General features: G+C 50.2%; 1 protein-coding gene across 1 annotated transcript; it reads right to left on the bottom strand.

The window, feature by feature from the left end:
• Nucleotides 1–17905: 17905 nt before the first annotated feature.
• On the bottom strand, nt 17906–70927 carry TMEM132E (transmembrane protein 132E; the record flags this gene model as incomplete). Its single annotated transcript, XM_080924125.1, has 9 exons — nt 17906–18958; nt 19654–19845; nt 20490–20778; nt 22579–22784; nt 24863–25006; nt 25676–25868; nt 26097–26243; nt 27895–28825; nt 70861–70927. 9 exons carry the CDS (start codon nt 70925–70927, stop codon nt 17906–17908), a joined length of 3222 nt encoding a protein of 1073 aa, XP_080780251.1.
• Nucleotides 70928–71619: the final 692 nt, after the last annotated feature.

Here is a 71619-nt window from a genome sequence, read left to right as displayed (position 1 = left end):
AAAACTTAAAAAAAATCACATATGATTTCAAAATAGAATTCCAAATGAATTATTAAAATTAAAAGTTATAATTTATATTACAAGGAATTAATATCAACCAACTAAGTAAAAGTCATTTATATTTAGCTGGCATTATATTTTAAAAATTTAAAACTTAAATATTATTAAATATTTTAGTAAGATAAAAATGTTCACAAGTCTTGCATTGAATGTGAGATTTTTGGTTACTGTAGCAAATCCTGTTTCCTACATCTAGACCTATAGACCTATGCCCATCCCATATGATATATGAATTGCTAATGCTGCAAAATGTTTCTTGGCTGCGATGTGAAGGGGAGAAGTGCTACAGATAATAATTTGATAACCCGTAGATACTTCCAGAACCACTCATTAGAGCAGGAAGGCTGCCAGAAGATGGATACTTGGCATTTCTTGAAAATGATGCTCTGTTTTTCAAGACTGGATTTCATTCCTGCTATTAGCAAGCAAGGGTTTGGAAAACTAATTCATTATATACTTTCTTACCTCTGGGCTTCTTTGGCTCAGGCCCTCTCCATATGCTGAGCAGAGCTGATGTCAACAGCAGCAGGTCCTGGGAGCCTTTTTCTGCATTTGAACTCAGTCGTCTTGACTTTAAGAACTGAGACCCAAAGATGGAGAGAAGTCATTCCCTGGAATGTGAGCAGTGTGAATTCTGAGAGCAAGATGCTTAGGCTACTGGATTATACCATGGCATAGCTGGGCATAGGACCCTGCATCTGTGTGTGTGTGTGTGTGTGTGTGTGTGTGTGTGTGTGTGTGTGTGTGTGTAGATGTATGTGTGTTTGTGCAAGTATGTGTATATATGTGTCTGTGTGTATGTATGTATGTGTTTATACATGTGTGTGTCTCTGTGTGTATGTGAATGTATACACATGTGTCTCTATATCTGTGTGTATGTATGTGTGTGTACAGGTATGTTTGACTGTATAGTGTGTTTATGTGTGTATGTGTATCTGTGTGTATGTATGTATGTATGTATGTATGTATGTATGTGTTTATACATGTGTATGTCTCTATGTCTGTGTGTGCATGTGTCTATATTGTGTGTGGATATATGGGTGTGTGCAGGTATGTGTGACTGTGTGTGTAGTGTGTTTATGTATGTGTGTATCTGTGTATATGTGTGTGCTTCACGTACATATGTGTATGCATGTATGGATTCCAGCAGATAGCTGCCTCTTTCCAAGTAAATTCCTAATGGAGTATACGCCAGCCTATTTGTTCAGCTGCTGATTAAGGCTGCTTTTGCCCTGAAAGGATGGATTGATTTCAATAGAGACCATGTTACATATTAGCTGGTCCTTTAAGAATCTGCTGACCCTGCTGGTGGGGGGGCCTCTTGCTTCCTTGCTCTCAGTGAATCCCCTTTACAGAAGGTTCTTTGAGTTGAGGCCTCCTTCATGGCTTTTGATGAGCTACTTCTGCTGCAGTTGCTGGCAAGGCCTGAGAAGGAGTTCACAAGGTTCTCATCACAGAGCTGTGAGTTTTGTTTTACGTCTAAGAGGCCAAGATCCTGAGAGTAGATGTTCAGTCCTCGAAACTGGCCATCTTAACAGTCTCAACTCAGTATCACGGGCCTAGTGTGTTCCTGGAGTTATTCTTGGAACAGTGAAGAAGTTGGTTCTGTTACCAGCAAAGGAATGTTGCCGAGTCAGAGTACGCATGCTTGAGGGTGAGAATGAAGGCAAACAGGCAAAAAGCAAAACTTCCTTCTTCTGTATCCTTTTATCTGCCAGTGTAAGGTGCCACCCTTGTTTAGGGTGAGTCTTCTTGCTTTAAATAATCAGATCAAAAAATACCTCATAGGGGTGCCCGGCCGCTTGTGTTTTAGTTGTTGCAGATGCAGTCAGGTTGACAAGCAAAGCCAACTGTCACAGTCTGCAGCAACTGGGACAACGGTTTTTCACTAATGAGCACAAAAGCAGCAATGGGGTGTGAGAAGGGTTCACTTTCACTTTCTGCTTGTTGTTACACCTCCCTTAATCATCTATAGAAAAGACCAGAGAGAATTCCCACAATCCCACACTCAACCCTTAAAGGGCACAGCTGGTACTGAATCTGGGTCTTAGTATCCTGGACAGTGATCTGAATGGGCAGGAGGCCTAGGGGAGTGAGGCCCCTTGTGTGTCCAGGATCCCAGTGCATCTGTGGTCAGTGTGGACGTAAGAAGCACTGTGCTATGGGGATATGTTTACCCCTGGAGCCATGGTTGCGGGGGCTTTTTTGTTTGTTTCTGTATCTTCCTTAGCTTCTTGTATTTGGCACATGATGGTACCTGAGATTGTAGTCACAGTTCTTTTTTTTTTTTTTTTTTTTTTTTTTTGGCTCACTCTGTGTGCCATGCCAGGGATGGGAAAGACACTAATTTAGAGGACCTGGGGCAGGTGGGCATGACAGAGAGACCAGCAGACTTTCTCCATGAGGACAACAGCCTCAGGGACATGTTCAATCTGAGGCTTCCAAACAAGGCTCCAATACTCAGCCAGGAACAATATAGAGGTCTCAGCACAGAAGAGACAAATGGAGCCTCTGGTTGAATGAAAATGCGAACAGATGTGCCTCATGCTCAAGCTGAGAACCTTAGAAATGGAGGACAGGATTGTCTGAGTTTTCAGCGGAATCCCTGTAAAATGTGCCCCAGAGAAAGCAGGACAGGGGAAGTTAGTGGGGAAGTCAAGTGTGGAGGGTGGTTGAGAGCTGGAGGACCCACTGAGGCCAGGAACAAATGACTTCCACCTCACCCTGCCACTCCTGCAGAGAAAGTCTGAGCCATAGCCTAAGGAGGCTGCTGATCCTGGAGCAGGAGCTAGCAAGATGAGCTGTCACTGCTTGAGGACAAATCTCTTTTAATTTTGTTCTCTTGAGGCGAGAATGGGGGTGGGTCAGCATCAGAGCAAGAGATTGGCTCAATAAGTAATGGTCCTGCTGGTTCCACTAACACCCCAGCTGAGGGATGAGAGGAAAGCCTCTCCACAGCTTACTAATGCCGGGCCTTGCTGCCAGGGCGTAGGGAAGGACCAATTGCTTTTCCCACTTGCCCTCTCATGGAACATGCGATGTGGAAAGCTTCTTAAGAACCATCCCATAGGGAATGTGAGTGTGGCCTCTGTGGAGCTTTAAGGACAGCCCATCTGGCATTACTCAATGCAGCCTGGGCAAGGACTAACGAAAGCTGCTCCCTGGAGTTCTCTGTCCCACGTCTGGGCAGCATGACGGACTCCATAGTAGAGCATCATCTGCCCTAAGCAAATGTTCCCAGCTTCTGTATCTTCGAAGAGAACCACTCTGTGCGTGGAGAGAAACTGTAGGGGAAAGCCAAAAGCCGGAGCAGCTGGCAAATGCAATTTGTAGGAGGCCATTGATTTTTACCAAGGTCCAGTACCGGCACTGTAGACCAAACCAATATGGAGTTACTCGGCTTAAACCAAGCTAATGAACTTTGGAATGCAGTCATGTAACAAAGAGCCAGGTCTCAGTCAACTGTAGCAGTTGAGTGGCAGTCACTGCTGGAAGGCCACCCATTTCAAGTCATACCAATAAAACTGTATCTTATTTCTACAATCACCTCCACTGTTTCTCCTGAAATTCCTCCTGACCACCGGTTCCTTAAACCTTAAACCTGCTCTGGTTCTGAGGGCTACTCTATTCTAGAATCATAATTAGGAGACAGGAGAGACCATCATGATAAACTTGTAGTAATGCTGACCTTGGATGAGTCACACCTCACTTGGTCTCTAGATGGTCCACTACTTCTGGTGGTTTGACATTCAATGTCTTGACTTCTTAATGATGTAGATGAGGTATAAAACCTCTGGAAGGCAAATTTTCTTTCTCTCCCAATTCTCTCTCTGTTTCTCTCTCTCCCCCTCTTCCCCTCCCCCTCTTTCCCTCTCTCCTTCCCCCCCCCCCCCCCATGTGTGTGTCTTTGTGTGTCTTTGTCTTTCACTCATCTTGAAATAATCTCATGTATCCCAGGCTAACCTTGAACTTTCTCCATAGCTGAGACTGGCCTTGGACTGATCCTCCTGCCTCACCTTGCAAGTACTAAGACTATAGTCATGTGTAACACACCTGACTTCTGGAGTCTATTGAACAAATGCAGACATTTGGCAAGTGCTCTATTAACTGAGTCCCAACCTCAACCTGAAACTGTACTTGGAATATTGATGTTTGCCCAGGCCAGGGACATAAACTGGGATACACTGTCAAGATACTGAACAGAAGCCACTGCTCCCAGTTAATCATGAGATCATCAGGGGATACACAACACTCTCCTCTGCATGGTGTGCCGAGACATGCAGCATTTGGTGAATTAAATACATTTTCAGTTTGTGATGTTTTCAACTTCTGATCGGTTTAACAGGACATAACCCCACTATAGAAGCAGGAATGCCTGTGACTTAGTCACTTTCCTGGAAACACAATGCATTTGACATGTGTATTTGACAGCATCTGTAGGCTTTGATGTGGTAGGAAGCAGGGAGTTTTGGGTTTAGATGTGTTCCAACCCACTCCTGCTTGCACTGGAATATGGTTGCTTCCATATTGATGATACTGATAGGGAGGGGGTACAGTGTGGCTACAGACTGATGGGAATATCAGTGGTTAAGGGTACTTACTGCTCTTTCAAAGGATCTGAGTTTCGTCCCCAGCACCCATGTCCGGCAGCGGACAACTACCCATGACTCCAGAGAACCTGATGCCCTTTTTCTAGCTTCCAAGGCTACCTCTATACATATATGATGCACAGACACACAAGCACTCATGTAATTAAAAATAAATCTAAAAAAAGCGTAAAAGGTAATAGTGGAATAGACCGTTCCACATCCTGGAGCAGAATTCAGTGGCGAAGTAGACACTGAGCATGCTGACAGGGATGACTGGCAGGGTCTAGAAGACTCATGGATGAGGTGCTTATATAACTGTCTCTGTCAGGATTCCAGAAGTGCTAAAAAAAAAGGGAGAAGGCTGGGGTCTTTTCCATGGAAGAAAACGAGAGGCCAGGCTTTTGGAATACTGGGGAAATAAGCAATCCCCCCCCGCCCCAGGATCTTCTCAGAGAAAGGTTGTAGCATGATCCATGGACTGTTAGTTTCTAGCATCTAGTTCTTGAAAGTACAGGTAGTTTCACTGAAGGTCCTACATGGTGTTCACCTTTAGGAGTCCTGTCCGTCCTGGGCAGCCAGGGAAATGAGTCCTGTGCTGTCTCCCACCTCCTGGCCCTGTTCACAGACTGCTGAGCTGGACTGGCTGGGCTGTTCTCTGTAAGGCTTTCCTGCTTGCCACTTTGCTGCTGAGCAGATGGATGGCTCGCAGGCTCCATTTTTCTTCCATAGCAGCGGGGAAAATGAATCTCACCAAGTGTTGCCGACACCATCCTACCAGGTTGTACATCCATCGCAGACTGGGGCCACTGACAGAGCACAGGCCCATCCTTCAGCCCTGCACTGAGGCCCAGGGGACAGACTGATGAACATTTAGCATCTCTTCCTGCTGCTGTGGTCCTCCCCCATCCCTGCTGACTACCTCCACAGGCTAAGCTGGCCATGATAGGTTTGCAAAGAGCTCTTACAACACAGGATAGATAAAGCTGAGTGTGGCAGAGTTGGAAGGATGACAGTGGTCCATCCCTGCTCATCTCCGTAGACAGCACAGTGAAGGGTATCCACTGACATCTCAAAAGCCAATTCTGCAGAGGACAGTGGTCAGCGGTCCTGACCTTGAGTCCCTGTTCCTACAAATGCTGGTACTATGAACCAGTCACTCCAGGCTCAGAGTCTTGGTTTCTTCCAGTACCAGAATGGATTTTTTCCATTGCTTATTCCAGACTAATGGTATGTGGGACATTTAAAGGCACTAATAGTCCCATTTAGAAAGCACTTTATTGTGTCTAAGCTTGTATGAAAATGGCCACTGGCCAACATAACCTGGGGGGGGGAATCATGTTTTATAGATTGGGTAACTGTAATAGAGATTCAAAACAATGTACAACCAATGGTAGACCCAAGACTCAAAGTCCCTTCTTCTTGCTTGGTTATATGCCCATATCCCTTAGGGAACCTTCCAAAGAGTACAACATTAGAACAGGAAGCTGGGGAATCTGAAGAGAAGCTCTTGGCCCCCTCTTCCCTGACTCAGTTAATACTAACTAATGTGACCTTGTTCCCAATACACCCAACCCTTAATCTTCCTTCACATCTTGGCCAACTTCTTGAAACCCAATGGGATACTCTCCTCCGGCCACCCTGTGTTTACCAGTCTCTGCTGGCATACACTAGGCTGGGATAAAATCTAAAGCCTTAGTCTTTGCTGGGCTGGCCTGTATCCTGCTGTGGTGGCTCTGGCTTGCTCACTAAGTTTAGTAGTAAAAGAATCCTTGTCTGCTTCTACAACTCCCCAGGCTCTTCTGCCTCTGCTTACTTTCCCCTGCAGGGTGTGAGTCTTCCCTCCTCTGCCTGAATGTTATCCACATCTGAATCTTTCTAATGGCTTTCCTAGACACCTATCAGATTTATTTCTTCCTCACCCACACTCTTGGGATGGGCTGCAGGAGAAAAGGTTTCACTATAGGCCAGGTGTGGTGGCTCATTCCTGTAATCTCAGCACTCTGGAAATGAGGTAAAAGAATAGAAAGTTTGAAATAACCTGGAGAGACAGTGAGTTCAAGGTCAGCCCCAGATACATAGAAAGACATTGACTCAACAAAACAAAGCCGGTTAAGTTAATTTTTACAGGAGACAGACAGGTTTGAATAGGTTTGTCCCCCCCCCCCCCCATAGTTTTATGTGTTTCAAAGTTTGGTCATAGGGAATGGTGGCATTTTTAGGAGGTGTGGCCTTGTTGGAGGAAGTGTGTCACTCTGAGGGGTGGGCTTTGAAGTCTCACATATAAACTCAAGCTACATGCAGTGTGGAAGATAGTCTCCTCCTGGCTGCCTGCAGAAGGGAGTTTCCTCCTAGTGGCCTTTGGATCAAGATGTAAAACTCTCAACTCCTTCTGCACTAAGTCTGCCTGGATGCTGCCATGCTTTCTACCATGATGATAATGGACTGAATGTCTGAAACTGTAAGCCAACCCCAATTGTTCGCCTTCATAAGAGTTGCCTTGGTCACGGCAATAAAACCCAAACTAAGACACAGATGTATAGGTTGTGATTAACTCTGAGAAAGTCTCTCATTTGCTTGGAACTCACCAAGTAGGCTAGTCTGGCTGGCCAGCGAGCCCCAAGGACCCATCTCTCCTTCATTCTACCAGGCCTAGCCTTACTTTTGTTTTTCCCCCGAATGGGAATTAAACTTGGGTTTTCATGGCTGCTAGCATTTTACCAACCATCTCTAAGTCTAGGATTCTTTAACCCTACCACCACAATGACTGCCTAGTGACTGGGTTGTAGAGGGCCAGGACATCAAGTCCTCATATGCCAGAGAGGTGATTTCAGGAGGCCTTCCAGCCTACCTATGTCCCCAGAAGAGGGGAACTAAGGGTGGGTGCCCTCTATCAGATGGGTGGCAGAAGTATAGAGTCCCTCAGTCTCAGCAGTGCGCCCACACCTCATTTTGTCTGGAATACATTGTGGTATAGTAAGGACTAGAGGTCTGATTTTGTTTTGACTGTAACTTCTACTTCCAGCTGAGAGAGTAGGCTTATTTACTCTTAAAAGGAGTCCCCTCCTGCTGTGCCTTGGGAGGGATCCCTGCTCTGTTTTGGAACTGGAAGAAAGGGACAAAATGGCCTGTGATAAGAATTAAATGCTGTCACTTGACCACCACCTGGAAGTTGGTCTTTGTGTAGTTTGGGCCTCCCTGAGAAAGGGATGAAGTCGATATACAAACACCTTTCTCCCTCGACAAACCATTGTGGGAAGCTGTGGACCTCTCAAAGCTTATCCCTTGGACCTTCCTCCCTTTCAGATGCTCTGACAATGTGGGAGCCCCTGCACATGACCCCTGACTCCTGTATCCCCTTCTCCTGCTTCCCCCACTGCTGACCATCATTGGGATTCTGAACTCATATTGGCAGTCCAGATTGGTGGCAAGCTGTCCTTGGTCTCAGCACGTCTCCAAGCCACTTCACAGACCCAGAGCCACTGGGAAGATGGTGGACTGCTGGGTGGAGGAGTGTGGACCCCAAGACTTGCTTTGTTATACTCCCATTCAACACAGAGAGGGGGAGTGCTTCCGAAGGTACACTCTGGCTGGAGTTAGAGCTGATCACATGGTCCTCTACCTAGGAGTGCATGCTAAAAGCAGGGCCTCCATCCCAGATCCCCAACCCCAGCCTACACAGTGTAGCCTTGTCCAAAGCACACACAATAATGGGCCTCCTGAGTCCCAGGCTCCAAGGCTGATGGAGGATCCGGCACTGAGTAAAGAAAGACAGTGACCACAGAGAGTTTCTCTCCAGTGTGGGGGCGTGTGTCCGTTTCTGTCCACCTGTGCAGCTCTTGTCTGCTGGATCTTGTTACCTGGGACCCGAGGACCTGAAAGAAGAGGGTGGATCACAGTCTAAGGCTGTGCACACTTGTATTTCAGTTCAGTGTGCTTTTATACACAACAGTAACAAAGAGAGTAATGACCCAAGGAAGGTTGTTTGAGTTCAGGAAAAACGTGATCAGAAAAAAAAAAAAAAAAAAAAAAAACATGTAAATAAACGCCAGTAAGCACTTACTAAATATTACCAGAGCAGCTCTTTCCCAGAACTCTCTCAGGACCAACCAATAAACACAATTGCTTGGCACGTACTGTAGATCATATCTGGGAGAACATGAAAGCAAGGCAGACGGCCGTATCCAGACTCAGGGTACACTGACCAGACTGGGTTCTATAGCTATGTTCGGACATCCAACAAGAATAAATATGTCTTATAAACTGAATGTAAATGTTTAACAGAGGAGGCATGAAATCGAGTCCAAGAACAATGCAGGGAACAAAACGCACCTGAGGTAAAAGGCCCTCTGCATTTTCTCCTGAGAGCCTCTCTCACAGGCCCCCAAGGCATTGTTCACCATGCACAGTTCTGACCACATCCCAGCAGTAGGGGCAGTGGAGCATTAGTTAAATAGAGCCCCCCCCTGGGGGTGGGGATAAGTGTGGTAAAGTCCTGTGGAGGGTGAGTTGTGTGGAGGTCTTGGTGAAGTAGAAAAGGCCCCTGAGGTGCAACCGTGGGACAGAGATGAAGTAGCCACTTTTTCTAGCAGTCCCCAAGGCCCTGGCACAGTTCAGAAGAAACTGGGTTCAATGGCCTAGTGTGGATCTGGAGGGGACAGCTTCCTGAACTGCCTCAGAGACATTGGAGCCTGGTATGCAGCCTGTGCACATCCGTGGCTAGGAGTCACATCCCACCCGGCTCATCCCCAGGAGAAAGGGTTTGTGGGTAAAACAGATACTCTCCGGTCATGCCATTTTAGGGGGAAAAAAGACCCATCCCACCCCGATCCAGAGCTTTCAGCTCCCTATATAACTCATCTCTTTTACCACAGCTGCCATGGCTGCAGAAATCCCCCACCCCCGCCCCCGGAAGGGCCCCTTCAGGAGGACTAAGATGCAGTTTTGGGGAAGGAGAACAGAAGGATGGAGTTAGAAGAGCTGGCGGCCAGCCGACAGACTGTGTCCTCACCAGTCTGTGAGCACAGCCCAGAGAGAAACCGAAAGGGAGGAACTGCCCGGCTCAGGCCTGGCCTTATCTGCTCCTCACCCCGAAGATAGGCATCAGTGCCCTTAGAGCCCATACCAGGCTGGGAAGGGAAAGGGAGCTGAGTGTGGCCCTGCATGGCAAACAGCAGCTGGCCCATTGTATCAGAGGGCCCAGCTCTAAGTATCCCAGGCCTGTCCTTTCTAAGCACTGTTCCCAGTGACAGAATCTGGGCTAGGAAGACTGACAGACTGTCCCTGATCTGAATTTGGCTCCTCATTTTAGAGGAATCCCAGGGACTGAGGAGCTCAGGGCAGGTTATATCTTGAGGAATGCTTAAAGTAGAAAATGTTACACCAGCTCCCAGCTGCCCTCTATTGAGTTGCCTAAGCTATCACATACACACACGTGCACACACTCACATGCACACGTGGGTGTGCATTCACACACACACACACACACACACACACACACACACACTCAAGTGTCATACCCCAACTTCTCCGTAGTCAAATAAAGTATCAGTTTCTCTCTTTTAGAGACTTCCAGCGTCTTCTGGGAACTGCCCAAGTTCAAGAAGAGATGACTCAGGTCAAGAAAAATACAAATCAGCAGCTTTAGGTAGATGCTGAGACCAGACCTTTGTGTCTCCTCACTTTCGGGATGCATCCTTTTTTGAAAGACCGTGGAATGATTGTTGGTACTAACTGAGGTGATCTGGAGGCTTGGCTAATCTCTGTTATCTGGGTACAATGTGTGACTCATTTAATTCTCTTGAGAACTCTCCAGGATGGGCATTTTATTCATGGCTGGGAAAACAAAGCTCTGAGAAGAATCGGCCCTGCTCCTCCCCTGGCCCAGTGAATTAAGACATACCGCCTGGCAGCCTTTGCTTCTGCCAGCCTCAGCCAGCCTCACTGGGGTTCCCCCACCCCCAATCCTGTCTGACTCGTGCAAAGGACCAGGCACCCTGAAGGAAGGCTTCTGTCCCCAGGTTCCACCTCACCAGGCACCAGCCCTAGTGAATGTTTCATTAGAGTTAATAACACAGCCCCTTTAACTACAATGTTTCCAAATACAGGGCCCTCCAGCCACTTTAATGAACAGATAAGAATCTTTGTAATTAACTCAGTGATGGCTTGCATGAGAATGCCAGTCTTCTGAATTCTGGGAGAGCTTTTATTTACTGCTGTAAGTATGGGCTGTTTGCTTGGCCCAACCCCCTGCCTTCCACAAGCTCAGCACACATTGGGACCCCTGAAGGTTATTTGTGCAAATGGGTTGCTCTTGTCTGCAGGAATGGACTAGAGCTTCAAGGACTGCTCGATTTGACTCTGCCTCCTCCATTAAACCCAAGGCTGTACTTCTTGCCTGTGACCTGGGTCTTCTCAAACTCAGCCCCACTGGAGATAAAATGAGGGAGCGGCCACTGCTTCTTAGTACTGCATGGGTGCTGTGAGGAGGCTCCAGATGCCAATATGCACACGTGCAATTAGGACGTGTGTGTATGGGTGGTCGTGAGGAATGTACTGGAGTATGTGAGTTGTATGCTTGAGTGAAGACTGCATAGGAGGTTTGCATGCACATGTGTTAAAGGTGTGTGCATGCTTCATATAGTCATTTCTGAGAGGAGGAGAGGATCTGGGGCAGCTTAGAAGGTTCTGGAAACACAGGGAGTTGCTAAACCCTCAAGGCTCCTCCCCAGGGTGATGGAAGCAGTCACTAAGGTAAGAGAGAGGGGACTCTTTTTGCTGCTGAGCTGCACTGGGAGATCTGAGGATGGAGATCAGTAACACAGCTGCCTCTGAATGCCCCATCTGAGCGCCCGAGGCTCCTAAGCTCAATAAACTCACAGGCCCACCAAGCAGGCTTGGGGTGGACCGGATTCCCATGTCTGACACTGGCTCCCTGTTTAGGGTGGTCAGACTCCTCTATTCATATCCCTCCCAGGAAGAGTCACAACGCATACATGGGAGTGTTTGCACATGTGCATGCACAGTATCTGTGTGCTTGTGAGGGGTGTGTGCACTTGTGGATGCACAAGGAACAGGCACCTGTTTGTGTATCTGCAACATTAGCAGGTGCTCTGCTGATCTGCCCCTCATGTCTGGGGCTTCCATCACAGGCTACCATTTAATCACCCGACTGGACCAGCAGCTTCAGTGGAATTTTCTGAGCTGAGAACCAGTCACTGCTGAAGATTTCCTAAAAGAGCTCCATCTCTGGATTGTTCTCTCTTCAGCCCCTGGGAGACACAGTCCCTGCACAGTGGACTAGCTGAGTTTCATCCTCACCCGCCCCACAGCCAGCTTCCCACAGGGTGGGGGAAACCTGGATCAGAACCTGAAGGGGTTGGAGAAGAGACAGTGTCACAGTGTACAGGTGTCTGTGCAGGCAGAGGGAGGGGAATGACATTCCAGGTTGCTGTCAGTCAGTTCTGAGCAATAGCATCTCCTCTCCACCTCTGCTTCCTGGAGAGGGAAGTCTGCGCCCAGGAGGGGGGAGGGGCTGGCAAATGTGGAGAGGAGCCAGAAACAAAGAGTAAAGAGGAAGCCTTAGCCACCCCCATCTTTTACTTTCTGGGTTACCTCTGATGGGTGGGATCTGTCTGTCAGGGTAGGCAATGAGTTGTCTGGCTCCTCTCACTGAGAAGTGGAACATTCCCAGGACTGGTTCGCTCTCCTTTCCCTGTCCTGGCCAACCCCTCCAGCTGGCAGGCCCTTCGTTATGGAAGTCACCCCAGAGCCCCTGCCCCAGCCAACTCAGAGGAAGCCCACTGAGATCTCTCTATCTCTCTCTCTCTCTCTCTCTCTCTCTCTCTCTCTCTCTCTCTCTCTCTCTCTCTCTCTCTCTCTCTCTCTCTCTCTCTGGACAGACATCCTGTCTCTCAGAGGTGGACCAAACACTGGGATGCCCCGATAATTAGTCACCTGCCTGACCCACTTCAAGTCTTTTCCTAGTGGGTCCTTTACCCTGAGCCTTCTTTTATTGGTTCCTCCTTCAGGCTGTGAATCAAGGGATGAGGCTACAACCTCCTGGTCTCTAGAGTGACCTTTTAGCCATCTGCAGACCCTCAGTGCTGTGTCCCGCTCAGCTTCACGCTGCCCTTCTGGATAACTGCCTGCTGTCTGCCTTTGCCCTAGGCATGGGGTATACACAGCCATCTCTATGCACCTCTTTAGATTCTCTGAGAGCAGGAGGTCCTTTCCTTGGGATGATGAAAAGGATGCGAGGCTGGGTGAGACTTGGGCTTCAAAACCTTGGGGCCTGAGGCCCACCAAAGGCTGAAGGGACATCCAGGCCCGGGATTTTAGAGGAGGCTCTTGTCTCTTTGCACATGTGAGTAGCAAGAGGCTCATAACCACACAAACATCAATGAAGTAAGGATTCCTATCACACCCACGAACTTCTGTCTGGTACTCCGGCCACTGCCAGAGTGACTGAGCTCACAGTCTCTACCCAGGAGGCCAGCGATGTATGTTCTCTGGGCCTCAGTTTGGTCATCTCTAAGATGCGTGTAACTGGACCTAGCTGACTCGACAGCTGAGAAGTTGATGAAATGACAGGTCTAATGCACTGAGTATATAGTAAAGCCCCAGCAAGTGTTAGTAACAGTTTCTTAACCTCATTTCTTCTGTGCTTGCACTGTATGGGATATGAGACAGGACAGCGAGCACTCTCTGCACCAGTGTGGCCGGGATGAGTCCTCAGGGATGCCCCCAACTTCAACCTCCCAGGTTCTGCCTTGTCCCAGTGCCCCAGGGAAAGAGCAAGTGTAGGTTCATTTTCAGTTGCTTGCACTGGCATCTGTCCTGTGCCCATCAGCTCCTCAAAGGGGGTGCCTGCTGAGGAAAACCCCTGGGGTACTCTGCTCGGATGGGTAAGACAGCCAGCTGAGAAGAGTCCCAGGGGACAGGGATATGTGTCCCTCAGATGATGCTTCCAAATACTTACCTTCTACCTATGCTTCAAGCGAGGTCCTGCAGCCTTACTCATCTTTCCCTCACACCTCCCCCAACTCCCCATCACAATCCTCTCCAGCTTTATCTACAGTAGCTGCCAATGATGTCAGTTGCCTTGGGGGAGGAGGGAGTTTCAAAGCACTCAGTAGATCACATCTAAGCTGGAGACCTTGAGCAAATGCCTTGCCCTTCCCGAGTCTGTGTCCTGGGACGTAGTAGGGACCTCTAAGTCTCCAATATTCTAGGTAGAGATATGACTATTGGACCGCTGGGGCCACTTAAGAAAGGCCAATAGATTTTGCCTAGTGGATATCTATTCTTTCACAGATTGAAAAACAATGGATCAGAGGTGGCAATACATTAGCTGAAGTTCACAGTGCAAGCAAAGCCGGGCTATAGGAACCCCTGATATACAAACTGCTTTGGGAAGTTTGTTCCCATTAAGATTTTCTACGCCTTCATTTATTGTGTCTCTACATTTGGCTTGTAGACTTTGCCTAAAAGACCATTGTCTAAGGGGAGCACATGCTTGATGCTTAGTTAATACCCAATTGGCAAGAGGCATGCCCCATGGCTTGGTGAGGGCTGGGATAGGGGGACTCTGAAGCCTGTTGTTGGGAAGAGACCAACCGAGTGTGTTCTCTGCCTTGCCTTCCAGTTCTGGCTGCCTGAGAAATCACATTTTTCTAGTGATTCCTGGGCCCAGTTCCTCTACATCCCTTAAGTATCTCTGTCAGTCAGTATTCTGTACAAGGTGTCTCCATTCATTTTAGGGGTTGAAGACAACTTTTTATAAAAAGAGGAGTTCTGCGCCTGGGTTGTTTCAGAGTAGCTGTTAACTTAAGGTCCTCACCTCACTCCTGTCAAATCTGCTCCCCCCCACCCCCGAGTCCCTCCAGGGTCATGCAAAGTAGTTTCTAGTGTTTGCTTCTGAGCTCCGGAACGTGGACAGCGTGAGGGATGAGGAGAAAGGGTCACAAACTGCAGGACAGGGTGGCAGGCACAGCTCGGATCCAAAGCCTGGTGTGTTGTTTTGGCCCTCTTTGCCTTCACTATGGGCCCTAGGGTCTTGGCTGGCAATAATGTGAACAGAAACCATTCTAACAGTGTCTGGCTTGCTCCTGCAGCAGCCTCAGCCCTGAGAAATTGGGGGAATGAGGGCCCTACAATGAAGAGGCTGCTCATTTTTTCCCCCCAGTTTCTTTACTGGGAGGAAGCAGGTGGTAAGTCCTAATTCTGCACACTGCTCTACGTACCAACTCTGTTCTTGCTCAACCCTGGGCTATATTCTCTCTGCTACAGCTTCTGCCTCATAGTCTGGTCACCCTGTCATCCTTCCTTTACCCTGGCAGAGCTCATTGCCTATGACTTAGGGCCAGCAGGAGCAGGGACACGGCAGCAGTAAGCAGCACCCTGGGTCTCCATATCAGTTGGACATGCCTTTGACTATCCTCTGCCTTCGTGACAATTCCAGGTGGCAGTGTGGTGCTAACCTGTGGCACCTTTTAGGATTGGACCACATTGCAGCCCAGACTCCTGGCAGAGTTTAGCACACAGTAGGAATTAGTGACTTTTCACCCCCCCCCCCACTCTGGAATATTCTGAGGATGCTTCTGTGTCCCCCTCACCTCTCTTCCCGAGAGCTCCAAGGGGATGCCTGGGGGCATCTGCGACCTCCTACACCAATAAACATATGGTACAGGACGTCCCAGACTGTTACAGGGATGCTGGCTATTAACACAAGCTACTCAGGAAGCCGAGGTAGGAGGTTTGCAAGTTCAAGGCCTGCTCAGGCCACAGGGTGAGTTTGCGGTCATTCTAGGCCACTTAGTATTTACTGAGAACTCTGCCTCAAGCAAACAAATCAAAAGAAGCATGAGTTAGTGGCTTAACAGCAGAGAGCTTGCCTACTACATGCAAAGTCCTCAGTTCAGTCCTCAGTACTGGAAAAATAAACCAAGCCCAGGATGACGAACTGTCACTGAGTGTGCATTTGAACTCTAGTCAGCAAACATTGGAATTGCTGCTCACCCAATTCCAGGCACTGTATTAGGCACAAAGCGTTAAGAAAAATGCAGATTCCCATAGCTCTCTAAAGCAGTGGTTCTCAATCTATGGGTGGCAAGCCCTCTGGGAGGACCCATATCAGAGATCCTGAATATCAGATATTTATATTATGAATTGCAACAGCAGCAAACTTACAGTTATGAAATAGCAACGAAAATAATTTTATGGTTGGAAGTCACCACAACATGAGAAACCATATTAAAAGAGTTGCAGCATTCGGAAGGCTGAGAACCTCTGCTTTGAAGACCCTGAATGAGCTGGATACAGTACTTATGCTCTGGTTTTTGAAGAGGAAGTCTGACCTGAGCCCAGGTCCCCACCCTGTGCAGCTTTTGGGGTGGCACTCCCCCACCCTGTGCTCAGCTTTTGGGGTGGCACTCTCTAGCCACTGAGCTGTTACCAAACACGTGGTGAGCTACTGGAATGCCAGTTTCCAGTCTCCCCATGCAGATTCACACCTTTCTCAGAAGTTGGACTCTGGTCCCACTCAGTGACACTCTCCGAGCTTGTGATCTCTGCTAGGTGCAGTGACTGACTACCATGTGCACTGGACGGAGCCTTGCCTAGGCCTGCAGTGAACCAAAAAATAAAAAAAATAAATCTTTCAGCTACTCAACCCCAGTCTGCTTCCATAGGGCCTTCTCTTCTCAAGATGGCGACTGTAGCCCTGTGTATGGGCTGGCCAGCTACCCCGGCAGGACCTTCTGAGTTTCAGGGTTACTGTCTGGCTTGTTGCCTATGCTATGTGGTCTCTCAAGGGCCTGGGGAGACCCTGTGCATATTCCCAAACCCAGAGGATCTCTGCACAAAGTCAGATCCTCATCCAACAGGGGTTCCCCATCTGACCTACAGATAAGAAAAGGTATGCTCCTGCCATACTGGATGTAGGGAAAGATACAGGCAAAGGAAACTAAGATGCTCCGATGGGTCAAAGTCAATTTACCTCTCTTTCCTGTCTCCTTCCCCCGTAAAACCTCTTTCCTGAGCCAGTCTCAAGGCCAGCTCCCTATTCCTGTGTTGATCACTGAAGACTCCCAAAGAAAGCCCGTATTTGAAGGCCAGCTTTACAGAGAAGTAGATCTGCTCGGTACTCACATGTCTTCAGAGACACGCCATGCTGGAGAGAAGACACCAGCCCTAGGTAGCACAGTGGTGTTCTGTGGTGAGCATACAAGGAGACAGAGCCAGCCTGTTCGTACTGTCTGTTTGCAGGGAGCTGCTGTCCCCAACCCAGGCAGACGCCTTCCATTTATTTATGAAAAACTGACACAGTGGTGGGTAGAACCCAAGAGGTGTGGCTGGGGAAATGGGCAAGGCGCTTGAGCAATAGCTTCCTTCTGCCTTCACCCACCCCATGGGCCCTTGCAATACTCCCAGTCGTTCCCCTTCATCTCAGGGATGCTGGCCGCAGTCGCCTGCCCTTTGGTGTGGAGGGAAGCAGGAGTGAGCAGAGCCCAGGCTAAGGCGCAGTAGTGTTGATCTTGCTGTGGGGACAGGCTGTACATCACCTGCGCTTGCTGTGTGGGTGGGGTTTGGCCAGAGAAATGTGAAAGCCCCTCTTACTTGAGCCTTCCCCCAGTCTAAGGAGCAGTGGAAGCCACAGGAAAGTGCCCATTTCACATTGGACCCACTGCAGTCAGCTCCATGCTTGGGAGACGCCCAGAAACCAGCAGACATCACAACTGTCCCCTAACACTCAAATGTTCTGTCTGCAGCAAGATCCTTGGCAAGGCAGGCAGCCTCCACTTCCCACCCCGCTGGACAGAAATCCCTGAATATTGATTTAAGAAAAGTCTTTGTGCAGCCTGTGATGCAAGACCCCACTAGGGTCCCCTGCACAGGGGGCACCATTGGGGACATGGGAGGCATAGCAGGACACAGTGTGGGCCCACCTGGCCCCAAGTTTGGCCATGGCACCACAATCTTGGGGCAGTGGGGATGTCTAAGATGGAATGAGGTTTGGAAACGGTGAACAGGGCTGAACTGTCTCCCTGCTTCACGCTGGGTTTAGAAGGAACCTCCCACCTGCAAAGGGCAGAAGGCCAAAGTGGATCTGGCCACAACTGGCCAGACCAAAGCTGTAGTGGCAGGGACTAAAACATCCATTCAGCTGCCCCAAGTCCCTGTGGGCCGGTGGGTCCAGGCTGAGTTCCAGCCAGAAACTACCATGTGTGTGGGGGATATCCCACCACCCCAAGTCACCATTATGCAATGTCTTTGATTCTGCGCATGTAATTGTGCAGGTCCGGGGGCGGAGTGGGCCTTGTGGTTCCAGCCACATCTGGACAACCCCAACCTAGGTCCTCTTCGTCCTCTTCATCCTCTTCACCAGCAGGCACTGAGTCATAGGCCAGCTCCTCCGAGGGCAGAGTGGTAAAGGTTGTGAACTTGACCCTCTTGCGTTTAGAGGTGGGCGAGCTAGCAGGGTCCTCCGTCTGGTCCCTGGCCGAGCCCCCAGAGGAGCCATCCCCACGGCCGTGCACCTGGCTCTGTACGCTGGTCTGCGAACTGCCGCTGCTGTGGTGATCACCATGGCAGCAGGCAGGCACGGTTTCCAGCGCGCTCCCTGCAGGTGGCGACAGTTCACCTTGCACTCGCAGCGGTTGCCCATTGCCCAGGAACACCCAGTGGTGAGAATGGTCCATACTGGTCTGGCCCTCTGGAGGAATGCGCTTGTGCCGGTACCGCAGCACGAACACGATGCAGTTGATGAGGAAGACAAGGATGGCTAGGCAGAAGACCCCCAGCAAGGCGTACATACCAATCTCTAGGTCTGTAAGCCCCCGGGGCATCTGCAAGAAGCCGGTGGGTAACGGCAAGAAGTCCTCTGTGGGTGGCACGGGGCCAGCAGTGCCCAATCCAGGGACCTCACCAGCAGGAATGGCAGTTCCGGGTGGACCGGCTCCCCGGGCTTCATCCTCGCCCCCACCAGGCCCGGGTTGGCTGGGCCCGGGGTAGTCATATGTGGGATCCTCCTCGTCCCGCCCAAAGTGTACCCGCAGGCCCACAGGAGTAGTAGCCAGCACACTCTTGCGCTTGGTTTTCTGGCAGCTCTCTGAGATGGTGAGCTCCGCACGGAGCAGATCTCCTGCCCCCTCTGCCTCGGCCACCACCAGTGGGAAAGCCTTGTCCTGGGTCACAGTGGCCACCCGCTCATCCAGGCTGTTCACCAAAAGCCCATAGTCCCGGGGACTGTATAGGGAGAGTGGGGCTGTGGTTCCATCACTGTAGGAGAGCCACAGACTCATCAGGGCTTCCTGAAAGAAGAGAGGGGAAGGGAGAGAAGGAGTAGATGAGTCTTAACTCATCTCTGATAAATACCAGCTATGCCTGGCTCAGTACCAAGACCTTCTACCCCCTCTTGGCTTCCTTGCATTGGAAATGCTAGGTGCTAGCTGAGACTCGGGACCATCTCTGAAGTATAACGTGAGGTCCCTTGCACTGTGGGGAGGAGGACAGAGAATAGGGCTTCCAGGTCTTACCTACCACATTGAAGATCCCCCTCTCCTCTTGACCTGAACATAAGCTCCCCGTTGGGGTTTAACTCATCAGCTACAGAGGTCCATATCTCCCTGTCTCACCTTTGGCTAATAAAGCCCAGAAAAAGAGAAAGAGAGAAAGATAGAGAGAGGGAGGGACCTAGATCAAAGAGTAGGGGACAAGGGACCCCAATGGCCTGACGCCATCTTTCTACCTCTGTCCTACAGCTAATACCTATACTATGTAAGCAGAGTTCCGGGGATGAGTTTGGAAGGTGTGGAGGAGAGAGCCCTCTGAGATACCAGGAGAGGACCCCTAACAGGGAGACTGGGACCCTGCTCACTCCTGTAAAGTTCCTTGTATATCTAAAGACCTAGTCTTTAGGTCAGTGGCCAAGAGTGGGAAGGAGCTTCCAGGTCTTATTCCACATCTGACATGCTGGCTGTGGGAGGAGTTTCAGAGAGTCAGTTACCTGCTTGACAAAGCTGAGGGTGGGCTGTGCAGCTGTGGTGGCCAAGATGGTGTGGCTGCTCCCAGGGCTGGGTCGAAGGGACAAGGTGAGACTGGCCACCACCTGGGCCTGCAACTGTGTGATGCTGACCTTCTCCTCTGTCACCGTCAGCAATGTCTCCCCCAACACAGCCTCGGTCAGGGGGGATACCACCTAAGACAGAACAGTCGGAGGGAGGTAACTGGGAAGCAGCTGCCTGGTTCAGGATCCCTACCCAAGAGCAATCTCTCATCACTGATGAGCAGGAGTACATAGGTCTCCTCCACATAGGTCTCTAAGTAGGGGCAATGGAGAATCAAGGGCTCCCGAGACCAGACAGAAGTGCAGCTGCAGAGAAGAGAGGCGTACAGTGACTAGAAACTGGTGTAAGCTGTAGAATCAATTGTTTTATAAACAAAATACATCTGTAGACTGTGGTCACATAAATTTGTAGATAGCTGGTTTCTACTTGGCCATTCCACTGTCAGAGAGGAAGGCAAGAAGTAAATTCTTAGACCACCCATGAGTTTCTTCTTTAATTCAGGAGCACTGTTTGTCTCTTCACAGCTGTGCTCCCAGATCCTGTTCTGACTCATCCCCCACCTCCCCCAGGATGCCTATGAAGGCTGATGAGGCTTGGATGAGAATCCCACCAAGACGTAAAAAGAACTTGCCTTTGGAAGGAAAAACAATGTTTCTTAGGGGCCACTTTGGTGACTTTCTGAAGTGAAGATACTGGGCAAATCCAAGTTCTCTACCTTTAGGTAACCCAGGATCCCAGGTCTACCATTTTGTACCTGGATAGAGCCCTTTCCTACCTTAAAGGGTGTGGTGCCTGGCTCCAGTCCTGCCAGCGTGTTGCTGTCCACCAGGTGCGCCACTCGGGGGTCACCCACCCGCATGAAGTCACTAACCAGGTCAGTGACCTCCACCAGCCAGTCGGGGCCCAACATGGTGACCACCTGGTCAGTGCCCTCAGACGATGTCGTGTGAAACTGGGTGAAGACCTGCAGGGTGGCATGCTGGTATTGCAGAGTACAGCCTCGGTTGGCACTTTGTCTTCTTTCCTCTTCCTCTTCCTCCTCATCTTCGCTCTCTCGAGCTGACCTGGGGAATGCAGAAGTCAGGGCTAGGGATATAAAGGTACCCAACCCTGCATGTCTCTGGCTCACATGCATCTCTCCCCTTGAACTTGCCCTGACTTCTCTGTCAACCTCCTTGACTTATGCTTTCTATGACTATGCAGAGCCAGCCATCCCAACATCTCTCTCCCAGAGATTTCTTCTTTCACCTTTGCAACCCATGCCTACCAACAACTGGCCTCCAATCCTAAGAGTGAGTGTGGCCACTCCTTCAGCATTGAGCATGCCCGTGGCACCATGCTGAGCCTCAAACTAGAGCAAGAAGGGACCCTTGTAACAAGCTCAGCTGATGTGTCCTCTGGTCACCAGTGGTATACGAATGTAAATGAGGAAGTCTGGTGTGCAGCTGAGGAGATTTCCAGGCAAAGGGTAAAGGTGAAGTTAGTTTCTTCTTGGTGCTTTTATTAATTTACTTTTAGAAGGCAAAGGTGAGGTCTCACCTCACAGTTCGGGATCTGCTCTCCCTTGAACTTCTGGATACTTCTGCCCTAATGTCCTCAACTGCTAGGACTAGGCATGTATACTGTCACACCTGGTTTTGTGTGGTGCTGGTGGTTGAAGCCAGGGACTCATGCATGTTAGGCAAGTGTTCTACTGCATGAATTACACCCCCAGTCCTCTCTCGTTGCTCAAAGCAAGACAAAGAGAAAAGAACCAGGACATTAAGCAAAGGAGAATCTGGACTTAATGACTTAGGAAATCCTCAGCCTGCACTTCATGGAAAAATGCTAGTCAGGGAGACTCTCTACCAGGAAGATATGCATTAGTGCTTTGTTAAAATTAACTAACTAAGACATCCATTCACACAGAGGTCTCTTTTACCTGTATTAACTACCTTAATCCTGGCCGCAGTCCTGTAAAGCAGTACTAGTGGATGACAAATGGGATTTAAACCAGGTTACTTGGCCAAAAGGCTTACTACACCCTCAGTATGGTCAGCAATGGTCAACCCCAAACCTCCCTCCTCCTCTCCCCCCACCGGAAACAGAGACTGCACTTGGACAAAAGCCCCAGGCATGGAAAGCCACATTTAGGCTGGACAAGCTCTGCTACCGCTCCTGCCTTTGGAGTCACTGCAGCCCTGAATGCAGCCCAGCTCTCCCTCCCCTTCCTGCTTCTCTCCATAGCCCTCGATACCCACACAGCCCTGTTGGGCTCCACTGGGGCATCTCTGAATGGCTGAGTGGAAAATGGTGAGTATACATATATGTGGCCCACAGGCAGGCACTGAGATGTAGATGTCTGGTCAGGGAGCTTGTCTGCGCTTGTGTGTTACGGTGAATCTGTGTCTACCCAGGGAGAGGCAGTGTGTGTCTGATGAGGTGCAGTGTGTGTCTGATGCTATTTGTATCAGTATGCCGGGATGGGAGTCATGGGTGCAGCATGTGCCACTGTTTTTGAGGGTGTGTCCAATCCCTTGGAACCTATGGGTCCCAACTGACCTCTATTCCACTTGTTCTTGAAGGCGTAGCTCAAGAAGCAGCTTTTTCAGGAAGTCTGGATTGATTTCTGGAGAAAGAGGGACTCTCTCTTCATACCCCTTCATGTCTAGCCCACTGAGATTCCTATCTGAAATGTGTGTATGAGAGCCTAGCTGGCCATACTGTTCTCACATCTCCAATACCTGCCAGTGCCCAGAATACAGTAGCTGCTCAACACAATTATGTTGGCGGCATCATTGCCCACAGACCATGTACCCCCAGGGCCTTCCACACATGCAGATTCGGCTGCTGCTCCCTGTTTACACTGTGTGCTGGGGTTGTACCTTCTGTCGGGAAGGATAGGCACCCGCCATCCCTTCACTTGGCTGAGGCGAGCATCTGAGAGCTCGACGTGTAGAGGTAGCTTGGGGACCCAGACTGTCATTTCCAGGGGGGCACTGAGGACATCATAGCGGAAGGTGACTCTGGCGTTCATGGACCCTCGGGACTCCTTCCCGCTTACAAACACATAGTCACAGCTGCTGGACACCTGGGGAAAGGCAGGAACATGTAGTGCAGGCATGGCTTGCCCTGCAGGTCCTCCTGCTGAGCAGTTCATGGTAATTGGGTCTGACTAAAGGAAGCTGCTGGGGAGGACGTGGGGAGGACTAATAGGGAGGACTTCTAGGGGAGGGGTACCCCAGAGCTGCTCTCTGCTGCAGCATGCTTAGGGTTCTTGAGCCAGGTGTATGAGATGGATCCCACCCTGCAGGGGATGTTTGACTCTTCAGACTTGGAGTGAGGGACAGGTCCCTGCCTCCTCTGTGTCACAATAGCATGGTTTGCTAGGTGAGTGGGCAGCTGGCTAATTCCAAATGACAGGCTGTTCCTGGCAGGTTTGGTGGAGAGGGACTGGGGAGGAAAATTTAGGATCAGGGAAACATGAGCACAGGTAGATGGGATGGTGGCCATTGATACGTATTGCTTCTGCAAATGTGCATCCACCTGGCTAACGACCCCATGCCTAGAGGCTCCCACATGGAACCTACATGCCATGCCTATTGCAGATGTGTAGCTGGAAGTAGTGTTCAATCTTTTCCAGAAGACTATTGTCAAGGCATCAGAGTAGGTACAGGTATCTGAGTATAGTTCAAGTATTGGTGTACACACCCAACACACCTTAGAGTGGATCCTATATATACACATACATGGACACTCCCACCAGAACAAACCTTGGGGGCACCTTTGTGAGTCTTGAAAAAGTTATCATGTGACCAGTGAGCTGGCTACATCCCAAAGCCTCTGCAGTGCTGGGGGTGTTGGATTAAATTCTAGTGTTGGTTGAAAAGAGAATAACTCCCATTGGCTCATATATTTGAAAACTTGGCTCTTCCACTGGTGGCATGGTTTGGGAAGGATTAGGAGGTATGGCCTCATTGGAGAAGCTGTGTCACTAGGAGCAAGCTTTGAGGATTCTAAAGACAGTATCATTCCCAACATGCTCTCTCTGCCTCCTGCTTTGGACCTTACCTACGTTTTCAGCTATGGCTACAGCACCATCCTGCCAACCGGTTGCTATGCTCCTAACAATGATGATCATGGACTACCCTTCTGAAACTGTTACCTCCAAACTAAATGTTTGCTTTTTTAAGTTGCCCTGGTAATGGTGTTTTGCCACGGCAATAGAAAACCCAGACATCTCCCAATAAGCTCTTCTATAAGTTGCCTTGATCATGGTATGTTAGCCCAGCAGTAGAAGAATCACTAGGACATGTCTCAGCCACATTTATGGACCCCTGGACCATATCAAATCCTTGGTGGTTACTTCTTGTATCATCTCAGCAGTGAGATGGAGAGAAACAAGAATGTTCCTCTCCCACCTTCAAAGACATAGCATTCCAATCATAGGCTAGGAAGTTCCACTTGTGGCCTCCATAAAGATGCCATTTTTCATAGATATCCGTAGCAGTTCTTTTAGAAGCCTGCACACTGCTGGTGTCTTAGCCATCACAGGATGGGGAAATGTGGAGGCTGAGAAAGCACTGTATACAGAATCTTGGGTGTAGCTGAATCTGGTCATCAAGTGTTCTGTGTCCTGGGCTAAGGGGGAGATGGACAGAGCAGGTCTCTGAAGAGCAGCTGTGGGTAGGAGGCTGTCAGAGATGAGAGGGTTATGGGGGGTGGTTGTAGGTGCTGGGATATGTCAGATCCTCTATTGCTAAAGCTGTCCTCCTCAGCTCCAGAGTCTCTACCCTGTTAGCCTCCTGCCAAGGACTCAGGGACTATCTATCCACATCTTGCCTTATTTGACTCTCGTATACAGGACTTAGTAATGACTTTCTGGGATGGGGATACATGTCAACACTGCCTGTCCCTGTCTGGCCTGTCTTATTCTGTCAAGATGCTCACCAGGTTTGGATGGAGTAGTCCTTTGGTCTAGGAGAGGGAACACAAGAATGGTAATATCCACATCTGTGAGACTGAGTTGTTTCTGACACCAGGGTGTTATTTAGAATGGCAGAGGGGAGGGGCAGCTGCTGGTCCACAGCAGACTAGAGGCATGCCTCCTTCAAGGATGACCTAGAAGAGCTTGGGGGCTCTGCTCTCCTTCCTGCCCAGAAAACTCACCTTGATGATGTCCTCACTGTGAGACTGGCACTCCACTAGGTTAGAAACATCCAGGACAAGGCCAGTCACCTCGATAGCAATGACCTTGACAGGAATGGCTACAGTCCGCCCCGTCAGGATGGCAGTGTTGATGATCTCTGTGTCCTGCAGGGAGGCAGGAGTGGTAGGTGCTCTGCTAGGTGCGTGTTTCTCTCCTGGCTGCCACCAGTGGCTCAGATACCCGTCTTCCCTTGGGGAAATGGTACGTGTGTGCAGGGACCATCCCTTCCCCTGAGCCAAAGTTCTCAGAGAGACATAAGCTCATCCTCCTGGCTGGTCACAGCACTCTGGGTGGCTCACAGATATCTTACCAGCCTTCCATTCCACGATGCTGCCTACATCCACTGCCTTTTTGAAGGAATCCCCCATCTTCCCCTCCATGTGGTTTTGCCCTATGGGAGCTGGGTCCTTCTGGAGCACATTCCTCTCTTTATCTCAGATGAGATGAGTGCTTCCTTTGATGGCTTCCAAAAGCTTAAGGAACACCAGGAGAGCTCTCCCAAGGGACTCCAAGAGAACTCTCCCCAGGGACACCAGGAGAGCTCTCCCAAGCAGCCCCTTTCGAGAGAATTCTTCTCTGATGACTTCACCTGGAGCTGCTCTGCATTTGCCTCCCATAAATGTGCACATGTCCAGGGGTGTTTCTTCTTCCCTGTTTCCCATCTTACCCCTTCCCTATGTACATATGCTCAGCCCTGCCTAGTATCACCTCACAGGTGTGAATTCATAAGCCATGTTGGGGGGAGGTGCTTTCTTTTTTCAAGGCTTGCTTACCATGGCTAGAGGCAGGATGGCTTGTATATCCCTTTGGATGACTGTCAGCTCAGTGACAGCTCGATCCAGGTCAGACAGGGCGCTGTGGCCTCGGTAATCGATGTGCCACATGATCCTCCGCTTCACGGACTGGCTGGTGAAGTTCTCCATCTCAAAGTCCAGCTGCAGGATCTCCAGGGGTCCCTGACCCTCCCTGAAAGGCAGGGAAGGAATGGAGGTTGGAGAGAGAGCGCTGCAGCCCTTATGGAAATGTGCCTGTTATGACTAGCTGGAGCCTCCCCCAACCAAACCAAGTAACCCAACCCCAGAATCCCTCTTCTGATGTTCAGAAACTGACTCCTACCACTATGAAAGTCCATCTTTCTTCATGGAGGTTAGCTACCCAGCCCCCAGGTGCCTATTCTGCAGAAGTGGAACTCACCATGGGGGTAAGGGTGTGCCCTGGGCCCAGGCCACATCCACAGTGGCTGTTGAATGCTTTGCCCCAGTTAGCAGCTCTGATGTCACATGCCACTGGCCACTTCGTGACTTGGTGCCTAAGAGGGTCACACCCTTCTTGGCTTTCACCCTGGAACAAAAATGAGGAAAAAGAGCCAGAGGGTCAGGCTTTGATCCAAAGCTTGCTCGCTTGGTCACCAGCCCTAGGCTAGAGCTAAGTGAGGCAGGTGATCTGAACTTGGGGTTTACACTTAACGTCAGGGTGATCACTTTTCTAAAGTTGAAACTTTAGAATTACCATCCCTTCCGTCTTGTCCCTGGCCAAGCCTCCACTCAGTCTCTTCACACATTAGTAACACAACCTCTATACACCCTCAAGATTTTTTCAGGAAGACCATTAAGACTTAGAACACACTCATGCCTTCCAACCTGTTATGTAGCCAAGGGTGACCCTGGACTTTTAATCCTCTTTCCTCACCTCTGGAGTCCAAGGATTACAAATGTGCAACATGGTACCCAGTTTATGGGTGCTAGGGATAAAACCCAGGTTTCATTCATGCTAGGTGAGCACTGAGTTAGAACCTAGAACCTCATCTTTTTGATTGACATGAGACACAGCGGCACCAAGTTCTGCTGGGGCAAGAAAGAAAAACACCCGCCCATCTTCACAGGGACAACTTTTCAGAAAGCCAAAAAGTGGGGGTGTCCTTTGAGTTTACAGCTACAGACACCCCCAACTGCGTTTTTACCGTGGTTTCAGATGACCTCAAAGCCTCATCACCCTCCTCTAAATGCACTCTTCGTAAATCCGCTCCAAAGGTGCCTTAATTACTGCTGACTAAAAGCAGGTTGATGAACTGCTCCCTAAATCTGCATGCTCTGCTCCTGCTAACGCAGCCCAGAATGGCTGATAAAACGCATTCACATTTACGTCTCCATCCCAGAATCAGGTGGACACTCTTAGAGATTTGTGAGCTTTGTGGGAGTGTGCTCAAGGAGGAAGTCCAGAAAGAAGTTGGGAGGCTCATGTTGATAATTCCATTTCTAGGCATATTGCTTGGTGCAGGGCAGCAGTTTGGTAGGACCTGTTTAATGTCTTTAGAACCCCCAACCTCACACAATCCATACATTCCTACTTTAAAAATTATGATGTGCAGTGGAAAAGGGACATAATTAAGGCATCTGTGAATGAATGTTCTCTGTATAGGTAGGGCCCGGCATTCCAGCTCCAGGAAAGTGTCTCAGAAGGATATCTCTTGTTCATTCCCAGGACACCAGCTCTTAGCTGCTCTCAGTTCTCCATGTCCTGGACTCATCTGTGAAATCGGCCAGTTACACCAGCTTGTGCCTAAGCACCCTTCCAGTCCAGATCCTGTCCTTCCCACAACCATGCTTGTACAAAGGGCTGGTGTTTACTCATGTCTCAAATCCTTTTCTAGGAGGCACTGTTCAAGAGGCAGAAGCTGTGGTCGGTAACTGGGAATAGAGGCCCTTGTCATCAAGCCTATCTTGAATTGGTTCCTTGGAATCCACATGACAGAGAAAACCAACTCCTGAGAGTTGCCCTCTAACCTCCACAAGAGGGCCATACCAGACAGTCCTTACCCATACAAAACTAACATGGAGATTTTACAAAGAAATTATTGTTGCATTGGACAGTAAGGACCAACCGGCTCAGAGATGTCTTTAGCTGCTTTGGTGAGATGACCCTGGAGGAGATGGAATGAGGAAGCTGAACTTGACCTGGGCAGCGGAGCCCCTCCCGTTCCCCAACCCCTTACCTAAGTGTGAAGTGCTCCACGCTGGGGTTGGCAGCTGAAGAGGAGTTGGGTGCCAGGTAGAGAAGAATGCTGAGTACCTCTCCAGGCCTGAGTGGCCGGTCGGGCAGCCTGATCATCAGGTTGCTGTCTAGCCTGTGCTCCTGCACAGCCCTGCGCGGCGGCGGCCGGAACAGACTGATGCTGCCGATGCGCAGCAGCGGGTGCTGCGTGGGGCTTTCGGCGCGTGCGGCCGCTCCGGGCCCGGGACCGCGCCGCGCGCTCCCGCAGCCGCCAGCCGCATCGGGGGCGTGCAGCGTGTAGTAGAGCTCAACTTGCTGGCTCTCGGCTGCGGCCTCCGGTTCCAGTCCGTCGGGGGACTTGCGGCGGGCGCTGGGTGGTGCGGCCGGAGCTGGGGGTCCGAACCAGGCCAGGGGCAGCTCCGCGCGCACTAAGCAGGTGGCCAAAGACCCGCCCAGGCGACATGAGCTCCGCACCTCACGTGCGTCGCGGAAGGCGTGCAGGCGGACACAGGGCAGCCGCTCAGTGACCCCGAAGTCGTCCCAGTCGCGGCCAGCCACATAGAAGAGCACCTGTGCTACCGGCTGCGAGGAGGGCACTCGGGCGCGCACGATGAAGGCGCGCACCTTCCAGTTGACCGTCAAGCGCTCCGGGATGTCCAGGGTGCTGGACGGCTGCAGAAGCTCCCGTGCTACCACCTGGCTGGTGCTGAAGGGTCCCAGGGACACGTTGAGGACCGGCAACTCCTTAGTTTGGAACACCACAAAGGGCTCCGAGCGCTGCAGGGAGCCGTTGAACGCCGTGGGCATCGTTGGCCGCGCCTCCTTTAGGAAGAAGGCCAGCCGGGTGTGGGACAGGCGGTAGCTGACCGGTAGCACAGGGCTAGCCTGAGGTCCTGGGGGACTGGGGCTGGCTGGATGAGAGCGGCTGGCGGCTGTGGACAGAAAGCATAGAGATCCAGAATGGTCAGATGAGGCCTCTGGGAATCTCATGGTACCCCACTCCCCATTCATCCCATCTCCTGCAGAGAGCCTTTAGTGGGGTTTTATCCCCTGGTGTCCTTAAAACCTGCAAAATTGTGGGTCCTCCAAGCTGGCTCAGTGGATAACGAAACTTGTCCAGCCTGACAACCTGAGTTGGACCTCCTGGATGAACGCGGTGGAAAGGAGAGAACTGACTCCTGCCAAGTTATCTTCTGACAATACACACAACCTGCCCCCTCCCCCTCCTCGGAAAACAAAACAAGCAAACGAATGAACGACCTTGCAAAATGAGTAAATGGTTGCTGCCTCAAAGTGTGGGTTTGAGGAGCTGCCAAAGTCCTGTGCACAAAGAGTAGCTGCTCGGCTCTCCTGCTGAGGCTCTGCTCTGGCACGGGGTGGGGGTGGGAGGGTCTGACACAGGTGATCTTTGCCATTGCATGCTGGGATGGCATTCAGCACTTCTCCAGCTTTAAAGTGTTTGATCCTCAGATCAGTCTTAGGAATAGCATTGTGATCTCTCAGCACTCAGTCACTTGCAGATGAAGATTGAAAATGAAGGCAGATGTCACCCCAAAAGTACCTGGAGCAAAATTAAACCAGGTGTAGGCTTTCCCAGGAGCCCGATTTCCTCCTAACACACATTATATAACTGAGAGACTTTGCCCTTTGTCTCCTGATGTCCTGTTCCCCTTACCCAGTGCTGGTTTCATTTTGATGATGACCCAAAGCTGCTCAACTGGGTTCCTCCCCCCCCCTTCTCCTGGGCACAGATGGGACAAACCATGGTGCCCTCTCTGCTCAGGTCCTGGGACAAGGAACGACCACAGATAAAAGGCCTGTGGAAGTCCTGTGTGTCTTCCTGCAAGCTTTCTGAGTCTCATTCCTTCCACTTGAATCAAGAGGTCAGAGTGCTAATGGGTGCCATCTGTCATTTGCATCTGAGAACTGCATCATCATTATCAACAACAACAAAGCTTTTCGGTGTTAAGGTTTCTCTTGCTCTCACAATAAAACTTCAACCTACCTGGTGCCTGATTGTGACATTCAGTGTCTTTGACATGCAGCATCAGAGGTACTCTGTCCCTAGTGTTCCTTCCTAGCCTCGACTTGTAATGGGACATCCCACTGCCACCTCTCCCCTACGGCCTCTTCTTGTTCATATTTTCTCCTTCCATTTGACTCTCTTCTGTACAGGCAAGGTCCAGCCTCAATGCCGCCTTCTCCAGGAATCCCTCCAGGATGCACCCTCCACCCTGTGAAATTTCTTTCTCAGAGGGCTGCTCTCAACTCTTGCCTGGTGTGATGGTTATGGGGCCTAGCCTAAGTGGATAGCTACGTAGGAGCCTTCAGCCTCCTACGAGTGCTCTACCATGAATGACTGCTGGCTCCCCCGTGTTGGTCCGTGGAGACCCCAGTAAATACTTGGAATGCCATACAATTCTCCTGTATGCATTATTTCATCAATGCCCTTTAGACCTTGCCAGATCTACAAACATCCACACTCAATTCCTCACAAAAGCTGTGAAGTCCAAGCGCCACGTCCTCCAGGCTCCAGTGTCTCTAACCTGCCTAAAACCTACAATTTAATTTCCTAATTCAAAGGCTAAGGTAATGGAACGGAGGAGATGGCTCAGTGGCTGAAGTGCTTGTCATGCAAGCATGAGAATCAAGAGTTCGAATCTTCAGAGCTCACACAAATGCTGTGCTCAGGGCAACCCACCTGTAATCCTAGCCTTGGCAGGTGATGACAGGATCCTTAGGACAAGCTGGCTAGTGAGATTAACCTTGTGGGTGGGTTGTGAGTTTGGTTGAGAGATCTTACCTCAGTGAGTAGGGTGGAATAATGATCAAGTTTAATTCCCAACATCAACTTCAGGCCTCTACACACATGTATACAGATGTATACGTAAACTGCTCTTCTATACGTGCTCACACATAGCACATGGCAAACATGCATACACACACATATATATCACATATACACACAAACACACAAAAGAAATGGAAGGAAAAATGTTAAGGTAACTGAATCTGATGTGGTGGCTCTAATTCCAGCACATAGGGGGCTGAGGCAGGAAGATGGCAAGTTTGAAGCCAGCTCGGGCTACATAAGAACACTGACATGAACCAAATAAACGAGAAAATAGAAACAAAAGCAACAGTCTCTTGCTGGGCCCCAGGATCCACTGGGGTGCAAGGGGCACTTGATCCCACAGGGCTTCTCTCCAGCAGCCCATATGACCTGCCTAGGATGCCATGGTCCCTGGAAGCCAGTGACTTCTCTACCAAGCTGTCTCCTTCAGTTCTCAAGGCTCTACAGGTCCTAGCAACTCATCACTGCTGGACACACTGCTCTCTGTAAGAAGTCCTGGTACTCACTGGCGTAGACAATCTGAGATGGGGTCTGGAAGGTATTTGTGGAGATGTGGCCAGCCCTTCTGCCTGGTCGTAGGTCCCCTCAAGCAGAGAAGCTTAAGGGCTGGCTTCTAGGCAGTGTGGGAGCTCAAGTGCCAGCCTGAGTCAGGGCCCAGTAGCCAGTCAGCTCTGAGAACAGAAGGGAACCAGCAAATAGACACTGGCCTAGGCTCCTAGACACCAGGCCAGTGGCTCTCAACCTTCCTAATGCTGTGATCCTTCAATACCATGTGGTGGTATTAATGTATAAAATTAGTTTTGTTTGTTACTGTTAGGAATTGTGATGTTAAGTAAGTTTTCTGATGGTCTTAGATGACTCTTATGAAAGGGCCGTTCAGTCCCTCAAGGGGTTGTGACCCAGAGGTTAAGAACTGCTTCTCTACACCAAGGCTTCCCCGACCAATAAGTAGCTTCCCATTTTGAACCTCTGTTTCCACTTCTAAAATTTCTGAGGCTGAAGGGACTCTGGCCACACCGAGTGTGGCGAGCATGGAGCCTGGCTCTGCAGGGCCTTACACTTTCTGGCTCCCATTCTCTCTGCCTTGCTAAAAACCATTAGACTACATTCCTCACACTAGCCAGCAAGGTCTGTTTCCTTATTTGGCCCCTTCTTCCTCCTGAGGCTGACTATCAAGGTCCAGCAATCAAAACCCCCCATTTGGCTCACCTAGTTAACATGCTTAATTAAATGAATACCTCATCCTAACACGGGGTTATCCTTTGTACCTTTATAAACTGCCATTTTCTATATTCCACGTCTGTCTCCTATCCAGAGGCAGTATTTTTGCCCCTTTCTTTTGTTCCCTTCACCCATTCTTTATCTTTTATCTTTGTCTCTTATTCCCTGCCCTCTGCCCAGACAAATGTTTCTATCATGTCAAGAACTTGGCTTTGGGGTGATATTGAGCTGATACTATTTCTTTCAGAGGTGACATCAGCCACAGCCCTAACAGGCATCCTGAGAGGAGGGAGAAGAGCTTCAGGAGTGTGGAGGCATTGCTCTCTGTGGTCAAGGTGGGTATGCCCCATGCTTGAACCTCTAGCTCAGTGCAGCAACAATCAGTGGGTGGGGTTTTTGAATGTAACAGGGGTGGGGGGGTGGGGGGTTGGGGAGGAGCCAGTCACAGTGGAGGTCAGAACTCTAGCCTTGCCCTTATCGACAGTCCCCTGGAGCTCCCCACCCCAAGGCTGCTAAGTGGCACTTAGTCCCATTTGCCCCCTTTACTCTCTTCATGGTTGAGCACCCGGAGCCTACGGATGAAGCCTGGGAGCAGAGGCCACCAGATGGGCCCTGGACTCTCAGGAGTGTGAAGGAATTGATTGGGAAGAGTTCCCAGGCACCTCTGCCTCCTGGGGTCAGGAGCTAACCCAGCCAAGTCTGATGATCAGAGATCAGATTTTTCAAACGCCTTCCCTGCCCCATGAATCAGAGGCACCCTTTCTGCCTCTGGTGTGCTTGAACTGTTCCCTGGCCTGGAGCTCCCTCCAGGGACAGCAGCCACTTCTCTGCTTCTTTCCTTTAGTTGTATAACAAGTTGTCCTTTCATCTTGCCAGGGCAGTCCTTAAGCAGGAAGGCAAACAACTAAAAAGTAGCTTCACAATCCCCCCAGAGACTGACCAGATTCTCTAGGTCCCCTCCCTGGCAGAGTAAACAAAGGTAAACTCCCCTCTTAGAGAAAAGGGGGTTGAGCTGCCTGAAGTCAGCCAAGCGGAGCTCTGCAGAGAAAAGCTGCAGAGCAGACCAGCTGCCTGCCTGCTAGAGGTGTAGACCAGAGTCACTTGGAAAGGGCTCTCTCCAACCTGTTGAGCTGCCTGCAGACTCCCAGCTCTGTACCCTGTCACCTATGCTGTGGTGGCCTTCAACGATGCAGTTTTGAGTCGTTTCTGCACCTCCTTCCTTCCCTCCCTCCCTCCCTCCCTCTCTTTTCAAAATAGAGTCTCAAACTTGCTATGTAGCAGGGGATGACCATGAACCTTGATTTTCCTGCCTCTGCTTCTGGAGTGCTGGGATTACTGGTATCCAGCATATGCTGGTTTTTTTGTTTGTTTGTTTGTTTTGTTCTTTGTTTTTGTTTGGGGTTTGTTTGGGGATTTTTTTGCTGTTGTTTCATTTTTTTCCTCTTTCTTAGATGAATCAAAGGCTTTCTGCATGCTAAGCAAACAGAGCCATACCTCAAGCCCAAGTGCAGAGAACCAGAGAGCCTTTCTTGATTTAGTTCCTTCATAGGCCTGTCACTCAACTAGCTAGGTGTGCTGCATTGAATTCTGCTGTCTGGGCCCAGCAGAACTTAGATCTGCCAGGACAGTAACACCAATGTGTGGCCTGTGTTACTCAAGCATTTAGGGCACGGCCCAAACATAGTAGACCCTCAACCAATGTTCACTGAGAGGATGAAGTTCTCTGAACAGTACTGAGCTTCTTGTTGGTGAGGCATCAGAGAGAAACCTGGGTGGCTCTGGGCCTTAGTGGCTTTTATTCTTTCAGTGACTTTGCAGATAGGGACACTGTTCTGAAAGGGGACTGCTGGCATTCAAGCTGATCAGAGCACTGCTGTTTTGCTATTTGTGGCATGGTGGCCCACAGAGATGCTTGTCACTGGGGAGAGACACCCAGTCACTGCATCCTGCTGGGACCCTAAGGTCTCCTCTGTGGTGGAGCAGGGTTGGGCTCTGGCTCAGATCCTGTGTTTTCACCCAGAAGGAAGTTACCCGGCTTCTAGGGGTTCTGGATTTCCTTTGGAAGTAGAAGAGGCTCTGAAAGATTTTTTTTGTTATTGTTGTTGTTATTTTCCTTCTGGTGGCTGGAGAGTGGAGAGTAGGGGAAGTGGGGTTGATGAGGTCACTAGGTCACTTGGGGGTCCAGGTTTCAGGACAGTGGATAGTGCCTCAGTATATATGCTGACATACACGGTGGCCTGAGACTGAACACAGCTCTAACCATCAGATTTCATGGAGTAAAGCACAGACCTGGGGAGCAGAAATACTGAACTGTTTCTCTCTCTGTCTCTGTCAGTATTTCTCTCTCCCTTCCCCTCCCCCACCCCCTCTCTCTCTCTCTCTCTCTGTGTGTGTGTGTGTGTGTGTGTGTGTGTTTAACACAGGGTCTCACTATGTAACCCAGGCTGGCTTTGAACTTGGAATCCTTCTGCCTCCGATTCCTGAGTTCTGTGATTGAGTACATTTACGGCCCTGTGTCTGCTCTGGAAGGCTGATGTAAGACAGATGTTGGGTAGTGGTAGGGGATCCACATAGAGATGTAGGTCAGTAGTAGGAGAATGACAGGTGCTTTAAGGATAAGACAGTGGTAAGGACAACTGGGACCACACATAGCACCTGCCCATGACCTTCAGAGTAGCCTGAATGCCCACACATGCCCCTGCCTTATGCATACATGCACATGCAGAAGCCCACCATGCCTGTCCAGCCCCTCAGCACCCCCAGCAGGTTGCCCACTGCAGTTCTCTGGCATGACACTAGACCCTGAGGTTACCCGGATCTACTGTTTCAGCTACAGTGCTTGACTCTGCCTTCATGTAGGTGACTTCCTCCTGCTTTGGGTCTCTGGCCACATTTTGGTGGGAGGGACTCCTTCCCTTGTTGGTATCTTCTGCATAAGGGGATTCTCTCTGGTTTTTTTTTTTTTTGTTTTTTTTTTTTTGTCTACTAATGGGGGTCATGAGCTGGACTATGTCCTCCTAATTTGTATAACCAAGATCTGAGCTGTGGCTATTTGCAGAGATCTCTCAAGAGGCCCTAAAGTATTGTGAAGTTGTGGGGCCAGTGTGGTAGATGTTTTCATAAAGAGATTTTATAAGGAGACAGTATGTACATATGTACGTATGTGTACACACACACACACACACACACACACACACACACACACAGGCAAGATGACATAAGACAGGAGAGGCCAACAGGAAGAGCCCCTTACTGCTCTAGATTCTGCCCACACTATCTCCTTTGTCTGTACTTAAAACTATAAAATGACACATCTCAGATGCCCAGGCCACCCACCTGCTACACCTTATGAATTCACCAAACGAATACTTGAGAACTGACTATTTCTGCCCCTCACAGCCTGTTTGCTCTAGTAACAGAGTTGTACAATGTGAGGGAGGGAGAAAACAGGCTGGGGCTGGCCTTTACACGATACCCATGAGATGACCACCACCCGGGGCCATCCCAAACCCTTGCCAGACTAACCCTCAAAAGGGATCCTTACTATAAGAGCTGGCCCAGGTCTATCCTCTGCACACTGGAAGGATGAAGCAATGAGAAATGCCTTGCAGGAAGGGCATCCTATCTGCCAGGACCCCAGGGAAGGTTTGCACATGGGGTAGGCAGCTCGGGAGGATGCATTTTACTCAGGCTTGGCAATTCCCAGCTCCCAAAGCTCTTCTTTCCACTGATCTCTCTGTGCAGCTCCGGCTCTGGATCCAGTGTCAAGCTGATGATCAAAGGATTCCCACATTAGCTACTTCTGTGGTTATCTCCCTGGGACTGGAGGATGCTGGGTCACATGCCAGTCGCCCTGTATAGAGCTCCCACAAACTTCTTCCACCATTACACCCATGAGCCCGTGTTTTGCTGCATATGCCTTTGCATCTGAGCTAGAATACAACAGGCAGGACCTGGACTGGCTTTGTGCAATTCAGTAAGGCTCCCAGTGGGTGCCTGACAAAAGTCTCCCTCCCCTGTATGATGCTGAGAACACATGCAAGAAGGAGGTGGGTGAGCAGAGTTCTCTCCTTCTTCATTTCAGACTGGCCTTAGGCACAGGGGATGACCCTCTCTTTGGGCACCGAGGCTAACCCTTTCTTCTTTATTGAATGCATAAATAAATCTTCCAGGAAGCTCAGGGTTAGGGGCACTGGCTGCCTCCTTGCATCTAATCAGGACCAGATGCCTCCTGCCTCTACCTCTAATTGTCCCTAAATTAAAACTAATCACTTTCAAAAACAAAGTGTCATTAAGCTCTTGGTGAGTTTGAGGCAGTAGAGCCCAGCTGTGCTTATGGGTGCTGGTCTGTGTGCTAGGAGATGTGTGTGTGTGTGTGTGTGTGTGTTCTCAGTTAGAATGAAGAATAAGAACAGGCAGGACCCTGAGACCCAGGCAGGCCAACAAGTTAGGATCCTAAAGGAGAATTCTGGACTTCTGTGTCCACCCCCAGCCTGGGCATATGTAGTTGGCATCACAGATTTGTTAATAATAATAATAAAAAAAAAGGTAAGGACACCAAAGAGGCAAATTCTTATGGTCTATGGGTGGTAAAGATGACAAATATCCAGAGCCCAACACAGTTCCTGGACTAAAGTGCCAAAGGAAGCCTGTTGGTCAGACCTGTGAGAGGATTCAAGCATGGGGGGATGAACAAATGAGAAGGAGCGAGAACCAGCACTAAGGCAGGTGATAAACTTCCCAGGGACCACATGTTCCACGTTCAGAGGGCAGCCTGCTGCCCATCGCCAACACTATGCTGTAGAGCAGGCCTGGAAGAGAGCTCTGTCCACAGGGAGGACTGAGCCCAGAGCTGATTGCTTTGGGTTGAGCAGCGGGTTTGTCTTGGTATGCCCTCCGTGACCTATGTCCCAGCAAGCAAAAGGAAGTAGCCAGTGGCAATGGGTGAGACTGCACTGAGGAGAGCCTTGCTTTGGAGAAAGATCTTTCAGCAACTGAGTGAGTAAACGGCATCCACTGTTTGCAAGGAGTTAAAGACACAGGGCGTTTTCTTGCTCCACAGGAACAGTGTCAAACACATAAACTGTCCGGGAAGCAATTTCAAAGTACGTGCACTGCCCCTTCCTCTTCCTGGGCTCAGGATGAAACAAAAGGCCTGGGTCTGGTGTGTGTTAGGCAGCTCCCTGCCACTGAGCAACACTCTAGCCTCAAAATGTGTTCTCAAGGAACTGGGGATGCCATTGGCAGCCCAGCTTAACACGAGCAAGGCACTGGGTTCAATCTTTAATAATATGTGCAAACACATACACATGCATGTACTCATGCACATGAAGCCATGCACACTCACAATCATACACATAAATTATCTCTCAAAATTTGATCGTATGCTTATATACACAGTCACACAATCATACACATGTACACATGATCACTCAGTCGCACACACAACCACATACACATATCATGAGCACACACAATCATACATACACCCATACTCACAACATCATACACTTATACACACCATCATACACATACATGCACATGATCACACGGGCAGACACATACACACAATCACATATACAAACAACCTTCCCTCACACACACACAATACTAAAGGACTTGAAACTATTCACATCTTTTTTTCTCAGCAAACCCTCCCCTTCCCTTGGGAGAGTAATAAGCAAGACCATGATGAGGATTAATGCAGAAAGCCGCTTGCAGCCATGAGGTGCTTTCCCAAGAAGACAAGAACCAAGTTAAGATGTCTGACAGGAGGGTTGGGTTAGAAATGCAAATATATGGAAATAGATACCTGAATCATGTGTGGATGACGTTTGCAAAGGGCGGTTACTCAGAGGAGGTGCTCAGGATGAGAAGGGCTACAAAGCACCAGGGATGTGTGGTTTGTCTGCAAATGTAGACGGACCAGAGAGGGGATGTGTCAGGATGCCAATGTTTCCTCCCAGGAGGGGGTTATGGGTGATGTGGATTTTTTTATATATATACTTTATTCTTTTATGTATTTCCCAGTTGTTTACAATGAACACATGTGGCTTATGCAACTGAAAAGAAAATGACAGATGCCTTTTTTAAGTGAAGTAAAGTGGTAGACGCTGTACTGAAAGGAAGGAAGAACAGAAAGGAAGGAAACCTTTGGTGCTGTACAAGCTTGTATTTAAATGACACCTCTGACACTTCCAGCTGTGTGGCCCTTGGCAAGTTGCTTAACTTCTCTGAGCCTCTACCTCTTACATCTGTAAAATGAGTCACGGTCCGTTTCACACAGCTGTGGAGGGCAGGAATGGAGTTGGTGCCACCCATTTCCTCCTGTGTTTATTCATTGACATTCATTGGTTACTTAGCTCAGAGAGGAAGAAAAAGCTGACCCTGTTTCCTTAGTACTTAGAGCACTGTTTGGCCAACGACAAGCATTCTGTCAACTTCCGTTAGGTTAAACGGGAGAGGTTAAGAGGTGACAGGTGCATAATGCAGGGTCCCAAGAGGCACAGAAGCAGAGAGGAGTACCAGCTGTTGGGGCCCTAGAAGCCATCTCGGAGGCCCACTGTGTGACCTAGGTCAGGGCCAATCCTCTCTCTGGGCCTCAACCTCCCAGCCTGGGATCCCAGCTGCCGCCACATGGGTGAGCCAGGAAGGCCGGTTCTAAACAAAGTGGAGCTCAGTGGGGTAAAGCAGGGACAGCTGGGTCCCCTCCTCCCAGGGAGGGGTTCTCTGTGTCTGGAGGGGAGATCAGCTCAAGCCCAGGAACACAGGAACTCCAGCTTTGCTCACCCACCCAGTGACCAGCACAGGGCTACTTCTGGATGTCTGTAAGTGATGCAAAGATGCCATCCCTAGGGGTGTGTTCCCACAGCGGGCTGGGGTATGTGGAGAAAGAAAGGCTGCAGAAGCTTCCAGCATCCCAGAACCCCCAGATGCATCAGTAGCCTCCTTGTACCCCTAAATCCTCAGGAGGCCTCAAGAACTGCCACTCCTGACTCTCCTACCCCAAGCTGGCAAGAACCCAGCGCTTCAGTGTCCTGGGTTGGGGGTAGGGGATGATATGGTTTGCTCTCTGTTGCTCTAACCATGTCTGGAACCACTGCCTTCATTTGCTGGGGAGCTCCCTTCTCTCCACCGAAAGGGCATCAAGGAGAGGGCATATGTCAGGAGGGCTGTGGACAGGGCTCAGCAGTTATCAGCTGTGTGGCCCTGAGTAGGGGGCTCTACACTCCACCTTGGGATCCTACCCACTCTGTAAAATGGAGTTAAGAACAGCACCTCTTTCAGGGGGTACATCCAATAGTCTAATGAAGGACCACATGGTGTCCCCAGCCAAGCTGATATCTGAGTGTGAGTGTCATCTCATTAACTGCATCCCCACATGGCCTCAAGGGTCAAGACTCAGGTCTTCCAAGACCCAACTACTAAATGTCCTCCCATCCATGTGGAACCCCAACACTAGTGCTCCCTTGCTGACAGTGGGGTTTGTTTTCTGCTTTGGGCAGGCCCAGCTTTTTCCTTGATTCCTGGTATCCAGCACAAAGTCTTACACCAGTTTCTTGCTGGATGGAGTACTAGGGAAATGAATGAATGCATGCATGCATGGATGAATGCATGAATGAATGGGGTGGTCTTGGGAAGCTGTGCCTAATAACATATATGTGCATAGTCTCGGGCTCCCTGCCATGCCCTCTCTTGGCTCATCAGTCCTGAACTGGTTACTTCTTTTGCTTTTTATCCACAACCCTCCACCAGCAAGAAGCAGCTGCTCCTTAAAGTGAAGGCCACTGGGACAGCCCAGACAGGGCATGGGGAGTGCTTCTGAGAGCCAGGAAGAGGATCAGGTACCCACTAAGGAAAGGTGACTGGGGCCTCACAAAGCTGCTGTAGAGACAGCCCTTGTAAAGTAGAATCAGCTAGCCAATGCTGATTTGGGGAACCCAAGGCCCAGTGAGTAGAGACTTGCTCACAGTACACAGCTACACAATATGAGAACTTTCTGGGTCCCTGCCTGCCAACCTGGAATCTCACCACCAAATTGAAAGGCTCTCTCTCTCTGGTCCTGGGTGTTTGGCTAGTCTATTATCCCTTCTAATTTCTGCTGTAGTGGGACTCTGGGAGAACCTTTTCTGGAGGATTAGGGACAGGGGAGAATGAGAAAACGGAAGCTGGGATGGGGGTGAATATCTTGTAACTTAAGGTACCACCTGGGTTGCTATCCCTGAGCTACGGGGGCCCAAGGCAGAGAGCCCAGAGGCTCAGGGTCCTGGAAAGAAGTCTGAAGGGGTGGGGGTGGAGGGTAACTGCATGGGAGAAAGTCTTCCTTTGCAAGTGCAGTGACTTTGTCTCCCCCTGTCTGCCTGTGTGTTGAGAGCCTGTGTCTGCCAGTCTGTCTCCATCTATGACCCCAGGATTGCCTGTGAAGACAAGAGACTTTGTATTTCTAGCCTAGCAATTTTTACCCTGGAGCTACTATTGTGGAAGGTCCAAGGTCATGAGCTCCCATGTGAGGGCCCTTCTGTGATAAAGGATATGGGAAGTGACGGAGGAAGTGGGGTCAAAGGGTCATAGGTCATAGGTCAGTTAGTATACATCTAGAGATGAAAGAACTCCTTCAGACTCTGGGACTAACCCTTTGTCCCTCACTGTCCCTACTATGTGCAGCCCCTGTCCAGGCCAGTTCCCAAGGTATGGAAAATTCCCTGACTATCCTTCACTATTTAAGATCCCCATTATGACGAGCCAACAACTGAGCAGGGCAGATTTTCTAGGGTTTAAGTAGGCTTGAATGACTGGGAAAGATGGTGAGTGTCTTAGGCAGGTTTCTAAGGCTGTGATAAAACAGAGTGACCAAAAACAACTTGGGGAGGAAAGGGTTTTAAGTTCATCATCCTGAGAGGAAACCAAGGCAGGAGCTTGGAGGCAGGGACTGACGCTGGGTCTATGAGAGAACACTGCTAACTGGCTTGCTCAGCTAGCCTTCTGTTATAATCCAGATCACCCACCCAGGGCTAGCACTGGTCCTCCCACATCAATCATTAGCCAAGAAGATGGCCCCACAGGTTTGTCTACAGGACAATCTGATGGAGGCAATTCCTCAATTGAGATCCCTTCTTCCTAGTTATGTCTAGGTTTGTTGACAAAACCCATCTAGCACAGGAATGAAACCAAATCACAGGAGCATGCCACTGAAGGACCTCTAGAGACAAAAGGCCTGTCTTGGCCAGACAGTAAGGGGGCAATCATAAGCAGCAAGGTCAGTGTGGGAGCAACAGACTGAGGGAGGGGTTGAGTCCATTCCCACAGGTTTCTCACTTGCTCTGGTAGCCACCTACCTAACCCAGCAGGCTAAGCAGGGTCGGGGAGGGAAAGAATCTGAAATAAGATATATTGAGAAGAGGCTGGAGGGAAAGCAGGAGGGAGGAAGGGAAAGGAGGGAGGGAGGGAGGGAAGTACAGTGGCTGCTGTGAGGAGAGGGAGGAGGGAGCCCAGGCAGGAGAACTAGGGAGGGCCCAAGAAGGAGGCCAGTACCTGTGCAAAGCTGCATGCCTGGGCTGGAGCTGAGCCTGCGGGGGAGGGCGGGGGAGGGCACAGCACGGAGAGAGTTATGCTAAATGACTAATGTGCATTATCCTAATTATAGCGGAGCAAGCTGAGCCCCCCACCAGCGTGGGCTGCCTGCATGCGTCTTCTAATAAACAATTAGCCCCGAACAACAGAAAAGGAAAGTGTGTGTGTGTGTGTGTGTGTGTGTGTGTGTGTGAGAGAGAGAGAGAGAGAGAGAGAGAGAGAGAGAGAGAGAGAGAGAGAGAGAGAGAGAGAGAGAGAACGAGAACAGGAACATAAACCTATATGCTAGTGTGCCTGATGGGGGGGCGTGTTGGCAGTAAAGCTCTGGGGAGACAAGTCACCCTTTTAGCCTGTTGATGAAGGCTGTAAGGACTACAGGAAATGGCAGGGCCCTATCTGAGTGCGAGGTACTGGGCCTTGCCTCTGGCCCTCACTATCCCTGGGGAAAAGAACAAAATCCCTAGTTTTGCTGGGAAAGTTCAGAGTGGGATCTCAAGGACACACAGCTGGAGAGAGGCCCTGTCCGTCATTTTCTCGATGGGTGTCACCCTTGCCCATGAATGAATTGGGGGTCCCGACAGTGGTACTGAGGGACGAGACTGGTCCTCATGGCAACTGCAGACCGGAAACTGCTCTACTGAGGTTTTAGAGAGGTGATGAAGAGTAAGAACTGACCAGCCCAGCTCTGGTGGGGCTCTGTAGGGGCTCTGGCAAGGAGGTTCTACAGAGAAGCCAGGACTGCTGGGGAAACGCCAAAATAGGAGGAAAGTGAACCTTGTGAGCCCCAAGAAGTCGTTGTCCTTTCCCCCGAATCGTCCCTAATCCTGTACTCTTCCTAGGCTTGTGTCCCTACCTCAAGCCCCTAGCTTGAGCCAACTCACAGAAAGCTGGAACCCATAATGCTGAACAGAAAGCCCAGGTGTGTGCACCATGAAAGGAAAAGAACCTCTAGGAGACCTTGTCACCTGCTAGAGGGACTTGGGCCTGTTTTCATCTTATAGAGTGAAGAAGGTCACCAACCAAAATGCCCTAGATTGCCTGGGACAATCATAGGCTTGATAAATGATGCTTCTTAGGCCTCAGAAGGAGGTAGACCAGTAACCCTTCCTTCTTGCCCACAGGGTAGTGAGCATGGCCTAAAGCGATCTTTACACGAGACAGTGAATGCATCATGCTAGGTCCTAGGTGGTCTGGGCCAGTTTTCCATGCAGGAAGGGGAATGGGAGTTCTTGAGACTCATCTGCCCACAAATGAGTGAAAATTATAGCATTGGACTTCAGCCACTTCCTTGTTGGAACTTCATCAGCAAAATGATTTCTGTCCTAGTTAGCTTCAGCAGTTAGCTCACCATTGTTTCAAGTCTTCTGGGGAAGTCTCAGCCCAGGCATTGCCCAGATCAGATAAACCTATGGCTATGTCTGTGGTAGACTGTCTTGATTGTTACAGTCTGTGGGAAGGTTCAGCCCACTGTGGGTGGCACCATCCCTAGGCAGGGGAGTTTGGATTACATAATAAAGTGTAGCAGGGCCAGATAGTCAGGCAGTAAGCAGTGTTTCTTTGTAGGTTCTGCTTTGAGTTTCTGCTTAAGTTCCTGCTCTGTTTTCCCTCAGTGATGGTCTGTGACCAGGAAGTGTAAACTGACATAAACTCTTTTCTCCCCTACCCTGCTTTGGTCATACTATTTACCACAGCAACAGAAAAACAAACCAGAACAGGCTCACAAAGCCCTCTATACACAGCTGATCTGTGATGTGCGGGGTGTTTTACATGCACCCTGGCCCACTAGAAACCCCTACTGGCTTATTTCTCCCCTCTTCATAGGGTCTTCCATTTGGTTCTGCCCCCCTCTAGGCATCCCTCAAAGCCAGCAGGTTTTCTGGGTTACCATGCAGATGGACAGGGGCTAGCTCCTGTATTCTTAGTATCTCTACTGTGGCTTAGAGCCTCTCCTGTTTTTAACTGTCTGCTTTACAAACTCAAAGATGGGTTCCGAGAGGAGGAACGCCCTTTCTGGGAGCTCATGGGCCTTCTGCCTCACTGCAGCTCTTTTCTCCCTGCACAGAGCTGACTGTCTGCTCCCTGGCCAACAGTGATAAATACCTCAGTGCCTCTCAGTGTCAGTCCCTACCCCTCTTTTGTTCTGTCTGTCCTCTCTCCCCCATCACACCCAAGCCTCCGGGGACTTGCAATTGTGTGTCCCCTGTCTGCTGAACTGGGTTCCACATTCTTTTGTCCTTGCAGATGGCATCTTCCCTGGGGATTTCCTTGCTTTCTCCCCAGGAGTGGTCTGGGCCCTGTCCTCTAAGGTGCCGGCACCCACCTCTATGTGCTTCCTTTCCCAAGGCTGGTTTGCTGTCTCCAATTTCTCATAGATAGTGGCCTTGCTGAGGATAGGGAGTGGCCGAGCTTTTATGGAGCAGCTGGCTTGGAGTGCCTTGTGAAATATTAGGGTTTGTAGCCAACTCACAGACATGCACCAAATAAATATTTATCTAGCTCACCTCTTCAGAGATCCTGCTGGGAACCACTGGAGAGAGAAAGATACAGAAAGAAGAGACCTGCCCTTAAGGAATTTGCTGGCTAACAGGAAGGCCAGACAAGTACATAAATAACCTGCTAAAAGGTGGGAGTCTTTACAGGAGTGCCTGGCTCTAGCACCAGCAGCCCACGTGGAGGAACAGAAACGTGGCACAACAGGGACATTGGGTTTGGAGACTTCTGAATGCTGAGGGACTGGGTAGGGTCAGAGAGATTTCAAGAAAGGAGAACAGGCACACAAGTGTGGTTAGAGTCAAAAGGCAGTCTGGAAAGAGGGGTAAACGGTAGGATGCTGAGACCAGACAAGGCAGAATGACGTCAAGAGACCCAACATCTTAAATGCCAGGTTGCGGAGGGGCTAAGTTTCGAAGGTTCTCCAACAGTTCCTGGAGTCTGGGGCTCTGCAGATGGCCCTCATTCCCAGCAGCAACTTCATTATGGCTTTGCACACAGCTTCTAACCTGTCTTACAGGTTCTAGACTCTTAACAATGCCAATCCATTCAGCTGTAGCAACGGGTAGCCATTGAGCACCTGAGCAGGAGAATGGTACTGTGTTCTAGGGCATGCCTCTGCCCATATATGCAAACAGCAAGGAGAAGCTGGGGACATGGGCTGCTGCTTCTAGGGGCCATCAAGGGGCTAGAGAAACCTGTGATAGAATGGTATCCAGAGCTCATCACCCAGGCCAGCTGGGCAAGGATGGCAAGGCTCCCTACCTAGAGTTCTGTTGGCGTGAGATACAGGGTACCACCCACTGCCCTCTTGGGAAAGGTACGACCCATCTGGCTTACTCTACGACGTTCCAATCTTCCTTGCTCTCCAGTGTTCTTGCCCCTACCTATTTCTACTATGGGGGCTCTGAAACTCAGCATGGGGGCGCAGTTAGGGCAGGGAGTCACAGGCAGAACTGAACCCAGAACCTGTCCAAACTCCTAGAATGCACTTCCTCACTCCTGCGTAATGTAATTCACACACCATATGACAAGACTTGGAGGTGCCTCTGCCTTCAGGAAGCCTGCCCTGATTGCACAGATGGACTGGTTCACTGCACAGCCAATCTACTTCAGAGGGTTTTGTTGTTGCTGTTGTTGTTTTGGTTTTTCCCATTTCAAGAAGCCTGAGATGACAACAGTTCGAACCCGACCCCCACCTCCACTCCCTTCCGGGAAACAGTCAAAACTAATGCATGGTGCTGCTATGAGGGCCCTGTGGAGGAAGGCCACCCAGTCATGCCTTTACCACCCTCCCTCTCCAGACTCCAAATGTCAGGTGGAATATCCAGCTAGACATCTTTTCAGGTCCCCTGAAGCTCACATTTCTGGAAAGACCACATAAAGCACTAACACCCTCTTCATTGCTAAGGCCACCTGCTCCCCAGGCTCAGCCTAACAAGATAATCCCCCTGCCTGTGTTCTATGTGTTGGAAGTGTCCACGGTTGGCTCTGGTTGTTAAGCTCCAGATCCTGAGTTGTGGGGAGAGGCCGAAGGCTGTGAAGTTGGCAGCCAACACTCCCAACTCAGGGGCAAAAGGAAGATCTCACTAAGAAGGTCACAGTTGGGGCTGGGCTGTAGGAGGGTGGCAGATTGTTTGGCTAGTAGGCACGAGGTTCTTACAGGGTAGTTAAAAGGAGAAAAGGTCAGTGTTGAACCTTCCAAATGCAACTGTGCTGTGCAAGCTCCAGCCTAGGGCCTTGTTAGCAGGATGACAAGACAGGAGCATCAAGCCATTACCTTAACGACCTCTGCCCTACATCCCTTTGGACCACAGCCAAGATCTCAACCTTGGATCAAGTACATAGCAGCTCAGCTGCTTCCTAGGTTCTAGATCTGGGACTCTGGTCCAGGTCTACTGTTCTGGGGAAGGGTGACATATATGTGCATTTTGTCGTCTTCTCTTGTCCCTAAAGGGACTGTCCAGACTCTGAAAGTCCTCTGAGAAGCGCAAGAGGAGCAGCATTTGACATTCACAGCAAGCTCTTCCAAACACATATGTTGATGTGGGATGGTATGTTGACTGGCAGGAAATCCAACCCCAGGGTTGGAGAACTGACACTTTTAGCCCCACCTACTGGCCCTAGAGATTTGAGGAATTGTATTTTGGGTCGAATACCAATGGCTTAGGGACTTCACCCATTGTGTATACTTAGGGGACCCTCCATTAGAAGCCTACTGTGTGGGGAATGGGAAGCTACTGGCTTGGCAAACATATCCATATGACGGGAAGGTGGTGCACCCCAGACAAAGTGGGGCAGATTTCCCTTGTCAAACCCCTTTGTTGGGCTGTTGTCCGTGTTCTTTATTAATTCCCACAGGAGTTAGAAACAGTGAGTAACTGTGCCCTGAGTTCTTTGAGTGGCTAATATCAGCAACTTGCTGAAGCTGAGGTTCCCAAATGTGTGGAAACCTTGGGCACCTCCTACTTGCAACTAGATATAGAATTGGGAATGATGTTGTGGCATGGAGTCTTTAGCCTGCAGGTCTGTATCTCTCTCTAGGAGTTAATGAGAACCAAATTGATAGAGGGCATCTTTTTGCTGTCTTTAGGAAACTGTAGTATTACACACTTAAGCTTGAGCTCTCTCTGCCTCCATCTCTCCGTCTCCATACCCCCCTTTCTCAAACACACACACACACACACACACACACACACACACACACACACACACACACACACTGACCTTTCACTTTCTGACTTGGAAAGGAAGTGGTTTTTCTCTGCCAAGCACTTCCACAAGAGGTCTAAAGGCAATGGATTTAACTCAACCACGGACTGGGACCAGTAAAGCCATGAATGAAAAGCAAGAGTTTCTCTTCTGAAGGTGATGATGCTGGGTATTTGCTATTGCTGCTGGGGACTGGACGGATGGATGGAGCACTGTGTTATAGTCTGTGTTGTACTGACACACTTGCACTCCTCCATGTAGAGAGAAAGCAGCATGCACACACACCATGACCAGTGTGTTTGTTCTGTGCTAGCCTCCCACCCCCCCAATGGTCCATATACTCCTGGAGGAATACAGGGCTGATACTGGTGGGCACTAACTAGGTTCTCCACATTTACAAGGTACACGAACCTGGATATACAGAGAGCACAAGAGATGATAGTGAGGGAGGTGAGTGTTTTAAGTCTCAGAAATGTGTCTAACCACCTCCAAGAGTAGCAAGGCCCAGTTCTGGAATGACTGTCTGCCTTTTCTCAACTCCCTCCCCTAGTTCCCTATAAAGCCTGCTGGCAAAGATGTTAATCTGCTGCCTTCTCTGGTTGCAGGCTCTCTGAATAGAGCACAGCTTAAAGATCCAATTCCCATCTCTGTTCATTGCCTCTCTGGGATGGGCATCTAGTTACTAGCGATGGATGGATGACACGCTGGGCGGTACACAGTTCTAGAGTAGGCATCCCATCCCTTTTCCAGCAGTCTGGGAGGTGGCAGACAGGCAAAGCCCATGGGGCAGAGCCTGGGAACTTGTGGGTTTTGTTCTGTCCAGTCCTTCTGTGGGACTCAAAAAGGGCATGTCCTTTCTGTCCTTGGAGTCAGTTCCTTTTTGGGTGGCTGTCTTCAGGCTCTTTCCAGTTCTGACCTCTAGCCTACTCTGCTGCTAGGCAATAGGGTTCCTACTGGTCCCGATTCTGCAGGTCTAAAACAGCAGGACAAGCTACAGTCTTGTCCTAGCCTATAGGAGACAACACCACCCTCTCTGGACTTGGGAAGTGCTTGGACTTGTAGTAACTTGATGATGTTTTTGGTCAGCTGACACCCATAGAGGCTTTCAAGACAGGGTATATTTTTTAACAAGAGAAGAACACACCACACTGTAAGCTGAACTGTGTGGTGGTTTGAATAGGTATGACCCCTACAGACTCCTGTGTTTAAATACTTAGTCCACCATAGGGAATAGCATTTATGCATTTACTACTTGGTCTATAGGAGTTGTGCCCTTGTTGGAGGAAGTGTGTCTCTGTGGGGGTGGGCTTAGGTCTCAGAAGCTCAAGCCAGTTCTGTCTGTTCCCTGCAGGTCCTGATGTAGAACTCTCAGCTGCCATGCTTCCCGCCATGATGATAATGGAAAAACCTCTGAACTGTAATCCAGCCCCAATTCAGTGTTTTCCTTTATAAGAGCTGCTGTGGTCATAGTGTCTCTTCATATAAATAAAACCCCAACTAAGACATGACATAACGGTGGGTAAGCCAGGTATGGCAGTACAAGCTTGTCACTCCAGCATTTGAGAGGCCGAGGTAGGTTGCATACTTATAGCTGGATTTAGATACATAGCAAGTTCAAGGTCAGCCTGGACTACATGAGACACTGTCTCACAAAATAAAATCAAAGACTTTCCATTAAAAGTTATCTGTTGATATCTCAGTGTGGTGGCACAGGCCTGTAATCCAAGCTACTTGGGAAACTGAGGCATGAGGGTCTTAAGTTAAAGGCTTGCCTGGGCTGTTGCGCAAGTTCAAGGAAGTCTGGGAAACTTATCAAGGCCATGTTCCCAAATAAAAAAGTAAAAAGAGGGCTGGGGGCCTTGCAAGATGGTTCACCAGACTGAAGTGCTTGTTGCATGAGTCTGTCAAACTGAGTTCAATTGCCAGATCCCAGGACGGAGGGAGAGAACCTATTCCTGAAAGTTCTTCTCTGACTTCTCCACATACACTATGGCATGCATGTTCGAATGCACATTTACACACAAATTTAAAAATATTATTAATGCAATTTTAAAAATGGTTTAGTGGTAAAGACCTTAGGCTCATTCCCATGCAAAACACAAGCATGCACGCACACATGCACACACATGCACATACACAGTTACAAGTTACACATACATACATACACATGCATGTGCACATACATGGACACACCCACACAAAGATACAGATGCAGACACACACACACACACACACACACACACACACACACACACACACACACTTTGTAGGAGAAATGTAGTCAGGTAATTCCCTGGCAAGCAAACAGAGCTCAGCCTCATTCCTCAGGTCAAGCTTCAGGAACCTGCTGACTTCCATGGTTTCAGATCATGGGACGTCTTGAGGATGTATGTATAGAGGGTACATGTCATGTGGCATTTCTATGAGAATATCTGACTTAAAACTCACAGCTGTGTGGAAGGGCCTCTGAAGGTTGCCGTACCTTCCTCTGCCCAGAGGCAAGGCCATAGCTTAGGGCTACTTTAGCACAGGGCTCTTTCATCTTCTGACAGAATGCGACAGAGGCCCAGTCTGGGCAGTCACAAGTCTGGGGACCACTAACTTCAGCGGAGGGAAGCCTTCCACAGGTGTTGGTGTTGAAATACACTCTACACGACCCCCGCCTGCTGTAGAGTGGGTTCCAAGGGCACCTATTATTCCTAAAGAAGCGGCTTTGCTGCGCCCAGCCTTGACACACAGCGTGCTTTCTCAGCTGTGCCTAGCAGTACCTGTCAGACTCTTCATGCTCTGAGGGTCTCAAATGACCATGCAACAGTTGACAACAAGGGTCCTGCTCATGTAGGACGACGTCACGGGTGATTACATAAGGAAACACAAATGCTTTCCAGGCAGTTGAGGACCAGCAAGCCTGCTCTTGCAACTTCCAAGCATGCTGGTCCTTCCCAGGCTCTCTGGTTCCCGGAGCCACTCAGGGCAGCTGAGTTCAGGCTCTGTGAGCCTCGAGCCTCCCTTCTACAGTCAGAGAACCCTGTTTCCAACCCCAGTCCAGCTTCTCTCCTGCTGTGAGCCTTTGAGTAACCTCTCTGGACTTAGTCATCTGTGCTTTACAGTGTCAAACACCTTCTCATCTTACCCCTGGATTGGCAGTAAGAAAGGACTTCCACAAGGCCTAGTACAGAACTGACCGGGTAGTAAAGGCTGGCAGCTCCTACAAATAGGGATTTTCCCCCCAGGTCACCAGGACTTTCGCTCCTTGGAGTGCATCCATTCTTTGGTTTCTTTCTTCTCAGCCCTGCTGAATGTTAGGGGTTCACACAGAGGTCACAACTGGTCTCAGAGGGGACAGACCTGCAAAGGACTAACGGAGCTGCTAAGAGCATAGCACAGGACTGAGGAGCTAGCTCCACCCAGGAGGCCTGAGTAGGGTGCCCAGCAAGGAAAGCACCTAAGAATTAACCAGGAGGCAGGTATAGCACCAACCTATAATCCCAGCACTCTGAGGTAGATGCAGAAGGATTACAGTGAGTTCTAGGTCATCCTGGGCTATACTCTGAGGCCCTGTCACTAAACAGAAAACACACAAACAACACACAGCCAAGAAGAACAAGTGGGAGGTGCTCAGAGTGAGAACCTGGCCCTCAGGATTCTGGGTTCTGATGTCACTGGTCACTTGCATGGGGTGAGGTATGCTGTTTGGGGAAGGGAGTAAGAAATGATGCAATACAAAAAAGACATGGTAAGGTGAGGACACCGGGCAGTGGGGGTCACTAGTTGGAACTGGGAGCATCTTCTCTCCTCGTGGGCGATGGGTGACAGAAGGTGTTTGGACAGGTCAGCTGACCATGTGGGAAAGAACTTGGAGCAGTCTGCAGGGTAGAGACACTGAAGGGGGAGCTCTAGGGATGTGGTTGCCTAAGTCTAGCTGCGTGACATAATTCCTGCGCATGAAGAGCAACAGAAAAACCTTCCTGGGGGCTCTCTGAGGATCCCAGACTTCAGAGCCTATCTGCTGAGCTTGGCTGGCCTGGCTCCACACTGGCTAAAGCTACCTGACCCTGGGCGACTTCTCGTCATTTCTGGGTCTGCAAATTGCTGCTGCTGCTGCTGCTGCTGCTGCTGGTGGTGGTGGTGGTGTGTGTGTGTGTGTGTGTGTGTGTGTTTATACATTAATTTAATATATAGAGTGTTCAGGTCAGGGGCCCATGTCTATCTGGGAACTTGGTGCATGGTGCTTACTGTATTTCAGGTTTTACACATGTGTTTTTAAGAAGAAAGCAAGGAAGTTTCTCAGAACATAGCCTATGTTGTTACACCTTGAAACTGCACTTAACATTCTCTGCAATGGATGTACTTTGTTATGGGAACTCGGTTTGCCATTACTTCCCTTTCCTTCCACATACACATTTCCCAGAGCACAGTAATTTCACTATATTTTTACCAACTTTACAGCAATGGAAAATGGACACGCCAGACGATCTACTTCTCATTACTTATTAATAAAGCAATATAGCAAAGGGTCAACCGCCTTGTGATGGCTGGTTTTGTCGGCCCAATAAGCTTTCCCATTTGCTTCACTTCAGCCGCGCACCCAAGACACCTATCCATCCTCAAGGGTCCTAAGCCTTGCACGTGAAAGCATCCCATTTCCCTCTGCACACTCATTTTAGGTTTTCTGGAAACAGAGTCCAGACACCAGATGAGCTAAGGCCAGGTGTGGAGGGGTTTCTGGGAAAGGAAGAATGCAGGATCATAGTTATGGTTTATATTTGACATCTGAGTAATGGGAGGGACAATATGGAGTCCAGCCTAGAGGAAGGTCAGGACATTCACAGGGGGGTTTGCTGGATCTTGAGGTTCTCAGCACAGATGGGGTACCCAGAAGGGCATGTCAGCCAGGGGACTGGCACTGCAGAGGAGCCTTAGGGAAGTGGGAAGGCATAGCCCAGGAGCCTAGAAATACCCCACAGGAAACAGATGGTTGGAGGAGGATCTCTTTCAGATTACACCTAGGGAAGGAGAAGCTGTGAGGGGCCCTCCATACTCTAAGCCAATATACTCACAGTCTCACTGAATGTACTCAACTTACAGGCTCCTCTGCAGGCAAGCCACCGCATGCTCCTTCTCTGTGGCTACCCAGAACAGCATGGGTGTCCACTTAGCATGAATGAGGAGGCCACTGGGCCTGGGGACCATGGGCTGACCTCTATGGCATACATTTGTACAGCTTGCTGGCTAGAAAGCACCTGGATCTCCATGTCTACACCAGCAGTAAGAGAAGGGACTGAGCCTCAGGTCCCTGCCCAGGGCACTGAGTTGTCAGTCAGCCTATGGGCCTCCAGCCTCACATCCTCAGTACTGGTGCCTATGGTAGGTGAGCACATCTCACATCTGACATGACTCTGGGCTTAGCGTCTAGGAGGGCACTGGGTGGAGGGAGAGGGTACGTGTTTCCTTCACTGTGACCAGTCTGCACCTTAGCCTTTCCTTCTGCCCACCTAGATTCACCCACTCAGATGCTCAGATGAGCACTTGAGACAGCACTGGAAACCACTGGGCACACACGAAAGAGCTCAGACTGAAGATAACCAGGGGATGGGAAGGGATCTTCGATGCCACACAGGATGAGTCCAGTGGGCTATGTTTAGGGAGAGAACACTCCAAGCGATGCCTCACCCCTCAACTCCACTTGCTTCTGGACCCCACTGACCTGTTCCCAGGTTCATCCGTCATAGGGTGGGCTAAGGAAGCCATCTCATATGTATATGAAAGAGAAATGCGTGATTTACCTCATGTGTACATGGTCAGGATGGAGCCTGCCAAACGATTCTCTGGATCCTTTTTCCCCAGAAACTGCTGCCCCCTTTCCCCCATGACCAACTGTCTTAGGATGTACCTTCCCTCCAATGATTCTCTGGAGATGATGCAGCTTGTTCAGGGGACACAAGAAAGCTTTGTGTCTTTTTGGTCCCTAAGTGTCCCTATATATGACAGCATTTCCATGGCTCATGTGTTCAGTGGAGAGCAAGGGGTAATGTTTCATTTCCTAGGCAAGAACAAGAGAAAATGTCCTGTCATACCACACTACCTCTAGGCCAGCCCTTCAAATATGAGAACTATGGGAGCCCGGGTCCAACAATCTTCTTATGCTTGCAGAGCTAGAGATAGGTAAACTGAGGTCTGAGAAATAAAGAGGCTTACCAGAGTGCACAGCAAGAGGAGACAGGGCTGTACGGCAGTCTGATCTCTGACTTTTGCTTACCCAACCCCACTGTGGGGAGGCCAGGCTTCGGAGTAGTCTTACTATACTCCCACAGCCAGGGACACTCTCAGGAACATGCCCAGTGCCAGGTGACACTCTTCCTTAGAAGTGAGTTCCAAGGAAACATGGGGGGTGAGGGGCTTCATTAGCAGCTGGCTAGTTCCCACAGCAAGAATTGCAGGGAAAGTGCAGAGGTCAGAAAGTACCAGACAGAGTAATACTGAGCCTGGAGCCCTTTGGCTAGGTTCAGCCCCTTTCTGTGCTGACTCTGAATGGTTCATACAGCTCCTCTGTGGGGTAAGGTGAAGTCTGGGGCAGCTACCAGATGAGGCTGCTGACAACACCCCTGGGACAATGGGGAGATCGCTAAATTCCAGAAATCCCCTGAGCTCAGGGCTTTGGGTGCTGTGGAGGGGAGGAGAAGAGCCTTGAAGTCAGGAGACTCCTCCCTATCTTTTCCTCCCAGGTCCCAGAGGGGCCAAAGCCATTACAGAGAAGGGACATCCAGTCAACAAAGACAAATTGGCTTAATTGACCCAAATTAGAGGGAGGGAGGGCCCAGTGGCCCAGCTGCTGGTGCATTTAATCACTGTCACCCTGTGTGGCCAGGGACAGCCCCTCCCCCAAGGCCACAAGGGTCATCTCTTCTGTGAAAGGCTGCCTCTCTGAATCTTCTTCCATCCTCAGGAAGCAGGGCTGGGGCTTTGGGAACAAAAACAGTCTCTGGTCAAAGACCATCACTACCCCACAGAGTTGACAGAAGAACTTGAGCAGAGGTCCCAAACCCCGTATTCTGAGGTCAATGGCAAAGGCCTGGAGAGGGGCTCTCCGGATGCTCTACACAGGATCTTTGCAGCCGGAGGCTTCCTAGACTGTAGCAGAGGCTCGTCCCATATCTGGGTGCTACTGTTTCACTCTCTTGGCAACCTTCTTTTGATTAATGAAGGCAGCAAGTTAACTGGGGGCCCCCTGAATATCTATACAAAGTGACAGCTGAGGGCTCTCTAAGCAACTTTGTCGACGGGATGCCTTTGGCTATCCTTGCCAGAATTCTATCCTTCAATAAGGTAGGCAGGCCACCTGTCTATCAGATCCCTATGCTCCAAGCTGGAGATCATTCTCTCTGCTACTTTGAACATCAACGGGAGCCCATGCATAACTAGGACCTATGTGTCCCAGCTCCCACAGACCCCATGGCTTGGCCTCACAGTTCCCCCATTTCCAGCTGCATACTTCCTTTTTTTTGCTTGGAATCTGATTTATTGGGCTTTCTTGGGCTCTCCCTCCGAGTCTCAAGAAGAGTCCTGTACTCTGTACATCGCCCAGATCCACCCTGTTGGGTCAAAGCCAGACCTGCCCTGTCCCCTTCAGCTCTTCTCTGGTCTGTTTGTTGTTTGTTTCTGTTTGTTTGTGTTTGTTTTATTTTGTTTTTTTGTTTTGTTTTGTTTTTTGTTTTGTTTTTTGGTCCCCAGGCCTCTGCCAACACAGGTGCTGAAAATAACATCTCAGAGAGGACCCTCAAAGGACTTCTGCTAGGATGGGTCAAATGGACTATCTATCTGACCCTGTGTCCCTCCTCCTTCCTGCCCCTCATGTTCCACACAGACTCTCCAGTGTTTTGTTTTTACAAACAAGGTTTCTCTGTGTAGCCATGTCTGCCCTGGAACTTGATCTTTAGACAGGGATGTCCTCTAAACTCAGAGATCCACCTGTCTCTGCCTCCAGATGCTGGAATTAAAGGTGGGCGTCACCACCACCCCGACTCTCCAACTTTTAAGTGAGCTGCTTATGAACAGCTGATTAGAAATTGGCAGGTGGAGCCTGGGGTCTTGAATTTAAATTCTTTTAGGTTGGAAACATTTTAGAAATGAGACCTAAGAGTAAACATCAAATTCATTTATGTCTTTTATATCTCTTAAAAAAATATATATATATATATAATTTTGAATGTGGCCTATTTAATGTGTGGGGTGTGGAATTTTCCACTTAGGATGTCACATCTGTGCTCAAAACATTTCTGAGTTCAGAGCATTCAGATCTTGTGATATCAGTACTCAGTCTGAAGGCTAGCCCACCAAACATGTTATTCACAATGCATGCACTGAATTGCTCCTTCTACCTACACAACAAGACTCAATCGTGACTCCAGGATGCCTGCCTGCCTGCCTTGAGCACTTAGACCCAGAACAGAGAACCAAGTAAGAAGGGTAAGGGCCAAAAGAAAAAAAATAGTTTCCACCCTAATTATTAAAAGATAGGTCTGGGAACTGGCCTGAGGTAGTTCAGTTGGTTAAGTGGTTTCTGTGTGTATATGAAGGCCCACATAAAAGGCTAGGCATTGTGGCAAGCTTCTGTAATTCTGGCACTGGAAAGGCAGACACAGAAGAGGACCTGAGACTTTCTGGCCAGTCAATCTAGCCAAGTCAGTGAGCTCCAAAGTCAGTGAGAGACTATGTCTCAAAAATTAAGGCAGAGTAGTAAAGCAAAACATCTAACATGGACTCTAGACTTCACATACATATATGCACATAAACCTATTCACACACACAAACACATGTGCACACACACATACCAGGCATGCAAATACATGTACTAATAGCACAGGTCTATCTTCAACATACTTTCTCCTCCTCTACAAGTCTCTGTCTCCTAACTCTGAGAGCCTCCAAGATCCACCCCTACAAGGTCTTTAAGCATTGGGGGACTTTCCTAGGCCAGTCTCAATGCTGGGAACCTTATGCAATGCTGACTTCTGGGTCCTTCTACTTCCTTTCTTGCTTTGACATTGGGTTGCCCCAACGGTTACCTAGGAGCGAATTCAGATGCTAAGCTGGATGGCGGAGCCAAGTGTGTAGCCGAAATCAACATCCTCTGCCTGAGCAGCTTCTAAATCTAGACAGGCCCAGATCCCAGACAACCCAATTCAACCCATCACACAGTTGCAAAGGCGTTTGCCATTCACTCGGTGTCGTCATTCCACCTCCAAATCCCACATGCCGAGCCTGACACCAGACAAACCAGCCCACCATGGTTCCACTGACCAGAGGACAGCAGGTATGAATGATGTCAGCAAGTGTTTATGGGATGTGGGGTGCTCACTGCACAGGCTTGTAGGACACTCCCTAAAGGAAGCCATTTATTTTCCACGCTCTGATTCTCCAGATACCTCTGACCTTGCTCGCTGTCAGTAGAGACTGACTGTAGACAGTCCCAGGAACACACCCCCTTCCTTATAAAGCTTTTGCCTGAGGCTTTGGATGTCCCAGTTGGGTCTCTCCCATTGTTCTCAGTGGCACCCATCTCTCTGCCTAGATTTACTTCCTCTGCATGTGTGGCACTTATGAGGGGCGAGCTCCTTTGTGCAGGTGTGTGTGGGCTCAGGGCTAGTGAGCCATGCCTGGAACAGGGACAATCTAGCTCGGCGTGAATGTCTGAGAAGAGGCTCAGGCTTGCATGGATGACCCGGCTGGGGCAACCATGGTGGGGCTGGCTGAGTTTTATGGCTAGCGATGGAGAAGAGAGCAGCTCTGGAGATCAACACATTCCACCGTGGGATCCAATGCTATGGTGACACTTCACAGTAGCAAGGCTGTCTCTAGAGAGGCCTTGCAGCTCATGCTGTGTTCGGGCCACATCCCCAAACTGTGGAAGGTGATTTCAAATTTGTAACAATTATTCACTTAATTGGTTTCCAATTAAGTGGGAGAAGGAGCGGAGGCTGTGCCTGTGTTCGTCCTCCTTCCTTCTTGGCACATCAAAGGGAGCCCAAGAAGATGACAAACCATGGTTCTGTGGCATCTGGGACAGTGTGCCTGCTAGGGAGGTAGACAGGACTGGTACGGGTGCCTCTGCTGCCACACAGTCTTTCTGGTACCTGTGGCTCTAATCCCACCGGACACCCCTCAGGGGCTCATATCCACTGGAAAACAGAATGGGGTCTCAAGGAAAGGGGGCATGAAGGTCTTGGGATAGCCTTAACAGCTGTGATCTGCAGGTCCTTGGTAGCCCAATGCTGGCAGACTCAGTGCCTGTCTATTGGCTCCATGGATATGTTTCAGGGCTGCCACAGGGTCATGCAGAAAGTGCGACTCATGGAACCTTGGGAAACCCCCTCCACTTTCCTTCTCCCAGCTGCTGGCTTTCATCTGTGTCACCTGCCACCTGTATACAACATGAAAATGTTATGTTGTATTGTACGTGGTCTGTCATATACATTTCTGATTATAGAATGTCACTGATTTCATCCAATCCTATTACATTTCATACAGAGATAGTGGTCCAGACAGGGAATAGGACTTAGAACTACATGACCATGTCAGGGCTGGGCTACCAGAAAGAAGGTACCCTTGTTTCTGGTTCCCATACCAGGCAACAGTGACACTTCACAGAAGCAAGTGTGGTGAGCACACAGGAGAGATGCTGAAGAAAGTAGGCCCAAATTGCCCCCCCCCAGCTGTGGTCATGATAGCATGGGGTGTGGTCTGGGATAAGCCCAGGTTCCAAGGCCATATGCATGGATTCCATGCTGAGCCTCTAGCTGTTTGTCCTGCCCAGGAGAGCCAGGTCACATACCTAGAACTTGGTTCTAGATCTTCTCTAAGGGGCAAAGGTTGCAGGGAAAATTAACCAACCACTTTCTTACTGGGTCTAAGGTCCTCTTCTCAGAATGGAAATCATGCCTGATACAGTTAACAAAAACAAGAAGCCACGCTGGATAGGTCATCAGCTCCAGGAGTGCACCTACTACTATACATAGTAGTAAATGGACACCGTATTAAACCGTGTCTAAATATTTATCTTACAGACTAGACTAGAGCAGCTCTCAGGCCTTATCAAGGAAGCTTCAGTTTGAAGGCCTGGCACACAGAGGTACCAGGGAATACTTTGCAGAGGGAATGATGACCAAAGCAACTAGCATATATTTGGGAGAACCAATCCCCGAGGTCTGGGAGCCAGCCTGTGCTGGTTCTGAGCTACGGTAGAAGAAACCAGGCTCTAGAGGGCACCCCAATGCTCCCCACCCAATCCTTGTCTAGAGGGACTCCAAATCCCTCTGATAGGCAGGCTCAGTCTTTCTCAGGATGCACCTAGACTGACAAAAAGGGCAATTCCTCCAGAAGAGTCCTAGAATAACAAGAGAGGCACACTTTCCCAAAGAGACCTGGAGTAGTAGACATGGCAGGGTGTGTGTGAGGGAGGTGGGGTTCTTCCTGTCTGATGGTTACCTCCTGCCTGAGGGAGGAGGCAAAGCTTGGGTTGTGTGGCCTTGAAACCCAGGGCAACCTGAGTTCCAGTACCCTGTGGGCAGGAGCAGGTAGACAGGACATCAACATGCCAGTCAGGGAGCTGACACCGACATTGTTATTTCTTTCCCTTGTCTTTTTCTTTTCCTTTATTTTCTTACATCGAACAATTTATGGAAATCATTCAGGGGCTGTTTAGAAAAAAAGATGAAGACTTTTAAAGGCAAGGCCTGGGGATAGTTTTATGCAAATCAACATGCATGGCCTTAGAGCAGGAGTGTGGATCTTAAGGTGAAGGCGAGATGTATATATATGGTTACGGTTTCCTATGACAGAGGAGGGGACATGAGGGACAACTGTGGACAAGAACAGGGAGCAGCTGAGACAGAGACAGGATGTCCGTTGTCCCAAGCCTCAGCTTCCCCTTTTGTATCTAGATCCTTACAGGGCACCTACCATCTTCTCTGCAGCCCTCAGCTCCTATTGGTTCGCTGACTCCCAGGATTAGAAGGCTAATGTCAGAAGTGTAGTCCACCCCCTAGTGTAGTACAGAGTTGAAACACCCTGACCCCTGCCTCGTCAGGATACCTCTTCCTGCTCAGTGAGCAGGCTCCAGACAAGACTGTCTCTGTCTGTCTGTCTGTCTCTGTTTCTCTGTCACACACACACACACACACACACACACACACACACACACACACACAAACCCTCTGCCATGGCACTCCTTGGTCCAGCGTTTGGCAGCTGTGGCTTCAATGGCAGGAAGCCCCACCACTGTCCTTCTCCAAACCCAGGTGAGACCAGGGGCCGGTAGGTACCTCTGCCACCTGGCATCAACTGCACTGCACAGAACCGGCTTGCACACTCGCCCCGTGCCGACCTATGGCTGTCACGTGCCTGCCTGGTATGTGCTATATGCTCAGCCTTTCAAAAGCTTTCAACAGCATTGACTTAACAATCACTGCCATTGAGTGTGTACCATAAGCAGAAGCCTCCTCCAAGCCCACGTTATCTCCTGCCTTCCTTCACTGTAATGACTAAGAGGATCATACTGCTAGTACACCGTTATGTAAATGTGGAAAGCAAGCTCAGAGAAGGTACGTCAGTTCTCTAAGATCACACAGCTTGAATTTGACAGACAAATGTGTGAGTGAGAGAGTGAGACAAGGAGTAACTTCTCCACCTCTGGCTTGTGTCACCCATCTAAGGACTGATTTGTCTCTCTAGCAGCTCTCCAGGTAGGAAGAGTGAGAAAACGGAAGAGATGCACAGCTACGATTTATTCCTTTCTTTCGAGATATAGACTGAAAATCTCTCTGTGCTGGGCACAACGCTCAACAAAACTAATGTGTTTCCCGCTGGCAGGAGCCTCCCTTCAGCTGGGGGCTCAACCTCTGAGCAAGTAGACACATAGGAGAAATCTCAGAGCCGAGGAAGTGGGCAGAGGTACCCACGGAGGGCTTTTTCGGTAAGAAGCATTTGTTTGGGAGATAAAAGGACAAACTGAGGGGCCAGAAGACCAAGTCTCTGAGGCACCACACCCAGCAGGCAGAGGACAGCTAGGAAGACCATGTGGCTAGAGTCGAGGGATCAGAGGCAGGGCCAGAGAGAAAGGACAGTCCTGGTAGGCTTAGGAGTTGCTGCAAGGGCTCTGACTTTCTCTCCTGCTGAGGTAGTGTGGAGAGGGGGACTATCAACAGAAGGGTGACTGCATTTGACCTTGATTTCCAGATTCTGGTTGGGGGTGAGGCACAGGAGCTCTGGGTACAGCTGCTTCAAAGAGGGGTCAGAAGTGTGAGTATGAATTACCCCAGCTAGGAGAGGCAAAGCCAGCTCTAAGTGGGCAGAGGACTTCCAAGAATCAGGTGGAGCTGTTCAGGACTAGCGGGGACTTCAGAAAGCAGGGCTTTCTCAGTGCCCCTGAGAGAAGGAGGTCCTGGATCTAGCCAACAGGGTGAGACATGCGGTTTGGGGCTACAATACTGGTAGATGAGGCTCAGAGCTGCACATAGCCTGAGGCTGGCCAAGTGGAAGGTCAGACTTCTGAGGCTGTGACCTCACCTCCGCCCCAAACAGAAGGAAGCAGGAGCTACAAACACCAACTCACAGCTTCCTTTGGGCTTCCACAAGGAAACAACTATCTTTTGGACAGATGGGTTGGAATATATTGTTAAAATTACTTTGCAGTACAATCGTACATATGGCTTCTATCTATTGGGAAATGAAGTCAGGGGCTCTAAACCTGCCCTCAGGCCCTGAGAAGGTCTGAGTGTTTGTCTGTGCCATCACTGGGGGACAGGTGATGCAGGTGGGGGGAGCAGAAGCGGGTGTGGGGGTGCTGGGACAGGCAATGCGTACCATTGACCCCATGACACCACTAAAAACAGTGACTCTGTGACTTTGTCATGAGATGTCACACAGGGTACGCTGCTCTAACTACCCACCTTCAAGGACCCTTCAGGATGGAGGAAATTTTCTTTTCATTGTAGATGTGTATTGATACACATAGTATAACAAGTCCTTGGGGACTCCTGTGTTGTCCCAGTGAACTTTCAGGCTACAAGATCAAGGCAACCAGGGTCCTGAATCAGAAACCATCTATGACCTGGGCCCTGACTGAGGAGGTAGAGGTAACCCTCGTCCACCTTAGGAATTGCCTGATATGGATATGAATCTCAAGAGGCCTCGGCCCCTCTGGGCAAGTGCCATGCTTGTGTTAGAACAGAATTGGAGGTGGGGGAGGGGTGTGGGGGGGAAGGGACCTGGCCTGCTGCAGAGATCTGGGAAGGGGGGAGAGGGAGATGGAGGGAGAAACTGAGATAGCTACTGTGGTCCTAAAACCAACCATGCATTGCTAGGAGGCATTACGGCTTTTTTAAAAAAGGCTCTAACAGAACCAAACAGGGAAACCAATCACCAGAAACCTGCTCTCTGGGAAGTCTTTGGCACATCCCGAACATGCTTCCTGGAAGGCTCTGGCTTGCCCATGGCTCTGGACAAGAAAGAAAGAAACCTATATGTACTGATCCCTGTGGCCGATGACCACTGTTTGTTCTGGGTGTTTCCACAGTGGGCTCTGCCCCTGCACAGCTTCCTGAGAGATGGCTCCAACACTCCTAGGCTGTGGATGAGGAAGCCAATCAGGCTACTGAGGGTCTGGTAGCCAATCAGCCAAAGTCTCTGGCTCTCAAGCCACTTGGCTGCACTGTGTTGAGAAGGGTTAGAACCAGCTGGGTGCTGTGGAATCCTCCCAACCCTTGCTCCGTGTGCCTAGCTCCTGAGCTCTCCCTGCAGGCCACAGGCTGGCAGAAGCCCCAAGGAGATGTATCTCTGCCTTTGGCTAATGGGTGGGGTGTGAAATGAGGCTGGCCGGTTCTCCATTGCACAGTGAAGGCAACTGGGGTCTCTGGGCTTGGACTCTGATGTGTTGTCCAGGAGACCGTACAGCCAAGTGCCTCCAGGAACTCTGGGCCTTGACAGTTCCACATCCTGAGCTTTAGACCACAGGCTGCCCACCTTCCATTTGCACATCTGCAGACCAACACTGTAGACACAGTGTCCTGCCATGTCAGCTCCCCGGCTCACCACAGAGGCAGCGTCCATCCTCAAATCCAGCTCCGAAAGTGGCTTCTCACCATCCAAGGTGGTCCCTGAGATGACTGCTAATGGACATTTTCCATGACAAGACCCACAACTGCAGATGGCAGCGCTGCCCCTCCCTTCCATGCTCTGGACAGAACTACAGTTTGTTCCCTGACCTGGTCATTGTTAAGACTTCAGCCTGTGTGCTATCTTCTCTCTCCACAACTCTCAATGGCTTCTGAGCATTTTGTGGAACATGGAATCACCATTTGAGAGATCTCTAGACAGAAGATCCTTTTGACGAATGGCTACTCACTTGCCTGACATTTAGTGTCCTATACTGTGCCCTGGCAGGCAGCCTCAGTATACCAGATCATCTCACCTCTAGGATCTAAGCACTAGGCCAGCAGCCATCTTGCCCCCATTCTTTCTCTTCCCAGTGGAAGAAGACACCAAACTGCTTTACTTCCAGAATAGTATTCTGGAACCTGACCAGGAGTTCCCGATATACCTCAGATGCCTCCCCCTAATCTCTCAAGTCACACAGTTCTTCCTCCCTCCAAACATTCCCAGTCCCTTCCACAGTTGCTCCAATTGTTTGGTCACCAACTCTGCAGACCAGTCTCTTCTCCCTAGGACATCACATTACAAACCCATTTAAGAACAGATTAGCAGAGGCAGGTCCCCTCACAATCAACATGGCACCTGGCATACACTAATAACATTAGTAACGATACTATTGACAACCATCATTTTTGCGAGTTGGCTCTGTGCTGAGCTGGGTGCGGCTTGAAGTGTTTGGCATGTAGTAACTCACTGAATCATCACAGAAAATCCCGCAGGTGGAGGCCTGATCATCATCTTTCACTGACGAAAGCTTAAGCACAAAGTGGCTAAGTAACTTGGGCACAAATCACACAAGGGGCCATGGAGTCAGGCAATTTATTGCTGAGTGCAGGGAAAGGATAGATGGCAGGGGAAAGCTATGGATGCCACAGCCAGGTAGAAACAGAACAGGGTCCTGTGCTGGCATCAGGGGATGATGGTTAGGTACCCAACACCAACTGGAGGGCACAATTAGTGCTCAGCACACAGCAATGGCTGCCCAACACGGGTGTGTGGCTTAGCAGGGGCCAAGGTTGGGGAAAATGTTCCTTGAAAGGGGTGTTAGTGCCCCATCGAGGGCTAAGCCCATCACTGCCTGCCTTCCTCACCTTCAGCCTTCTCACTCATGGGCTGGCTACCGCCAGTTTTTCCCTCTCTGAGAATAGCCACAGAAAATTGAGATCATTTTTCTGCTGTGTTGGCAGCAGAGAAAATGGCCATTTTTCCCATTTCCAACTGAAGAGTTTCTTCCTCTTAGACAAAGGCCCCAAACATCTACGGTACCAGAAGAAAAACAAGGCAAGAGACAGATGGACCCCCCTCGTGGGCACCAGGGATGATCAATGGTTACTGTCTGGTTGCGGGAGGCTAAGCTAATAATACCAAGACACTAACAGGTCAGTGGCAAGGCAGGCTGGGAGGCACCAGAGTAGGTGACCCGGAACAGATTAGGCTGCAGGTTGCTCAGGGACTGACATGTAGTAGGCTCTGTGGTCCCTGAATGCTGGCAGATCCTCCTCCACATCTTGATCAACGTACCCCCAAATAAAATTGTATAAAACCCGGCCAAGGATGTGCATGTTATGCTCATGTCCCAGGGAGCAGGATTTTTGCAAAGTTACATAATTAGCCAAAAGATGAGACTGTGAGAGAGAGAAGCTGTATGGCATCTGGGGTCCTGTGAGGTGTGAGGACACTGGCATTTAGTCTCCTGGGGTTGTCAGGTGCCCCCTCCCCCTCCCTTCCTCCCTACCCCCTCCGTTGCTCTCTCTAGCTCTCTCAGACCCCAGTCTTACGGACCTCTCACCTTCCCAAGTGGGCCATGCTATCCAGGGCTCTTCACCACAATCCTTCTGTGTAGATGCTGACGGTGCCCCTTCATCTCCTCATCCCTTGACTTTCATACTTAATGATGCCCCATTCAGTGAGGTCTCACCTTGTGTGACAGACTGGTAAACTCCCTACTTTCTGACAGGACATTTTGTCTCTGACAAGCATAGCATGCCCAACGACATGTACAGGTACACTGCTGACTACTGCCTCCCTGCTCGAACCCAAGGACAGCTCTCCAGCATCTTGAGGAGTTTCACTCAAAGACTGTCCCCATGCAGTAACTACCAGCTGAGTACTTTCTGAGTGTCAAGGACATTGTCCATGTATGCGTGGATATACAGAAGGCTATGCATGCTGGTTCATTCAGACAAGAGGTTCTCAAACTGTGGGTCGTGACCCCTTGGGGGGTGTCAGATGACCCTTTCATAGTGGGAGCCTAAGACAGAAAACACAAATATTTGCAGCGTGATTCCTAACAGTAGCAAAATTACAGTTATGAAGCAGTAACGGAAATATGTTATGGTTGGGGGTCACCACCAACATGGGGAACTGCATTAAAGGGTCACAGTGTTAGGAAGGCTGAGACCATTTGATAGACAATCGTCACTCACTCACTGTGCACCAGAGTGTTTCTTGGGACACAGATGGCAATGGCAAAGAAGGGGTCATATGCTATCCAGGGACATTTATGGTGGTGGCTAGGAGAGAAGCCAGGCAGCACATCATTCCAATGGGGGCTAATCAGTATGCGTGGCAGCATGAGTGAGCCTTCTGCTATCTGAGAATCAGGGTGGCTGTCCTGTCAACTTGACACGAGCTAGCGAGCTAACGTCATCAGAGAGGAAGGAGCCTCCATTGAGAAAATGCTTTCACAGGCAAGTCTGGTGGGAGTATTTTCTTAATTAGTGATTCATATGGGAAGTCTCAGCCCATTGTGGGGGGGTACCCCTGGACCAGTGGTCCTGGGTTCTATAAGAAAGCAAGCTGAGGGAGCCAGTAAGCAGCATTCATCTATGGTCTTTGCATCAGCTCCTACTTCTAGGTTCCTGCCCTATTAGGTTCCTGTCCTGACTTTCAATAATAACAGCAATATAGAAGGGTAAGCCAAACCCTTTCTTCTGTGACTTGCTTGCTGGTCATGGTGTTTCATCACAGAAATAGAACCCCTAAGACAGTGGCTTTCTGGATAGGAGGGGTGGATGTGCTCTGTCTTGGAGACTAGGTTAGAGAGAAGGTGGAAGAATGTCCTAGTCCTAGGAAATGACAGGAGAGAAAATGTAAGTCATCAAGAGTCTGGACACACCTAAAAGATCAAGGGAGAGAGGGGAGCTCCAACAGCCTGGGGGTTTACCAGCTCCTGCACCTCTTCTCCCACGCCAGGGCTGTCTCTGATGGAAAGAGAGCTCCAGGTACAGAGTTGGAAAGCCTGGCTTTAGACATGGCCAGGACTGCTCACTGGGAAGTGGCTTCACACAGTGGCCACCTGGGGACACAGTGGGACCACTCATCACAGTGTGACTAGGTAGGAAGGACTCTTATGTCTCTCTGCTCCTTAGGAACCCACAGTGTTTCCGCTTGGGATAGGTGATGGGGAACGTCTCTGAGTATCTGACCGTTTTAAGGAATATCCAACCATCCTGAGGACCCTGAGCATGTCACTTTCCCAGGCCCAAAAATGGGGCCAGGGAAACAGAGAACAGCTGGCAGGCTCTACAAGCAAGTACATCACTTCCCAGAATGGAACTGGAAAGGCCACTTGAGCGACGAGGGCAAACTACTTGCCTATTCTTGTGGACCAAAAGTTTAGGGAAAGAGAATGCAAAGAGAAGAAATCGGGCTTGATAAAAGGGGTGCTTTCTAAAAGCAGATAATTACCTAGATGATTTTGCTAAAGAAAGAAAGGAAGAAAGAAAGAAAACCAAAGTTTATTTTTTCAATTACCTTTACTACTCTTGCCTCCTTTTTTTTTTTTTTTTTTTTGAAGCAAATTATTCATTTTTGCATCTATTCATTCATGCAACAAGCATTGAATTATCTAGGTCATTGCTTCCATTTTCCACTCATCCTGCTGGGTGCTGAGAGCCGAAGGGCCTGGTCTTCCTCTCCCCCTCTTGTGTATGTGTGTGTGTGTGTGTGTGTGTGTGTGTGTGTGTGTGTGTGTGTGCACTCATGCTGAGATGGCAAGGGAGGAAAGGGAGCTGAAAAGTACAAAGAGTAAGACACAGCAGTGATTTCTGGGCTCCAAGACCATGGGAGCTGGGGTTCCCTGAAGCTGGCTTGCCTCTGGGCTCACCTGTCCCCTCTCTAAAGTCCCAGTATTCTCCATTGACAGCATTTGGCTGCCAGAGCTCTGGCATGTCTTTGCTAGATATGTGGCCTAACCATGGGGATGGCGAGAATCCCGCCAGAATTGATGGTAAGGCATGCCCACTTTGCAACAGAAAGAACAGAGAAGGGGAAAAGACATTTAATTTCTTTAAACTATACACACACACACACACACACACACACACACACACACACACACACACACATACACACACACAACTGGCTCATTAATTTCTTATTAAAATTCTGTGTTGAGTTCAAGCGGGGAAGAAGGGAGGATGGCAGGGGATGGGAGACAGGGGTGGAGAGGGCAATTGGGACCTTGTTTTAGCATTTGCTGTGGTGGAGGAGTGGAAGGGAGCAGAGAAACAGGAGGTTAAGAAAAAGGTCTCTTGGCAGAGGAGGAAAACAGGCTTGGGAGAAAAGTAGTTCCCTGGACTAAGGCACACCCAATGTCCTGCAGCCCGGTCGTACTGCCTTACAAAATTGTTTTTGTAGTGCAGGGTGCCAGGAGGTGTGTGTGTGTGTGTGTGTGTGTGTGTGTGTGTGTGTGAAACATTTGGCTTTGCACAGGGTAGACAAGTATTGTGTCACTGGGCTGTGACCTAGACCTTTCTTTCATTTTATGAGACTGGGTTTCATTAAGTTGTCCAAGGCTAGCCTTGTACTTGGTCTGTAGCTAAACATCTTGGTTTTGGGTTCCTCCTATCTTAGCCCTCTGAGAAGCTGGAGTGATAATGGATGAGTCTGTACCAACAGGTCTGCTACAAAGTGCCTTGAAAGGAGGGGCAAGGTGGGAGTCTTTGTCTGGTCTCTGTGGCTGCGAAGTCCAGCAGTGAGTGAGGCTCAACCCTCAAGTTCTACTGACTGTCCTGTGCTGTGTGACCAGTAGTATCAGGAAAGGCTAATAAGGACAGAGTTTTAGGATGGCTGGTCATGGGGGGAGTGGCTAGCTTGAGACTGGCAGAATCTATTGGAATGACAGAGGCAGAAAACACCTCTGGGGACCTTGGGTTAAACAGGAACCCCATTTAGGCTCCAAGGATGTTTATTTTTTTCAGCATGAATTTGCTGCATGTGTTTCAGGCTCTTTCCTGCATGTCAACCTTCCTCATCCATGCATACTGGAAGGCTGGATTTGGCTGTCCTGAGGTCTCCTCTTTCAGTGATGGATGCTGACAAGGTCAAACCCTGCCTGGGAATATGGACCATACCCTGAAGGCTGGAGACAGTGCTTATTGCCTTCTGTCCCACCCCAACCTCATGGCTGCCTTTGCCAGGCTCAGTCTCCGTCCTGGCCTTCCACAGAGCCTCAGTGAAGCTGGAGCCCAGCACCCAGCCATCCTCAGACAGCATTCCAGTAAAGCTCCTTTTCTGCCACCAAGTTTAGAACACATCCCCACCTACTGGCCTCATGAATTAACAGAGCTGAGCTCCGCAGCCAACACAGGCCTCTCTCCCTGGCTAGCTGCTTGCCCAATCCTTCTGAGAGATGCGGTAGGGCTGGCAGATACAACCTACAGGGAAAAAGTCTTGGTGGGTGTGAGACAGCCTGTGGCCTTCTAAGACCATGGTCCAAATGTGTCAGCTGGGATGTGCAGCCTGAGCGTATCACCCAAGGAGGATAGCCTGGGCCTGTTTCCCTTTGCTCTCTTCTAAAAACTGACTCTTCTCTTTTCCTACCCTCTCTTGCTCCAGCTTCCCATTTCTTCTGAGGTGTGTATGTGGCCCTGGAGATGAACTAACCTAAGGGAGTGTGTGTGTAAGCCTTGGGGTTGTGGTGGTGGGGGGTTTAATGCAAGTGGATGACAGCTGTGAGCTGGGCCCAAAAGGCAACCAGCTGGAAACTCCAGGAAAAGGCCTTGAGGAGCTGGGGGTGGTCTGAGCATGTCCCTTTGGAGAGCTGTCATTGGAGCTCATCATTAAAGGTTGGGTAAGCCCACAGAAGTCTTGAAAGTGAGATGGGGTGTTTGTAAGGCTCATGGAAGGGGAGAGGTTGGGAGCATCTTGAGGAAGATGTATATGGGACCAGGATCAAGAAGGACCATGAGACCAGGGCAGACAGTGAGTCTTTGGTCCCATAGGAAGCCAGTAAAGTTGCTGCGTAAGAGAATAGACACTCGGCTCCCCATCAGGCTCAGCCACCATCCTGACTCCCAGACTCCTCAAACTAAAAATAAAGGAGCATCTCCCCAAAGACAGATACAAGCAAACGACCTTCTAAGTCTTTCTTCAGGGGTATCCTTAAGACTGGGAACGGCACCTCGCTCTGCTCACCCGTGAGCTGGTCCCACAAGGGTGTGGGGCTTTCTCTATTGATACAAGGGTTCTGCCCAACACTTTGGTAGAACATGAGGAGGGAAGTGGCAGATCACAGACCACATGCTGTAGCTGGGGGAGGCGAGAGAGGGATGCGATGCTAGGAAGCAACCCAAGGTCATCCTGCCCAATGGCGCCACTGTCAAACAGCAGCCCAGACTGCCTGGCCTCCCGTCTGGCTGTGCAGTCAGAAGCCTTCGGCCTCAGGACCTGCCAGGCTTTATAAATTGCAGCCCCAACTCCTGGATCTTAGAACAGCTTAGAAAACCTATTGCGAGTCTGCCTGAGTGACAGTATGTCCACGTACCTTCCTCTAACTGGGAGAGGTTGGCAGGAGCAGTATTGGGCAGTCAGCCCTGCAGGATGAGGGCCTGAGGCTCAGGTTTGATTTGTTTTTACAAGATGTATTCCTTTCATTCTGCTCTTGCTTGTTGTGGGATGAAAGTAAAACTGAGGTATAGCTTGACAAAGGGACTTTAGATCTCAGAGAAGGACACAGAAAGGGAGATAGGAGTAGGGACAAAGGGCTGCTGCTCATCTCCCCCCCCCCCCACTATCTTTTTTCCACAGGTCAGCCCCTCTTGTCCTGAGCATGTCCCCACAGTGTTAGCATTTTGTGTGGACAAGGTTATAGACAACCTTTCCCTGCTCAGAGCTACTGGACATCCTAGGCCCAGAGACAGCAGGGAGCCCTAGATAAAAGGCTCAGCAGGCAAGACACTCCAGAAGGCCTGCCTAGGGCAAGGACTTAGGAAGCAGACAGCTCTGGCAGACCAGAAAGGAGAACAAATCTATAGTTAGGCCCGAGACTATGCTAGTGAGTAGCTGGGACCTAGAGAGAGCAAGCAACTGAGCTACCCAAGGGCCAAAACTGAGCTGCTGGGAATAAAGCTCAGCAGGGGTAAGAGCCATGCTTAGATAGAGGCCTGCTAGGCTGAGCTTCGGGTCACTACCCCCAGCCCATATGTCTGTCTTACCCTTTGTCACTGTCAACCCCCAACCCCACCCCGGGATGAAGATTTTTCTCTGGCTTTATCTTTAGCCACCTCTCCGGCCCTTATTCCTGTTGGTCAGTGCCTACTCATTGCTCCCGTGAAGAAACAAGAGACAAGCAATCCCAGGCAATCCAACCAAAGGAAAAAAATCCCAGTTTACCCAACAGCAGGAGAAACCCAGCCGCCCAGAGGAGCTACAGACTGTTCCTCTGCCTCCTAGCCCTTGGACCCTACGATTCCTAGAGACCATTCTTTCTCCTTACTCTGTCAACCTTGAGGATACACCCTACTCAGGGCCGAGCAAAGCCTCTGGTTAGAGACCTTAGGTAGGTTCACAGCACACTCAATGAGGCTGCCGGGATTACTCAGATTCGGCAGAAGCTGACCACTACAAACGGAAGGTTCTCTTAAATCTCCAGATGGCCCGCTCCAATAAGGCCTTCTTCAGTTCTGTCCTTGGCTCACCCCTCAGGAGTGGGGCATCAAAGTCCTCCACCCCTAGCTGGTCTTTTGCTGGTTGGGGAAAAGTCCCGGGTCAGCTGGCTTCACGCTGGGAACAGCAGAGGGCTGCTCCCTCCCCCTGCTTCCCCAGCTCCCTTTCTCCCGTTTCAGTCAGCGCCCCTCTCCTCCTGGAGCATCTCCAGCTTGCGGAAGCCCGCTGCAGCGCCCTCCTGGCTCATGTGAGTTCCCATTCTAGGTGGGAGAGGCTGTCCTACGACCCCCTGCCTCCAACCTTCATATCCCCAGTCTCACTCTTGGGGCGCATCATCCCGGGCTCCTCCCTCTGTTACCCCTTTCTGGCGGAGCCCGGAGCCCAGGGCGAGAGCCTGGGGAGCAGACGCAACAGATTGCAGAACGTTGGAGCGCGGCCCCGCTGCCTTCGCGCGCCGCCAGTCGCTCGGCCCGCGCCCGCTGCCCAGACCCCCGCCTGCCTTGCTCTGCGAGCCGGCCGGCCATTGAGATGCAGCTCACAAGCCTCGGGGCCCCAACAGTGCGCGTCCCTGTCCGAGGCCCGCCGCAGGAAGCCAAGAAGCGGGTCGCACGGCCCCGCACCCGCCTGCGCGCCAGGGCCCGGAAGCCGCGATCCCGCGGGTCCCAGTGGTCCCCAGCCCCTCGCGCTGTACGGGAAGCTGCGGCCGGGTGCCCGGGGCCCGATCTAGCTGATCTCTCGTACCCATATAAACATCCGTGAGCTGACACGCCCCCAGGGTCTCCAGCTTTTCTCCGAATTCTAACTCTTGGAGACAGCGGGAGCGACCCCTCCCCCCAATCTCCCCTGGACCGACCTCGGTCCCCTCAGTGGGCTCCCACTGCAGTGGGGGACGCCGTGCTTGTAGCGCCGGCGAAGAGTCCAGGGGAACATTGGGATGAGGGTGCTCCTTCCTCCGGTTCTCCCTGCGCTCCCTCCAGGGGCGCCCGCCGCATCTTCACCCCGAGTCTGCGCCGCGACACTTACCGTGGGCGAGCAGCACAGAGAGGCAGAGCAGGGCGGCGCCGCGGCGGCCCGACATCCCTGGGGCCATGGCCGAGGCGGGGACAGGAGGGGTCCAAGGGGGCAGAGGTCCACGGAGAATTGGTCTCAGCCTGGGCTCGGTCGCTTCCAACTCACTGGCGCCCAGCTGTGTTTGTTGAGGTTTCGGGGGCCAGAAAGCGTAATTTGGGGACACTTTGAGGGGAGGGGCGTCCCAGGCACCACCGTCGACACCCTCGGAGCCGGCGAGGGCGCAGATCCGGGCGGGAGGAGTCTCCACCTCCCGGGGCTGGTGCCCCCTGCAGGATCTGCGAGGAGAGGGGGGAGCCGCACGTGCGGTCCCAGAGCCCGGTGGCCACCAGCGTCCTGGAGGCTGCTGAGGGCCGCTTGCCGAAGCCCCTGGCCTCGCCGCGCCGCTCAGATCCGTACTCGCTCGAAGGTACAGATCCCCAACGCGAGCTCGAATCTCCTCGGTTTCGGTGGTAACCCCATATGCACAGCGCGGCTTTCTTCCTCTTCTAAGCTCCCTGCAGCAGTCGGGAAAATCCCAGGTCAGGAGGAAACGGATGATTTCTTTCGCAAAGAGAGAAAATCCAGGCAACTTTAATCCATCCGGGGAAGGAAAAGTTTCCTTGCAGGGGTGAGACAGGCGACGCGGATAGCCACCAGCTTAGGCGACGCCCAAATGAACCGCCTGAGGTGGGTGACCAGATGCTTGTCCCTTCGCAGTGCTCAGTCTTGGAC

The sequence above is a fragment of the Micromys minutus genome (genome assembly GCF_963924665.1).
Source record: "Micromys minutus genome assembly, chromosome: 10".
Lineage (NCBI taxonomy): Eukaryota > Metazoa > Chordata > Mammalia > Rodentia > Muridae > Micromys > Micromys minutus.
Note: the sequence above shows the minus strand (reverse complement) of the source record. Positions and strands in the feature narration are given on the sequence as shown.